Source organism: Acomys minous (assembly GCF_964271855.1).
Source record: "Acomys minous genome assembly, chromosome: 7".
NCBI lineage: Eukaryota > Metazoa > Chordata > Mammalia > Rodentia > Muridae > Acomys > Acomys minous.
The window spans coordinates 6091404-6163300 of NC_140488.1; the positions used below are offsets into that span (position 1 = coordinate 6091404).

The following is a 71897-nucleotide window of genomic DNA, read 5'->3' on the forward strand; positions in this document are numbered from 1 at the left end:
CGATTATATACTGCCAATTTTCGAGAAGGTTCCATGTGGTGCAAAGAAGAGTGAATATTCCTTTGTGCTTCAGGGAAATGTTGTGTAGATAACCATTGGGTCCATTGGATTCATTCCATCTGTTGGTTTCATATTTTCTCTATTTTGTTTCTGCCTCACCGATCTGTCCATTGGTTAGAGTGGGGCACTGCATTCTCCCACAATTGAGGTGTCTGCACCGTTCAATGCTTTTAGGTTTAGTAGCAACTTTGTTCAGGTTTTGTTTTCTTTTTGTTTGTTTTTTTCATAAATGTGGGTGCTCTTGTATATTGTTCAAAGATGTTCTGAATTGGAATGTCCCCTTGGTAGTCTTTTCTTTTGGTGAGAATGGCATATTCTTCCCCATATCTTTTCATTAATTTTGGTTGAAATTCTATTGCTTCAAGTTGTACTACTCTATTAAAGAGCTGCCTCTGGAATTAAATTAGACACCCTGTCTCCCAACCCAAGCATGCTTGTTTTAAAATTTCCTCAAACATACCTGTCCTGGGTCAGGAGACCATCTGACACTAAAACAAAGAGAGAAAACAAATCTAAACAGCCCACAGAAAGACATTATGTAACTTCAGAGGACTAATATATAAGATGTAGTTTAGGATCTTAAAGAAAAAATGTTTAAAGATGTATTTATTATTTACACAGCATGTCCTCCTGCAGGCCAGAAGAGGGAACCAGATCTCATTGTGAACCACAGGGTTAGTTCCTGGAAATTGAACTCAGGGTCTCTGGGTTAGGATTTGTAGTCTTACTGAATATCGTTAAAAATCCCTAAAGGAAACTGAAACAACCTGATGTTACCATTTTCTGAGTTCCTGTAGATGTTGGGTTTTTATAGTTTTCTGTTTAATGCCATCTAGGATACGGATAACTATATTATTCTACAGTTGAATGGCTTATATGACAAATACTGAATAAGCTTTTCAGGGTATCTGCCTACATCTACAGACACACACCAACGGGTTAAAATGTAAAATAAAACCCTCAGTCTAAACTATCTTGTTTGGAAGGACCAAACAAACTCCCTTTGGAAAAAGAAACTCCATTTTGTGTTAAACCTAGCCAAGGGCTGAACCCAGATTACACACTAAGCACAAACTAGCCTAAACAGAAAAAATATTCCCTGGCCACACAATCAGCTCACCTTGGGAATGTCCAAATACACTCTCTGCTCCTCAAGCTGAGCAGCACGGGGTCTGGCACATAGCAACAATCAATTAGGAGAGGCCAGGACAAATTTCCTAATGCCCCCATGACTGCTTCAGCCAATCTTCTCTATAGGCCAACTTGCCCCTACACCTATTACCCAACCATGAAACTCTAAGTCTTGTAACTCTCTGCTTGCAGCTTTTCTGCCCAGATGTCATCCAATCATATACTGTAGAACCCATTTCTTTGTCTAAACCCTATAAAAAAAAAACCTTCTCAATTGAGAATCCAGGCCACTTCGCTGCACCTGCTGTGTCAGCGCATTAAAGGTGTGTCCTGGGTTCGACCCTGAAATATAAACACATTCTTGCCACTGCATTTGAACTCGGCTCTTGGGTAGTCTTTTCAGAAAGTCCCTCAAAATTTGGGCATAACATTGTTAATAACTCCAAATATGCCTACTTAAGATAACCAGAGCTGGACTCGGGAATACTAAATATTCCTTCCAAAAAGGAGATAGGTAAGACACTTGGCCCTTCCTGGGAATATCCAATTCAAATGCAGCCCACCGAGGAAAGCACTCACAGCCGGACCCACAAGAGTTGCTGCAGCACACAGAAACAGGCTCCCTCTTCTCCACTGCATTCAGTAGTTTTGCCAACACTTTATACTTCACCCAGCCCTCAACGTGTCCATCAACTGGCCAGACAGGAGGCAGACCTGTCACTGCTCAAAGCTCCTACCTCGGCTTGCAAGCTCTGCCCACTATGCCTATATCATAAGCCTCAACAGCACCTTAGCATCAAGCTCAACCTACCACTACTATGTAAATGTGCCCCACTCACAACACCTCCAGCACAAGCTACCCCAGCAGAGAAAGCTTCTGTCCAGGACCCCAGATACACATCTACAGCTCGTTAGGTCAGCACTCACAGCTTCTCCCTGTGAATGTACAATACTTCCCCCCACAGACATGGTCTCATCCCATGGGTCGTGAACCCCACACCAGCTATGTATGTTGTGGTTCCATTCCTAACAGTGGCAAAATTCCAGTTGTGAAATAGCAACGAAACACATGAGGGACTGCGTTAAAGAGTCCCAGCATTAGGAAGGTTGAAACCCACTACCCTTCCCTGACCTTTGCAACCACAGCCCCCACCCACTACTCTATCTCAGCAGGTCACAGTGCCCCACTGCTACAGGTGTTCTCTGCCAAATGAAGGTCAAGTGAGGATTCAGCCTTCTGACCCCTCCTCAGAAAGTGACCTCTTACATCATAGCCTTGGCCTGGTGCTCTGCATTCCCTGTTCACTTATCTCACCACTCACACAGCCCAGCCCATGTGAACTGCCACAGCAGAAGCAGCCCTGGGGCGCCTTCTCCTTCAGTGGTTCTGGGAACATTAAGTAGGGACCAAAAGTTACACTGACACAATCCAGCACTCAGAGAAAGGCCAGACCTCAATCAAGCCCTGCAACAGCAAGAGAGCTCAGCCCACCACTCTTCAGTCAGCTCTCATAACCCCACACTAGTATACACCTACACAGCCCCATCCTGCTCTTATGGTGACCCTGCCTCGTCTCAGGTCAACATCCAGAGCCCAGCCCAATTTTGTAAGTGATCACCTAGCCTCCCAGCCTGGCAGCCCCTTACCTCCATACTGCAGGATCCATAGCCACGCCCCCAGCACCTCAATACTTCTTGCTTCCCTAGTAATCAGGGGGGCCCCTCACATCCAGTTTGGCCCTTACACCCCTGCCTGGGTCTGTCTGCCTCTCTGCCTCAGCTCTAAGCACTCCCAAACACGGCCCTCCCACACCCTTGCCAGGACTTTTCCCAAGGGATTCCACAGTGCACAAAGTGTCTTTCTCCAGCTCTTACTAGGTCCAGATCCACCCACCCTTCCACTCTAGCATACAAGCCTTGCCCACCACTATTGACCTCAGCAGTCACAGTCCCACCCACAAGACCAGCACCAGTCCTCCTGCTGCAGGGCACTCTATCCTTACTTCCAAGTTTTCTCATAGACTCCTTCTCCATTCAGCCCTGGCCCATCCCCTAACATTCCTTTTTGACTTATTTCTGTGCCAGCTGTTATGGACACTTTCCCCGGCCCCCTGTAGAGGTCCTCAGGATGAGCCTGATCCAATGGTGTCCCTAATGGTTAGAGCAGCCTGCTGCACTGCTCTCACAGACTGTATGTCTGCAGAAGACCAAGCCTTTAATCCCACCACTTGGGAGGGAGAGGCAGGCTGAGAACTGTGAGTTCTAGGGCAGCCTGGTATACAAAGCAAGTCCAGGACAGCCAAGGCTATACAGAGAAACTCTGTCTCAGTAAAAATGGAAAGAAACAAAGAAAAGAAAGAAAGAAAAAAGAAAAAGAAAAGAAAGTATGTGTCAGGGGCTGGGCAAAGGCAGCTGAGTGGATACTTGTAAACTTCCCTCAACAGTTTCATGGGAGCAGCTGGCTCAGGCCTGACCAATAGTACTCTGTGGTGCTGTGCATACCCTCAGCTGGGGTGGGGGGTCTTTGGGCCTGAACCTGGATTCATAGCCAGGACACTGTGAGCTAGGGGCCTGTGCTGCCCGGTAAGCACAAGGCTGAGACCACCCAGGGACCCTAACACTGAAAGCCCTGGAATCCACTTGAAGAGAAGAAAGCAAGGAAACTCTGGATCAGAGTTTGTGCCCTTTGCCCTCCTGTGGCTGTGATCTCCCTCCTGGAGGGTCTCAAGCAGTGCTAGGCCAGCCCCACCTCCTGCCACCCACTCTTCCACCTTCCTCCTGAGTGTGGAGGCAGGCAGGTGGCAAGCTCTGTGCTGCTCCTCCTGGGCCCTCCCCTTCTTGCCATTAAGCTGTGAGCTCAGTGAGGAAGCCCAGGTCACATGCCCTGTGTGCCCTGAAACTCCACTGACATTGATGCTCCTCTGCTTCTCAACAACATGCCCGGCAGTGGGGTTTTGCTTAAGGACAGGCCATGCAAACCTGGGGTTTGGTGCTCTGGTGCCTGTCTGTGCAGTTTCAGAGTTTGGGGTTGGAGAGGGGAAGTGGCACTCACTGGATAGGATGGAGGCTTCTAGAGAAAGGCCCCACAAGGTCCTGCCAACAGAAGTGGCCATGCCTGAGGGAACACAGAGGAGGGAGTGTCCCCTTGCCCTATTCAGGTGTCACAACTGTGTGAGTTGACATCAGCATAGAGACAGTCAGTCCTCTGATTGTCCTGCCTGCTGACTCACTCTGAGGTCACTGCCTCCAGTACCAACCCTAACTTCAGCTGAGAAGCACTTACAGAAGAGACCATGCTGCCCCTTTTGGTCAACAAATTCTGGGCTGTCAGGTCCAAAGACATCTAGTTCCCCTTCACCAAAAGGAACCGCTTCCCTTCTGTCTGGCAAAATGGGCAGATAGCTGTGTCTGATGCCTATGAGCACAACAAACATCCTGCAGGCTTCCTGGCTACTTCAGTAGAACTAATGTCTGTTTAAAAGTGAGTTACAAAAAACACACAGGAAGGTTTGCTCAGCATGGTTTCTGGGATCTTATTGAACTACTTACTACTCTGTGATTATCAGATTTTATCTGGGTGAAGCAATCTTTATTTTCTTTTATAGATAGGGTTTCTTTCTTTCTTTCTTTCTTTTCTCCTCTCTTCTCTTCTCTTCTCTCTCTCTCTCTCTCTCTCTCTCTCTCTCTCTCTCTCTCTCTCTCTATCTCACATGCGCGCGAGCTTTTTCTCTTCCTTCATTTGTCCTGTGTGTAGACTTGTATGTCCTAGACTCATGTTTTAGTCCTGGCTGGCCTTGAACTCACCTAGATCTGTCTGCCTCTGTCTCCCTTAGTTCTGAGATCACAGGCTTGCACCATGACACCTGGCCCTAAAATCTCTTTTTATTGTTACACAAAAAAGGTGTCACTGCCTTTAATCCCAGCACTCACTCAGGGAATGCCAAAGCAGCTGGAAATTTGTGAGACCAAGACCTGCCTGATCTACAGAGTGAGTTCCAAGACAACCAGGCCAAAAACAGAAAAACTCTGTCTCGAAATAAGAAAAGGTATCTTTTGTGAGTCAATTTCCACATACCCAAAGTTCCTATTTGATCTACAGGCTATCTGGAAAGAGCCATCACCTCAGGCATATGAGACTTCCTGGGTTGCCAGACAGGTCAGAGCACTGGGTTTATGCAAAGGCTCTGAGAAACGTTCAAGACAATAACACAAAGACTCTGAGATAATGATCACTGACCAAAGGCAGCTTCACAGCTTAGCTGCTGTCACTCCAGATTCAGGCTAGATACAATGGGTCGGCTAAAATTCTGCTGTGCACTAGCCCTTTTGTTCTGATCCCAATTCCTAGAAGGTAGGTCCCCAGGAGCCCTGACTCAGAGACACATGGCCAGAAATGTATAGCCTCGCCCCATCTAATTGTTATGGTGTGACTAACTGCATTCTGGCTCCTCTTAGCTGTCCAGAAGAGCGAGGAGGGCAGGTCTCATGTGGAACAGAAATGAGTACCTCACGCTGGTCTGGCTTCGGGCTGCTAGCCAGGGCAAGGGGAGGTTTCTTCTCTCTGGGTCAAGGACCACAGGAAGCAGCATGCATCTAGGTAGATAATAAATTTACCCAGCTGTCCTCTCCTCTCTGGAAAACTCTGAAGTAGAATCCACAGGCTGATTTCCAGTGGGAAGGACAAGAGGGAAGGGAAGGGGCTTGTTCCTACAAGACACACAGTATATATTTATTCCAGTATCTTCATCCATGGTTGCAGTGGGGGTGCTAGTGTTATTATCTGAGGTGCCTGGAGCATGGACCATGCCTCCTTGTTAGGGCCAGTCTGGAGGCCCTCCCCCACCCTTCACAGCACACATTCTGGTTTTTGGGAAACTAAGCACCATTTTGTGATGTTCCTGGAAGGGACATGGGCTCCCCATGCTTACTGAGGGGAGGTGAGTACTTTAGGAGAGGTGGTCCCCTAATGAAGCAGCTGATACCCTTGGTCAGCCAAGAACCAAGTGGGGTCCACAATGATAAACAGGAACCACATGGACACACAGGCCCCATATGCTCCTTGACTAGGGCCATTGCAAAGGTGCCACATTGAGGCATTCCCCATGGGAAAGAGGAGTGCCTGAATGACAGGATAAAACTAGGTCCCAAGGGGGGGCTGTGGAAGTTTGGCTGTGTTTAGGGTGACTCCAGGAGTATAGTTCAGTGGCTGTGGTATGTGCTGCCCCAGAGCAGGTCTTCTTGTGGGAACGAGCCCCTTCCCCTCCCTCTAGTCCTTCCTGGTAGAAATCAGCCCATGGGGTCTACTTCAGAGTTTTCTAGAGAGGAGATGTCACATGACTTTCTTGGTCAATGTGCAAGTCAGGGCGACAGAGCCCAAGCACACAGGCCTAAAGGGTGAAGCAAGTGTGCATCTTGTGCTGGGTCCTAAAGCAAAGTTCACAGTGACTGTGGTCATAAACCCCCTCAAACCTCTGCATCCCCATCTACATCCATGGGGATATCTGAAACCATGACGTGGGGGGGCCAGGAGCCAATTTATGAGGTTCCTGAAGGGAAGGAGCCTTGAGGTTTATCCAGCATTCTGGGGACTTGGGGAAGGGCTCAGAGCCCTTTTGTGACACAAGTATTCCAGTATCCTGGGACTTGATTGGGATTCCATATTGTTCCATGGCCAACAGGGAGAGGGTGAGGGTGAGGGAAATAGGCAGGTGATATCTTTGATGTGTTCTTCGATTCGGTTTGCGAGTTTGTTTTCATCTATGTTGATAAGGGAAATTGGCCTGAAATTGTTTTTCTTCGATTGGTCTTTGTGTGTTTTAGGTAGCAGAATGACTGTGGCCCCATAGAGTGAGTTTGGCAATGTTCCTTCTGTTTCTATTTTGTGCAATAGTTTGAAGAGTATTGGTATTAGCTCTTCTTTGAAAGTCTGGTAGAATTCTCAGCTAAAATCTGGCCCGGAGGCTTTCCTGCCCTCCTCCCTGGTTCGGAGACATTCAATGACTGCTTCTTTTCCTTAGGGGTTTTGGAGATATTTAACTTGTTTTCGTCTTCTTGATTTAGATTTGGTAAATGTAAGCTACCAAGAAAATTGTCCATATTGTTTAGATTTTCCAATTCTGTAGATTATGGCGTTTTGAAGTAAGAATTGATATTTCTTTGGGTATTTTTCCCCAGTGTGTGTTGTTATGTTCTGTTTTTCCTTTCTGATTTTGTTGATTTGGATATTTTCTCTCTGCCTTTTAGGTAGTTTGGCTAAGTGTGTGTCTTTTGTCTATCTTGTTGTCTTTCTTAAAAGACTGCCCCTTGATTCTGTTCATTCTTACTCTTGTTCTCTGTTTCTAATTTGTTGACTTCAGCTTGAGTTTGATTATTTGGAGCCATCTACTCCTCTTGGGTGTGTTAGCCTCTTTTGTTGTGACAGTTTCCAGAGGAGCTGTTAAGTGGCTAGTATGGAATCTCCCCAATTTCTGTATGAAGGCGCTTAGTGCTACGAACTTTCCTCTTAGTACTGCTTTCATTGTGTCCCATAAGCTTGGGCTTATTATGCCTTTATTTCCATTGAATTTCAGACAGTCTTTAATTTCTTTTTCATTTCTTCCCTGTCCTAGTTGTCACTGAGTAGGGAGTTGCTCATTTTCCATGATTGTGTAGGGTTTTTCTTATTTCTGTTGTTGAGATCCATCTTAATCCATGGTGATTTGAGAAAGTACAATGGATAATTTCAATTTTTTGTATACGGTTTGCTTTGTGACCAACTATATACTGACCACTTTCGAGAAGGTTCCACGGGTGCTAAGAGAAAGACTATTCTTTTGTGCTTCGGTGAAAAGTTCTGTAGATAATCATTGGGTCCACTGGATTCATTCCATATGTTGATTTCATTATTTCTCTATTATGTTTCTGCCTCAGTGGTCTGTCCATTGCCTAGAGTAGGGCACTGAATTCTCCCACAATTGAGGTGTCTACATCATTGTATGATTTTACCTTTAATAAAAATTGTGTTCTGATTTTACTATTGCTTTTTGTTTCAGTTTTTAAAAAAATAAATCTGGGTGTCCTTGTATATTTGTCAAAGATGTTCTGAATTGGAATGCCCTCTTGGTAGGCTTTTCCTTTCATGAGAATGGCGTATTCTTCCCCATCTCTTTTCATTAATTTTGGTGGAAATTCTATTGCTTCATGCTGTAATACTCTATTAAAGAGCTGGCTCTGGAGTTGGATTAGACACTCTGTCTCCCAACCCAAGCACGCTTGTTTTAAAATGTCCTCCAATATACCTGGCCTGGTTCAGGAGACCATCTGACACTAGGACAAAGATAGAAAACATAGCTAAACAGCCCTAGAAAAAAAACTATGTGACTTCAAAGTGCTAAAATATAAGCTGTACCTTACGATCTTGAAGAAAAAATTTTTATTAATATGTATTTATTATTTAGACAGCATGTGTGCCTGCATGCCAGTAGAGGGCACAAGATCTCACTATATATGGTTGTGAACCACATATTTAGTAGCTGGAAATTGAACTCAGGGTCTCTGAGCCAGGACTTGTAGTCTTATTGAATATCATTCATAATCCCTAAAGGAAACTGAAACAACCTGATGTTAGCATTTTCTGAGTTCCTGTTGATGTTGGGTTTTTATAGTTTCCTGTTTAATGCCATCTAGGATACGGATAACTATATTATTCTACAACTGAATGGCTTATATGACAAATACGGAATAACCTTTTCAGGGTATCTGCCTGCATCTGCAGACACTCACAAACGGGTTAAAATGTGAAATAAAACCCTCAGTCTAAACTATCCTGTTTGGAAGGACCAAACAAACTCCCTTTGGAAAAAGAGACTCCATTTTGCAAAGGAAACTCCATTTTGTGTTCAACCTATCCGAAAGCTGAACCCAGATTCCAGACTAAGCACACACTAGCCTAAACAGAAAAAATATTCCCTGGCCACACAATCAGCTCACATTGGGAAAGTCCAAACACACTCTCTGCTCCTCAAGCTCAGCAGCTAGGGTCTGGCACATAGCAACAACCAATTAGGAGAGGCCAGCCCAAAGTTCCTAATGCCCCCATGACTGCTTCAGCCAATCTTTTCTATAAGCCAACTTGCCCCTACACCTATTACCCAACCGTGAAACTCTAAGTCTTGTAACTCTCTGCTTGCAGCTTTCCTGCCCAGATGTCATCCAATCATATACTGTAGAACCCATTTCTTTGTCTAAATCCTTTATTTAATAAGCCCTCTCAACTGAGACTCCAGGCTACTTCCCTGCACCTGCGGCATCAGCGCATTGGAGGTGTGTCGTGGGTTTGACCCTGCAATATAAAGAGATCCTTTCCACTGCATTTGGACTCGCCTCTTGGGTGGTTTGTTCAGAGAGTCTCTCAAAATTTGGGCATAACATTGTTAATAACTCCAAATATGCCTACTTGAGATAACCAGAGCTGGACTGGTGAACACTTAATATTCCTTCCAAAAAGGAGATAGGTAAGACGATTGGCCCTTCCTAGGAATATCCAGTCTAAATCCAGCCCACCTAGGAAAGCCCTCACAGCCCCACCCACAAGAGTTGCTGCAGCACACACAAACAGGCTCCCTCTTCTCCACTGCATTCAGTAGTTTTGTCAATACTTTAAACTTCACCCAGCCATCAATGTGTCCATCAACTGGCAAGACCAGAGGCAGACCTGTCACTGCTCAAAGCTCCTAGCTCTACCCAGTATGCCAACATCATCAACCTCAGCTGCACCTCAGCATCAAGCCCCGCCTTCCACTACTACCTAAGTCATCACAGCCCCACTCACAATACCTCCAGCACTAGCTACCCGAGGAGAGACAGCTTCTGTCCCGCCATACATACACACATCTACAGCTCCTTAGCTCAGCACTCACAGCTTCTCCTTGAAAATGTACAACAATTCACCACCCCTACAGACAGGGTTCTCCACCTATGGGTCACGACCCCCACACAAGCTATGTATGTTGTGGTTCCATTCCTAACAGTGGCAAAATTCAAGTTGTGAAATAGCAACGAAACGCATGTGGGACTGCGTTAAAGAATCCCAGCATTAGGAAGGTTGAAACCCACTGCCCTTCCCTGACCTTTGCAACCACAGCCCCCACCCACTACTCTATCTCAGCAGGTCACAGTGCCCCACTGCTACAGGTGTTCTCTGCCAAATGAAGTTCAAGGGAGGATTCAGCCTTCTGCCCCCTCCTCAAAAAGTGACCACTCACATCATAGCCTTGGCCTGGTCCTCAAAAGAGGAAAGGTGAGCTTTGAGGCCTCAAGAACACATGGACTTGGCAGGCATCATGGGATGCTCAAGGGCCCCTTGGTCGATAAACTCCTCCTCTTTTCACCTAATGAAACAGTTGCCTAGGGTAATAATCTTTGGAAGAGCAGATGTTCCTGTGTATAGCCCGAAGGAAGCCCTCAGTGGTATACATTTGTGACTCTCTGTGTTATAACCTCTTACGAAGCTGAGTGGAATGCTTCCATAGTGTGCCTGCTTATAAGTTGAGCACAGAATCCCCCAATGGAATAGCTGCTTTGGAGTTATCCACAGTCCTGTGGTGACCTCACTAATCTCCTTGGTTGGACAAGCCAAACTAAATGGAATTCTTCTTTGTTATGTGTCTTCTGTGTTTGGGGTGGACCATCCCTTCTGCCCAGCTCCTCGGTAACAGTCACCTGGCACAGGAGACCTAGAAGAAACTGACAGAGTAAAAGAGAGGGTTGCAGTGCAGTATCTGCCAGGGGAATCTAGGCACGAGCATCTTCCTCTGTGAGGCCTGCAATGGCACATCCCCTAGCTATGGTGATAGTTTTATGGCCACTGCTACAGCTAATAAAGCCTGCACGTTCGGCTCAGCAGTTGGCTCAGAGGAATCCTGCCTGACTATGGAAGAATTGCAATGGAAGTGGACATGAGGAAGGTGTCCACCTAAGACACAGCAGCAAAAGTGAGGACTCAGGAGCTCTGGGTTCCTAGAGCTTGAGACCATTTTGTGGAATTCTTTGACCTTTATATAAGGGACTCTACTTGCAGGGACTGAGGGCCAATGGGACCCTAGTGCTCGAGGCTATTTTGTGAAGAGTCTGTACCTTTATGTAAGGGTCTCTACTTCAAGTCCTTTTTTTATCTTCTGTCCTGCTCTGATCAATTTCTATCCAACTTCTAATTGGAAACACTCTTGTACGCCAGATGGTCTAATGAGCTCCCATCAATCCAAGCAGAGCACCTGTTGCTATCAAAATGACCTGTGGCATTTAAGCCAAAGGGCTGACTCTAGAATGTGGGATTTGACCCTCCCATTTCAGGTTCACAGGTGTTTTTTCTTTCTCCATACATCCTTTAACCCCCTCTCCTGGGTCAGTCAGTCAGAATAGCCTTCTGGCTCTGTGACAGGGACAAGGAGAACAGAGCAGCCTAAGAGATAAATACAAAAAAATAAAGGCTAAAAGTGAGCTGGTAACATGTCCTTGAAGAGAGTTACAATGTATCCTTCCTCTCTTCTCCACCTACCCTATCAACTACCTATGAGATCAATTTCCTGGACCCAAAGAGATGCTTATGTTATGATTTTGATGTTTTGATTAGTTTAATTTTGATACAGTTTTACAGGATACATAACAGCAGTGTAGTACTTCCAAAAACTAACAGTTTATGGCTGACAAATTTCAACAACAACAGCAAAGTTAAAGTTGCTAGGGATAAGGAGCTGCTAAAGGTAGGTAGCCTCTGTTGGGTCTCAATTTCCTAAGGAATAGTTAGTTGTTCCAAGCAGGCCTTCTCAGGAAATTTTATATAAAGTTTGGATGGGGCTTTCGCTATAGTACTATTAAATCTCATGGAGTAAATAAAAAAAATGTGATGCAGATAAACTAAAAATATTTTGATAAACAAGGGTTTGTATATTTAAAGATTGAGAGAGATATATATTTGAAAAAAACACCAAGAGGCCTTCTCATAACCTATAAAATCCCAATTAAGTTATTTAAAGTACAAAGAGGATGCATAAGCTATATAAGGCATATGAAGAACAAAAATTAAAGGCAATATTATGCTGTTAAAGTTCATAAGGTCCAAGTTAAGCAATTCAAAACAGGCTGTGAAGTATATCAAATAAAAGTTTTAAAATATCTGACTCTCATTACATAATAACTGAACGTATCAGACTGATGTAACTGATCTTCTGGGTGATATTTATGTGCTGCTTTTCACTGCTCTCTTGAAAGATTCTGGCATATCATCAACTATCCCTATTTGTTTGTCATTGGGAGGTCCCTAATGTGTCCCTTGCATCTTAATGACCTATAAGGCTTATGGATTTGGGGTCCATGGAGACTGCTATATAGTGTTTAAAAGACCACTTCATTCATCACTTGAATTTTCCAGAGTCTAACAACCCACAGGTTGCCTAAGCAGATAGATAGTCCCCAGGTTGCAATAAAGAGCCAATGCTCTGCTTACAAAGCACAATCCCCCTTTGGGTGCTATGTTCCATGGCTCTAACATGGTCTGTGGTTCTAAAGGACTCTGTGCCTCTGGATGGACAACAGGAGGGACTGGTTGAATTGTCCTGGGCGTGCCCACCTGGTCGGGGTTGATATCCTGAGATCCCCTCATTGAACCCCATCCTATTATAATGTCTAAAAAAAAGACTCAACTAGACCTTTGGCTGTTAGCCACAGCTCTGGACCTCTTGATCATCTATGGGACTTTTAGAGAGGAAAAACAACTGTAACGTGTTTGGAATCAGTGCTAATGTTAGCCCTCCACATATATTATTTATTCGGAAAGTCCCTCTGCTCCAAAACATAGGGAATGTTTCCAGATTATTTGTATCAGCTGTTTCTCTCTAATTATATAGATTTCCCATCCAAACTAGCCAAAGATACATTGTACTAGTTACAGGATTTAATCTGCTTTACAACCCTCCACCTCCATTCAATATTGTGATTATAATACGTGTATTGATAATTCTTTTCACAGTGCTGGAAGGTATTTGTTGGTTGGAGGACATAGAAGTCTCTTGAATATTCAGACACCAGTAAACTCATCTGGACTTTAAAAATAAATAATAATAATTAAAAAGGAGAGAACTTCTGAGGCCTGGCCTGATCAACCGAGGCTTTCCCTGAGACCCTGACCTATGGACAAGGCACTATATCCTTCTTCTCAAAATTAGGATCCTGTTTCTCGGAGCCAGTAATAGCCTGGGACCAGGCCTTGGGAGCTTTCCCCCCAGAAGCACTGATGTATGGGGAAGGAAGGAATGTAGCTCATTCTCTAAAACCAGAATTATGCATAGTAAAGCTGGTAATGGCGTGGAGCAGGGGCCTTGGAGGAGCTGTGGCTCCACATCCTGTGACCTCAAGTCTTCTGATCACAAGGGGCTGTGATTACCAGAACAAAGATCACTATGTGCTCAGTCTATAATGCTCTGGAGGTGCCCTGTGTTTCCCCTGTGATTCCCCTGTGTAACTTTGAACAGCTTCCTGCTGACTGTGTCCCACTGTATGATAACATCTGCTGACTTTGTCCCATCTCTCCACTGGAATTGGTGTATATGATGTAGTACTTCTTATAAACCTGCTTGGCCTAATTAGACAAAGATGTAGCGAGATTTTTGGTGTCTTAAAAAACCCAGTTATGGTATGTAAATATCTTTTGGTTTTAATCCCAGGCCTGGGCTATGTGGCTGCTTCAGATTGTCCACAGCAGCAGACTACTTGCCTCCTGTGTGGTTGGCAGGGCTGCATTTCTGCCAACTGGAGATAGTTTAATTCTGGGGACTCTAGAGAGGGGATAAAAGACCAGAGCCTTAAGAGAGCAGGCCTGGCTTTTTGTCTTGCTGCTGCTTTGTCACATGGTCATGAGAAAAGAGGTGATAAGTAGATTTTGGAAGCCAGGTGCTGTGGTGCAGGCCTGTAATCCCAGCACTTGTGGGGGGCAGAGACAAGCAGATCTCTGTGAATATGAGGGAGTCCAGGATAGCCAAGGCTATACAGAGAAATCCTGTCTTGAAAAACCAACCGATTAAAGAAAATAATATTAAGAAAAAGATAAAGGAGGATGAGGATGATGAGGAGGAGGAGGAGGAAGAGGAGGAGGAGGAGGAAGAAAAGAAGAAGAAGAAGAGGAGGAGGAGGAGGAAGAGGAAGAAGAGGAAGAAGAGAGGGATGAGCAAGGCTCAGGATCCAGGGCTCCTCAGGTCCTCAGGGTTGAGATATCCCTTTCTAGCAGCAGCAGCAGCTGGAGAAGGAGCCCCCAGAAGAGTTTTGAGAAGGAAAGCTGGAAGACCTTTCTTTGCCAGCTCTGCTCTGGAGAAGACTGGAAAATCATGGTAACTTACAAAGCTTTTCCTTGTTTCCCACTTTTTGTGAAGAGAACCTCTTCCTATCTACACACCCCATTAACAATGTGCTTCAAGCTCCTCATTCACAGACAGTGTTGTTTACTAAAGGGTAAAAGACTTTGACGATGCACTCCAGTTTGTCCCTTTAGATGTCTGAAGACAGGCAGTCAGGTAGGCAGAGCAGAAGCCAGTTTATGTCACATACATGTATTGTAAGGCCCCTCTCTCAGCCAGCCTGGGAACATGACCCAGGCAAGCTTGGGAAAATGACCCAAAAAGAATTGCAGGCCAGCTCAGCTTCAGGTTCTGAGATCAAGGTGGCCAACCAAGATAAACAATTTCAACTAAGGTAAACAATTACCATCTGGAAATTCTCTGAAATCTCCCCAAAACCCCTCTTTGCCAAGAACAGCCCCCGAGACCAACAACCCCTGCAGTAGCCAATAATAATTAGACAAGCACCCCTAGCGACCACCAGAGCCAATCCTAACATAGGGCATGCAGCCCCTCCTAACCTTTGCGGTTTTAGCCCTTAAAAAGTCTGTAACAGTGACTCGGGGTGTGCCTCCCCCCCTCCCGGGTGAGTGCTGAGTCCCCCTGATGCGCATCAGCAATAAACCTTGTGCTTTTGCATCAACACTGTGGTCCTCAAGTGGTCTCTCGTGACGACCCCCTACTACCCGAGTGGACTCTAGGGTCCAACAGTATCACCACCTTACACATGAGTCATTTCTCTTTACTGGGGTCCTGCCACAGCACAGCACACCTTTCACCAGCCACTTCTGTCATTCTCTGCATCACAAAAAAGATCAGTAGGATGTCATGTGGTCAGTACAGCTGTGTTTCAAATTGGCTAACCTAATCCATTTTGTTTTATATCTATGGCTACTTCAACTTCCAGGGGGACAAGCCAGAGCTCCTGGGGAATACTGTGGGGAGCAAATTGACTAATGTGGCTGTGGTGAGCGAGGCACAATCTCCATTGACAAGAGCAGGGCCACATCCACAAATGGATGAGGATTTTACCTCCCAGACATTCCCCTCTGAAACATAAGGCCAAGAAAGATGGCATGAAGTCCCAACAGGGGTTTCCCAACACACAGACACCTGCAGGCAACCTTTCCTCAGGGCCTTCTAGTACACTGAAAAAGAGCAACATCCCTGTAAGTGCCCCCTGGCAACTGCCCACCTCAGGAGACAAGTGGCCTGAGCAGAGATGGCACATCTGATCATGGGACGGTTCCTCCATCGGATACTGGTAAGATCGAAGGGGCAGTGCCTGCACCAAGTAGCTCCACAGCATACCTCTGGTACGTGATGTCCATACCTCTGGTAAGTGATGTCTATGTAGACTTGCCATTCTATCATGAAAGCTGACCTCTCAACCATATCCCTACGAGAGGCCACTGAGGAGGAAGAGGAGGAGTGAGAGGAAGTGGAGGAAGGGGAGGAAGAGGAGGAAGAGATGGACAAGGAAGAGCAATACACAGATAACACAAGTATAATCTGTGCACCATTCAAAAACGAAACAAGCTCATGAAATCCAAGTGCACTAAAGACTGGGAAAAAGTCATCATTTTTTGAAAATAGGCTAGTTTCAGTTCTTATTACATTGAAACAAATCTCGTGGTGCTGAATAAACATCTTAAAGTTGAGCCCAGAGTCTGCGTGCTATGCTAGCTAACCCTTGCCAGTGTTGCAGAGGCTAAAGCTTCCACACCCTTGGGTCAGCCTTGCCCTTCCATGGACAGCAGCCACAGTTTTGTGCCCTCTGCAAACTGGGTGCAGAAGGCTATAGCTACTGACCTGGTGATGTCTCCTCACACTAGTCAGTTATCTGGAAGCAGGAGATTCCATTCTCCTGGGTCCCTGCCCTCCGGAGATGTTGCCAAGAAGTTTCTGAGCAGCAGCCCAAGGTCACAGCCAAGCATCCCTTAGCCCAGTGTAAGCACACCTCAAACGATTGCCTGTCTGCTAAGAGATGGACACTACTGTACGCTGGGTTGCTAGAAGCAAGCCTTTCCTCACATTGCTTCGGGGTAGGAAATTGCCTGACACATGAGGAAGACAGACGCTAGAAACTTTGTAAAGGAACCTGCAAAGGCTTGCTACAAAATGTCCTCCACTTAAGATATTATTTTTTTTTTGGCTTATTGAGATAGGGTTTCTCTTGGTAGCCTTGGCTCTCCTGGACTCCCGTTGTAGACCAGATTGGCCTGGGACTCACAAAGCTCTGCCTGTCTTTGTCTCCAAGGTGCTGGGATTGCAGCTGTGTGCCATCTCACCTGGCCACCTAATACATGTTCGTCAACCTCAAGGAATCATTGCTATATTTACTATTTGTAAGATAAGAAATAGCTGGGTGAGAGCCAGCCTTCCTTGCTCGGGAAAACTCTCCACAGAGCTCTTGCACTGCAGAAGGATTGGGGGCTTTCCCTGTTCATCACACATTTGCCTGGGCATCAGTGTCGACTCAGTGCCTGGCCCTGGACTTGGCACCTGGTCTTCTGGATGCTGTTCATACACTACATGGGTGTGGGCTGAAATAACAACATGAGGAAGCACACATGATGTGGGGGACGGAACACAGACACTAACTGCTGTTTATCTGTGCAATCCACACTGCAGCAGGAGATCTTTAGTACTGAGGGTATTTTCTTGCAGTTCTCCATTTCCCTAAATACTGAGATACTTGGGGCCATGTCAACAATGTTGGGGGCACCACAGGAGGGAGAGCCTCTTTACCATCCCCATCATGAGGGCATGACAGTCTGGATGGGTCTGGGAATAGCACGGAGTGGGCCATGTTCTGCAAACCAATGGTGGCTCAATGTTGCCTTGCCTTTAGAGTCTGCACTGTGAGAGTGAGCTGACAGGGCCTTTACTTAGCTGCCTTCTCAGTACCATTTCACCCTGTCTCCTCTGAGCCCTCAGTGGACACACGGTCCTCCCCAAGTGAGGAGAAGTCCATTTTGGAATATATCCTGCTCCTCTCTCCTAGGTATGGGCTTCTAGTATGGGCTTTGGGGTCTGAAACTTGGTTCTGGTTCCTCAGCTGCAGCCTGGTGAGTACCGATTGAGCTTCCAGCTCCACACAACCTTGTAGGCTGCTGAGAGTTCTGAGCACAGCAAACACAGCCTGATGATGAGAAACTGCGGATCTAAGGACAGAGACCTGCCCTCCTCGCACTTCTGGAAAGCTAAGAGGAGGCAGAATGCAGTTGGTCACACCATAACAATTAGAAGCGGTGAAGCTGTACATTTCTGGCCATGTGTCTCTGAGTCAGGGCTCCTAGAGACCTACCTTCTAGGAATCGGGGTCAGAACAAAAGGGCTAGTGGGCAGCAGATTTTTAGCAGACCCATTGTATCTAGCCTGAATCCAGAGTGACAGCAGCTAAGCTGTGAAGCTGCCTTTGGTCAGTGATCATTATCTCAGAGTCTTTGTGTTATTGTCTTGAAAGTTTCTCAGAGCCTTTACAAAAACCCAGTGCTCTGACCTGTCTGGCAACCCAGGAAATCTCATATGTCTGAAGTGATGGTTCTTTCCTGGTAGCCCCTAGATCAGATAGGAACTTTGGCTATGTAGAAATTGACTTGCAAAAGATGCCTTTTCTTACTTCGAGACAGGGTTTCTCTGTTTTAGGCCTGGTTGTCCTGGAACTCACTCTGTAGACCAGGCAGGCATTGACCTCATAGAGTTCCACCTGCTTAGGTATCCCCCGAGTGAGTGCTGGTGTTAAGTGCAGTGGTACCTTTTTTATGTAACAATAAAAGGTGATTTTAGGGCCAGGTGTCATGGTGCAAGCCTGTGATCTCAGAACTAAGGGAGCCAAAGGCAGGCAGATCTAGGTGAGTTTGAGGCAAGCCAGGTCTAAAATGTGGATCTACGACAGACAAGGGTACACAGAGGAAGCTTATCTTCGGAAAAAAGAAAAAAAAGGAAGAAGGAGAGAGAGAGAGAGAGAGAGAGAGAGAGAGAGAGAGAGAGAGAGAGACAGAGACAGAGACAGAGACAGAGACAGAGACAGAGACAGAGACAGAGACAGAGAGAAGAGAAAGAAAGAAACCTTATCTATGAAGGAAAATAAAGATTGCTTTACTCAAGTAAAATCTGATAATCACAAAGTAAGTCATTCAATGAGATCTCAGCAACCATGCTTAGTAATCCTTCCTGTGTTTTTTTTTTTTTGTAACTCACTGACTTTTAAGCAGACATTTGTTATACTGAGGTAGCCAGGAAGCCAGCATGAGCTTTGTTGTGCTCATAGGCATCAGACACAGCTATCTGCCCATTTTGCCTGACAGAAGGGAAGTGGTTCCTTTCGGTGAAGGGGAACTAGATGTCTTTGGACCTAAGAGTCCAGAATTTGTTGAGCAAAAGGGGAAGCATGGAATCTTCTGCAAATGCTTCTCAGCTGAATTTAGGGTTGGTACTGGAGGCAGTGACCTCAGAGTGAGTCAGCAGGCAGGACAATCAGAGCACTGACTGTCTCTATGCTGATGTCAACTCACACAGTTGTGACACCTGAATAGAGCAAGGGGACACTCCCTCCTCTGTGTTCCCTCAGGCATGGCCACTTCTTTTGGCAGGACCTTGTGGGGCCTTTCTCTAGAAGCCTCCATCCTATCCAGTGAGTGCCTCTTCCCCTCCCCGACCCCAGACTCTCAAACTGCACAGACAGGCACAAGAGCACCAAACCCCAGGTTTGCATGTCCTGCCCTTAAGCAAAACAACTGCCGGGCATGTTGTTGAGAAGCAGCAGAGCATCAATGTCAGTACAGTTTCAGGGCACACAGGGCATGTGACCTGGGCCTCCTCACTGAGCTCACAGCCTAATGGCAAGAAGGGGAGGGCCCAGGAGGAGCAGCACAGAGCTTGCCACCTGCCTGCCTCCACACTCAGGAGGAAGGAGGAAGAGTGGGTGGCAGGAGGTAGGGCTGGCCTAGCACTGCTTGAGACCCTCCAGGAGGGAAATCACAGCCACAGGAGGGCAAAGGGCACAAACTCTGATTCAGAGATTCCTTGCTTTCTTCTCTTCAAGTGGATTCCAAGGCTTTCAGACTTAGGGTCCCATTCTGGGCTGTGCCTTGTGGTCACAAGGCAGCAAAGGCCTCCAGTTCACAGTGTCATGGCCATGCATTGAGGTTCAGGCCGAAAGACCCCCACACCAGGTGAGGGGATGCACAGCACCACAGAGTACCATTGGTCAGGTCTGAGCCAGCTGCTCCTGTAAAACTGTTGAGGGAAGTTTTCAACCATCCACTCAGGTGCCTTTGTCCAGCCCCTGACACATCTATTCTTTTCTTTTTCATTTTGCTTTCCAACGTTACTTTTTTCTTTTTCTTTTTTTTCCCCAGAGACAGGGTCTCTCTGTGTATCCTTGGCTATCCTGGACTCACTTTTTAGACCAGGCTGGTCTTGAACTCAGTTCTCAGTCTGTCTCTTCCTCCTGAGTACTGAGATTTGAGGTTCGATCTTCTGCAGACATACAGTCTGTGAGATCACTGGAGAAGGCTGCTCTAACCATTAGGGACACTATTGGATCAGGAACATCCTGAGGACCTGCTAAAGAGGACAGGGGCAAGGGTAAATAACAGCAGGCCCAGAAAGAAGTCAAAAAGGTGTGTCAGGGGATGGCCCAGGGCTGAATGGAGAAGGAGTCTGTGAGAAAACTTGGAAGTAAGGATAGGGTGCCCTGCAGAGAAAGGACTGGTGCTGCTCTTGTGGGTGGGGCTGTGACTGCTGATGTCATAGTGGTGAGCTGGGCTTCTATGCTAGGGTGGAAGGGTGGGTGGATCTGGACCTAGTAAGTGTTAGAGAAGGAAACTTTGTGCACTGTGGAATCCCTTGGGAACAGGTACTGGCAGGGGAGGGGAAGGGGCGGTGTTCAGGAGTGCTAACAGCTGAGGCAGGGAGGTAGACAGACTGAGGCAGAGGTGTGAGGGCCAACTTGGATGTGTTGGGCACACTAAATTACTAGGGAAGCAGGAAGTGGTGAGGTGTTGGGGGCATGGCTATGGATCCTGCTGTGTGGAGGTAAGGGGCAGCCAGGGTGGGAGGCTTGGTGATCTCTTACAAAATAGGGCTGGGCTCTGGATCTTGACCTGAGAGGGGGCAGGGTCACCCTAAAAGCAGGATGGGGCTGTGTAGGTGTACACTTAGTGTGGGGTTGTGAGAGCTGACTGAAGAGTGGTGGGCTGAGCTCTCTTGCTGATGCAGGGCTTGATTGAGGTAGTCTGGCCTTTAGCTCAGTGCTGGATTGTGTCAGTATAACTTTTGATACCTACTGAGTGTTGGTGGGACCCGCCGAAGGAGAAGAGTGTCCAAGGGCTGTTTCTGCTGTGGCAGTTGTTGTGGGCTGGCCTGTGTGAGTGGTGAGATAAGTGAGCAGGGAATGCAGAGCACCAGGCCAAGGCTATGATGTGAGTGGTCACTTTCTGAGGAGGGGGCAGAAGGCTGAATCCTCACTTGACCTTCATTTGGCAGAGAACACCTGTAGCAGTGGGGCACTGTGACCTGCTGAGATAGAGTAGTGGGTGGGGGCTGTGGTTGCAAAGGTCAGGGAAGGGCAGCGGGTTTCAACCTTCCTAATGCTGTGACTCTTTAACACAGCCCCTCATGTGTTTCGTTGCTATTTCACAACTGGAATTTTGCCACTGTTACAAATGGAACCTCAACATACATAGCTGGTGTGGGGGTCGCGACCCATGGGATGAGAACCCTGTCTGTACGGGCGGGGGGGTGAATCATTGTACATTCACAGGGAGAAGCTATGAGAGTCCTGAGTTAAAGAGTTATAGGTTCCGGTGGGGGGACAGACGCTGTCTCTGCTGCCTTTGCTTGTGCTGGAGGTGTTGTGAGTGGGGCTGTGATGACTTAGGTAGTAGTTGAAGGCGGGGCTTGATGCTTAGGTGCATCTGAGGCTGATGATGTAGGCATAGTGGGCAGAGCTTGCAAGCCAAGGTAGGAGACTTGAGCAGTAACAGGTCTGCCTCCTGTCTGGCCAGCTGATGGACAAGATGAGGGCTGGGTGAAGTGTAAAGTGTTGGCAAAACTACTGAATGCAGTGGAGAAGAGGGAGCCTGTTTGTGTGGGCTGCAGCAACTCTTGTGGGTGGGCTGTGAGTGCTTTCCTAGGTGGGCTAGATTTGGACTGTATATTCCCAGGAAGGGCCAATCGTCTTCCCTATCTCTTTTTTGGGAGGAATATTAAGTGTTTATGAGTCCAGCTCTGGTTATCTAAAGTAGGCATATTTGGAGTTAATAACAATGTTATGGGCAAATATTGAGAGACTCTCTGAACAGATCACCCAAGAGCCCAGTCCAAACGCAGTGACAAGGTTGTGTTTATATTGCAGGTTGGAACCCAGGACACACCTCTAAAGCGCTGATGCAGCAGGTGCAGGGATGTGGCCTGGAGTCTCAATGGAGAGGGGTTTGTTATAGGTTTTAGACAAAGAATTGGGTTCTACAGTCTATGATTGGATGACATCTGGGCAGAAAAGCTGCAAGCAGAGAGTTACAAGACTTAGAGTTTCATGGTTGGGTAATAGGTGTAGGGGCCAGTTGGCCTATAGAAAAGATTGCCCTAAGCAGTCATGGGGGCTTTAGGAACTTTGGCCTGGCCTCTCCTAATTGGTTGTTGCTATGCTCCAGACTCCCTGCAGACCAGCAGAGAGTATATTTGGAGTTTCCCAAGGTGAGTTGATTGTGCTGCCATGGGATATTTTTTGTGTTTAGGCTAGTTTGTGCTTGATCTGGAATCTGAGTTCAGCCCTAGGCTAGGATTAACACAAAATGGAGTTTCTTTTACCAAAGGCAGTTTGTTTGGTCCTTACAAATAAGATAGTTTAGACTGAGGGTTTTATTTTATATATTAACCCATTTGTGTGTGACTGCAGATGCAGAGAGATACCCTGAAGAGTGTATTCAGTATTTGTCATATAAGCCATTCAGTTGTAGAATAATATAGTTATCCGTATCCTAGATGGCATTAAACAGGAAACTATAAAAACCCAACATCAACAGGAACTCAGAAAATGCTAACATCAGGTTGTTTCAGTTTCCTTTATGGATTTTTAACGATATTCAATAAGACTATAAGTCCTGATTCAGAGACCCTGAGTTCAATTTCCAGCAACTAACCATGTGGTTCACAACCATCTATAGTGACATCTGGTGCCCTCTTCTGGCTTGTAGGCACATATGCGGTCTAAATAATAAATACATCTTTAAAAATTTTTTTTCTTTAAGATCCTAAGGTACAGCTTATGTTTTAGCCCTTTGAAGTCACATGGTATCTTTTCTTAGGCTGTTTAGCTTTGCTTTCTATCTTTGTCCTAGTGTCAGATGATCTCCTGACCCAGGATAGGTATGTTGGAGGAAATTTTAAAACAAGCTTGCTTGGGTTGGGAGACAGAGTGTCTAATCCAACTCCAGAGCCAGCTCTTTAATACAGTAGTACAGCATGAAGCAATAGAATTTCAACCTATAGTAGTGAAAAGAGATGGGGAAGAATATGCCATTCTCACCACAGGAAAAGCCTACAAAGAGGGCATCCCAATTCAGAACACCTTTGAACAATATACAAGAGCACCCAGATATATTTTTTTAAAAAATGAAAACCAAACCAGAACAAAGTTGCTACTAAAGCTAAAAGCATTGAACAGTGCAGACACCTCAATTGTGGGAGAATTCAGTGCCCCACTCTAACCAAAGGACAAATCACTGGGGCAGAAACAAAATAGAGAAAAAATGAAACCAACAGATGGAATGAATCCAAAGGACCCAATATTTATCTACAGAACTTTTCACCCAAGCACAAAGAAATATTCTCTCTTCTTTGGGCCACATGGAAACTTCTTGAAAATTGGCAGTATGTAATCAGTCACAAAGCAAACTGTAACGTATACAAAAAAATTGAAATTACCCATTGTGCTTTCTCAGATCACCATGGATTAAGATGGATCTCAACAACAGAAATAACAAAAACCCTACACGATCATGGAAAATGAGCAACTCCCTACTCAGTGACAACTGGGCCAAGGAAGAAATGAGAAAGAAATTAGAGACTGTCTAAAGTTCAATGAAAATGAAGGCACAACATACCCAAGCTTATGGGACACAATGAAAGCAGTACTAAGAAGAAAGTTCTTAGCACTGAGTGCCTTCATACAGAAATTGGGGAGATTCCATACTAGCCAATTAACAGCTCCTCTGGAAGCTTCCACAACAAAAGAGGCTGACACACCCAAGAGGAGTTGATGGCTGCAAATAATCAAACTCAAGCTGAAGTCAACAAACTAGAAACAGAGGACAATACCAAGAGTGAACAGAAGCAAGGGGCCGTTTGTTAAGAAAGTCAAGAAGATAGACAAAAGACACACACTTAGCCAAACTAACTAAAAGGCAGAGAGAAAATATCCAAGTCAACAAAATCAGAACGGAAAAACAGAACATAACAACACACACTGGGGATAAAAAACCAAAGAAACATTAGGTCTTAATTCAATAACCCATAGTCTACAAAATTGGAAAATCTAAATGAAATGGACAATTTTCTTGGTAGATTCCACTTACCAAATTTAAATCAAGATGAGGAAAACAAGTTAAATATCTCTATAACCCTTAAGGAAAAGAAGCAGTCATTTAATATCTCCCAACCAGGGGGGAATAAAAGCCACAGGGCCAGATGATTTTAGCTCAGAATTCTACCAGACTTTCAAAGAAGAGCTAATACCAATACTCTTCAAACTATTGCACAAAATAGAAACAGAAGGAACATTGCCAAACTCACTCTATGGGGTCAGAGTCAATCTGGTACCTAGAATACACAAAGACCCATCAACGAAAAAGAATTTCAGGGCAATTTTCCTTATGAACGCTGATGAAAAATATACTCACAAACGGAGCCCAAGAACACATCAAAGATATCGTTTGCCATGACCAAGTAGGCTCCATCCCCGGCATGCACAGGTGGTTCAACATATAAAAATCCATCAATGTAATCTGTCATATAAAAAATGAAAGGAAAAACAAAACATGATCATCTCATTAGATGCTAAAAATCATGTGACAAAATGCAACACCACTTCATGATAAAGGCCTTGGAGAGATCAGGGATAAAAGTTCTGATAAGATGGAGCACTGACTACTTACTAATCAGTCCCAAGCCCAAGATTTTAATTTCCCTTTGGTGATATTCTGAATATAGACTTGAGAGTGCCTCTCATCATGCTAAAAAACACCTCTGTCCAATCTGTATACCAAGTCTTCTGGACTGAGAAAAGAATGTCCATGCTTTTACTGGGTCTTAAAGGCATAAGCCTACCCCAGATGTCTTATAGACACAACTTTAACTTTTGTCCCTAGTCTGTATTTGTCTCAGCAGGTTTTTACCTGGCTAACAGACTCCATCCAGAGCTGCTGAGAGTAGGACCTGCTGGAAATTGCTGTAAACCAGTCTCGCAGATGTGACTACTCCTGTCTCTTCAGCTTGATTAGTTAAACAGACGCTTTTGGTAAGTGCCCCATTACCTAGCCTTGGACTACCTTTTCAGCCTTTCTAGGCCCCAATAATGTTACCAGGAAAAAAGTGACAGAAGAGAATGACTTTGCCCATTGTCCCACCTAATAGGCTGTTTGTGGTGTCCATGGAGACTGATATACAGTGTTTAAAAGACCACTTCATTCATCACTTGAATTTTCCGGTTTCTAACAGCCCACACGTTGCCGAAGCAGATAGATTATCCCCAGGTTGCAATAAAGAGCCAATGCTCTGCTTTCAAAGCACAATCCCCCTTTGGATGCTATGTTCCATGTCTCTAACATGGTCCGTGGTTCTAAAGGACTTTGTGCCTCTGGATGGACAACCTGAGGGGCCGGTTCAATTGTCCTGGGTGTGCCCACCTGGTCAGGGTTGATATCCTGAGATCCCCTCATTAAACCCCATCCTATTATAATGTCTACAAAAAAGAAAAAAAAAGACTCAACTAGACCTTTGGCTGTTAGCCACAGCTCTGGACCTCGTGATCATCTATGGGACTTTTAGAGAGGAAAAACAACTGAAACATGTTTGGAATCAGTGCTTATGTTAGCCCTCCACATATATTATTTACTTGGAAAGTCCCTCTGCTCCAAAAAGTAGGGAATGATTCCAGATTATTTGTATCACCTGTTTCTCTCTAATTTTACAGATTTCCCATCCAAACCAGCCACAGACGCATTGTACAAGTTACAGCATTTAATCTGCTTTACAACCCTCCACCTCCATTCAATATTATGATTACAGTGTGTGTACTGATAATTCTTTTCACAATGCTAGAAGGTATTTGTTGGTAGGAGGACATAAGAGTCTCTTGGATATTCAGACACCGGTAAACTTATCTGGAATTTAAAAATTAATAATAATTAAAAAGGAGAGAACTTCTGCGGCCTGGCCTGATCAACCAAGGCTTTCCCTGAGGCCCTGACCTATGGACAAGGAACTACTTCTTTCTCAAAATTAGCATCGTGTTTGGCATAGCCAGTAATAGCCTGGGACCAGGCCTTGGGAGCTTTCCACCCACAAGCACTGAAGTACGGGGAAGGAAGGAATGTAGCTCAGTCTCTAAAACCAGAATTATGCATAGTAGAGCTGGTAATGGACCGGGGATGCAGTCTTGGAGGAGCTATGGCTCCACATCCTGCAACCTCAAGTCTTCCATCACATGAAGCTGTGATTACCAGAACCAAGGCCACTATGTGCTCAGTCTATAATGCTCTCAAAGTTCCCTGTGTTTCCCCTGTGATTCCCCTGTGTAACTTTGAACAGCTTCCTGCTGACTGTGTCCCACTGTTTGATAACATCTGCTGACTTTGTCCCATCTCTCCACTGGAATTGGTGTATAAGATGTAGTACTTCTTATAAATCTGCTTGGCCTAAGACAAAGATGTAGCAAGATTTTTGGTGTCTTAAAAAACCCAGTTATGGTATGTGAACATCTTTTGGGTTTAATCCCAGGCTTGGGATGCGGCTGCTTCAGATTGTCCACAGCAGCAGACTATTTGCCTCCTGTGTGCTTGCAGGGCTGCAGCTGTTCCAGCTGAAGATAGTTTAATTCGGGGGACTCTAGAGAGGGGATAAAAAGACCAGAGCCCCAATAGAGCAGGCCTGGCTCTTAGGGTCCCTGGGTGGGCTCAGCCTTGTGGTCACCTGGCAGCACAGCCTCCAGCTCACAGTGTACTGACCACGCATCCAGGTTCAGGCCAAAAGATCCCCACCTCAGGTGAGGGGATGCTCAGCACCACAGAGTACCATTGGTCAGGCCTGCCTGAGCTGCTCCTGTAAAACTGTTGTGGGAAGTTTACAATCATCCACCAGGTGCCTTTGCCCAGCCCCTGACACATCTTTTCTTTTTCTTTTTCTCTTTTTTCTTTTCTTTTGTTTTTCTTTTTTTGTCCCCAGAGACAGGGTCCCTCTCTGTAGTCTTGGCTATCCTGGACTCACTTTGTAGACCTGGCTGGATTTGAACTCACAGTTCTCATCCTGCTGCTGCCTCCTGAGTGCTGGGATTAAAGGCTTGGTCTTCTGCAGACATTCAGTCTATGAGATCACTGCAACAGGGTGCTCTAAACATTAGGGACTCTATTGGATCAGGCTCATCCTGAGGACCTCTAAAGAGGGCCGGGGCAAGTGTCCATAACAGCTGGCCTAGAAAGTAGTCAAAAAGGAGTGTCAGGAGTTCGGCCAGGGCTGAATGGAGAATGAGTCTTTGAGAAAACTTGGAAGTAAAGATAGGGTGCCCTGCAGCAGGAGGACTGGTGCTGGTCTTGTGGGTGGGGCTGTGACTGCGGAGGTCAATAGTGGTGGGCGGGGCTTGTATGCTAGGGTGGAAGGCTGGGTGGATCTGGACCTTGTAAGAGCTAGAGAAGGAAACTTTGTGCACTGTGGAATCCCTTGGGAACAGATGCAGGCCAAGATGTGGGAGGGGCGGTGTTCAGGATTGCTTAGAGCTGAGGCAGGGAGGTAGACAGACTCAGGCAGGGTGTGAGAGCAGACCTGGGTGTGCAGGGCCGCCCTGATTACTAGGGAAGCAGGAAGTGGTGAGGTGTTGGGGGCGTGGCTATGGATCCTGCAGTGTGGAGTTAAGGAGCTGCCAGGCTGGGAGGCTAGGAGATCCCATATAAAATATAGCTGGGCTCTGGATGTTGACCTGAGAGGACACACAGTCACCCTTAGAGCAGGATGGGGCTGTGTAGGTGTATACTAGTGTGGAGTTGTGAGAGCTGACTGAAGAGTGGTGGGCTGAGCTCTCTTGCTAATGCAGGGCTTGATTGAGGCCTGGCCTTTCACTGATTGCTGGATTGTGTCAGTATTACTTTTGATCCCTACTTCATGTTGCCCAGAACCGCTGAAGGAGAAGGGGGCCCAGGTCTGTTTCTGCTGTGGCAGTTGTCGTGGGCTGGGCTGTGTGAGTGGTGAGATAAGTGAGCAGGGAATGCAGGGCACCAGGCCAAGGCTATGATGTGAGTGGTCACTTTCTGAGGAGGGGGCAGAAGGCTGAATCCTCACTTGACCTTCATTTGGCAGAGAACACCTGTAGCAGTGGGGCACTGTGACCTGCTGAGATAGAGTAGTGGGTGGGGGCTGTGGTTGCAAAGGTCAGGGAAGGGCAGTGGGTTTCAACCTTCCTAATGCTGTGACTCTTTAACACAGCCCCTCATGTGTTTCCTTGCTATTTCACAACTGGAATTTTGCCACTTTTAGGGATGGAACCAAATTACAATATAAATAGCTGGTGTGGGGGTCTCGACCCACGGGTGGAGAACCCTGTCTTTGGGGGGAAGTATTGCATATTCTCAGGGAGAAGCTGTGAGTGTTGAGCTAAGGAGCTGTAGATGTGTTTCTGGTGGGCCCTGACAGAAGCTGTCTCTGCTGGGGTAGCTTGTGCTGGAGGTGTTGTGAGTGGGGCTGTGATGACTTAGGTAGTAGTGGTAGGCAGGGCTTGATGCTAAGGTGCAGCTGAGGCTGATGATGTAATCATAGTGGGCAGAGCTTGCAAGCCAACGTAGGAGCTTTGAGCAGTGACAGGTATGCCTCCTGTCTTGCCAGTTGATGGACACATTGAGGACTGGGTGAAGTGTAAAGTACTGGCAAAACTACTGAATGCAGTGGAGAAGAGGGAGCCTGTTTGTGTGTGTTGCAGCAACTCTTGTTGGCGGGGCTGAGAGTGCTTTCCTAGGTAGGCTGGATTTGGACAGGATATTCCCAGGAAGGGCCTTACCTATCTCCTTTTTGGAAGGAATATTAAGTGTTCACAAGTCCAGCTCTGGTTATCTTAAGTAGGCATATTTCGAGTTATTAACAATGTTATGCCCAAATTTTGAGAGACTCTCTGAACAAACCACCAAAGAGCAGAGTCCAAATCAGTGGCAAGGATGTCTTTATATTGCAGGTTCTAACCCAGGACACACCTCCAATGCGTTGATGCAGCAGGTGCAGGGAAGTGGCCTGGAGTCTCAACTGAGAGGGTTTATTAAATATAGGTTTTAGACAAGGAAATGGGTTTTACAGTATATGATTGGATGACATCTGGGCAGAAAAGCTGCAAGCAGAGAGTTACTAGACTTAGAGTTTCATGGTTGGGTATTAGATGTAGCTCAAGTTGGCCTACAGAAAAGATTGGCTGAGGCAGTCATGGGGGCATAAGGAACTTGGGCCTGGCCTTTCCTAATTGGTTCTTGCTATGTGCCAGACCCCCTGCTACTCAGCTTCACCAGCAGAGAGTATATTTGGACTTTCCCAAGGTGAGCTGATTGTGTTGTCAGCAAATATTTTTTTTCTGTTTAGGCTAGTGTTTGCTTAGTCTGGAATCTGGGTTCAGCTTTCGGATAGGTTGAACACAAAATAGAGTTTCCTTTGCAAAATGGAGTCTCTTTTTCAAAAGGTAGTTTGTTTGGTCCTTACAAACAAGATAGTTTTGACTGAGGGTTTTATTTTATATTTTAACCCATTTGTGTGTGTCTACAGATGCAGGCAGATAGCCTAAAAAGCGTATTCAGTATTTGCCATATAAGCCATTCAGTTGTAGAATAATATAATTATTCCTTTCCTAGATGGCCTTAAACAGAAAAGTATAAAAACCCAACATCTGCAGGAACTCAGAAAATGCTAACATCAGGTTGTTTCAGTTTTCTTTAGGGATTTTAATGATATTCAATATGACTACAAACCATGGCTCAGAGACCCTGAGTTCAATTTCCAACAACTAACCATGTGCTTCAGAACCATCTATAGTGACATCTGCTGCTCTCTTCTGGCGTGCAGGCACACATGCTGTCTAAATAATAAATACATGACAAAGCAGGTAGCCTGAGCAATTCAACATCAAAGACTGCTTCAGCTACTATTTCCTCAAGAAATTGCATGCCTGTTGACTTTAAAAAGGGCTAGTCCCAAGGATCAGTCCAAAAAAGACTGGACAAAACAGATACCGCTAGCTTTTGCAGCGCTTGGCCAACATCTTATTTTTCTATGGTTACCCAAAAGATGTTTTCCCCCAAACAGCAAAAAGTAATTTTAAGAGAACAATGTCCCCATTCCCAATATGTGGGGTGGTGGTTTTTGGTGGGTTATCGATGTCCATTTTTGCCTAGGGGGGTTAGTTGTAAGTTAATAAAAGTTTCATTTAAGGATTTCTTCTATCATTCTTTCTCCCTTATTTTTCTATCTTATCTAACATTAGGGAATAAAGGGTGAAGAAGGGACAATATAAGGAAAGAATATAAGGTAGGGTATAGATTTATAGAATAAAAAGTAGATTATTGAATCTGCTGGCCTCAAATAATTTATATTGGTATTCAAATATTTCATATTGGTATTGAAGATTGACAGGAATTTAAGTTTTTTTCTTTTTCAACATTTGCTTTATGTATTGTATATGGTATGTTAATGGAAACTTAAATTGTATATTGTACACTGGTAGAAACTTAAGATCATTTTGTTTGACATTTATGTAATGTTTTATACATGTACAACTTATTTGAACAGGTGAAATACAACTGTTACAACTTGCTCAGTACGGTCAGAGATAGAAATTGTTAGTTGGTCACTTATAAATCTGACTAGATAATAAATTACTTAATTATAGAATAAGCTTTATTAAGTTTTTTGTATATGTTTCCAAAGGAATAGGTTGATGATGGATAGAATAGATAGATAGATGGTCTTCAAACACTTCAGAGATCCAAAGAAAATGGCATTTAATAATAAAGGGCTTTTATGACAGAGAGACACATCTGTTCCTGGCAGCACCTCGAGTCTAATCACGCAGCCATCAAGAAAAGATAGTGGCAGACAGCCACTGGTCTGAGGAACTTTGCTTATCTCTACAGCTGATGACAGAATGACCGTCGACTATGATCAAGCCTGAAACTGAGAAATTAGCTGCCCAGCTTTGCAGGGATTACGTGGGCCAATCCTCCAGGATTCCTGCTTCAGAGCAGTCTGTAAGATGCTTTGGACTGGCTAGCTGAAGGCTGGGATGCCCCAACAATGGAGAGGAACTTGTGACAGTACAGAAGCAGTCTTTAAGATGCTTTGGCCCAGCTGGCTGGCTGAAGGCTGGGATGGCCCAACAATGGAGAGGAACTTGTGACTGTCCAGACACTCAGCTCTCTGTCCTGTCAATACTTTTGGAAGTTGCTTGCCTGCACTTCCTTCATATTAGATAGTTTTTCCTTCTGGAATCTCTTATGGGGTTGAAGACTAGATAGTAACAGTAGTAATATAAGTTTAGTGTGAAAAATGTAGATATTAGGATAAGAATCAGTAGCATAGGATAGATAGTTGAATAATTTCTTAAAAATTTTAACTACAAACAAACTGACTGTTCCTTGTAAATGTGACTTACTGGATAATTCTTATTTTGTTGTATATAACTTATTTTATTTAATAGAAAGGGGAGATGAAGGAGAGATAAACATGTTTTTGTTTAGATCACAAGTTGAGGATGAGAAAAAGACTTGTGAGAGAGCAGATGATGTTTATCCCCTTAGAAGTCAAATCACCATGTGGGGGAGATTGGTTATTAACCAGCTGAAAAACACGCTTGAACAAATTCTGAGAAGAGGTATATATGTGAGCCCAAAACAAGAGGCGGATCCTTTGGAGACTTGGGGATAATTTTGGCTATTCATTACTGTGCCTCAAGGTGCTCCTGGAGAGAACTGCTGGAGGGAAGGCTTCGGGGCTCTGGGCTCCATTTGAGGCTATGGGTTCTGGTTGCTCCAGGTTCCTGCAGAAGAAATCCTGCTGATTATGCCAGGATAACCATTCCTCAGAACTGATATCTTTATGGTTTCATTATTGTATTTTTAAAACTCTTTTTCCTATTATTTAGGTTAGTTGGGTTATCAGTGAGGTACTCTTGGTCAATAAGTTCATAATAAAATCTATTTGCTAAGAAAATTGAGCCTACAGGGAAGAGTCAGGCAGATAACTTGGTGACTGAGAGAAGAACATACAGTGACTAGAGGAGGGAACCAAGGGAGAAGACCCAATTGGGCCAGGAAAATAGAAAAAAAGATGCAATCAATTAGGAGGGTCTGATCTCCCAGCATGCTCATCCTTTCACAGGATCAGTGCTTGCTCTGTGCCTTCAAAGGAGCATGGGGAAGGGGGGGTAGGGGAGGAGCTGAAGTTTGACTTAGAGATGACTTACATGTGTTTCTTCGCCTGTTCCTTGTTTTTAGGATCCTGGAGAGCTTCAGAGAACAGATGAAGTCCCTGCTGTCAATCAACTGTCTTAACCTTACCTTGTAAACCCAGGAGTCAACAAAGGGATTCATAGATGATCCAGGTAAAACGTCAAAGTATTGTCTTGATTCTCCACCCTAAATCCCAGATGGACATGGCTAGACACTGGTCATTGGCAGGTGACACATGTGGAATAAAAAATCAGCCCTAAACCAGAAAACCAAACCACTTTTCTCAAGGCATTTACTGTGCACAAGTACCCTCCTTACACTGGCTTGCCTAGCAGACGGCATACCCAATGCCTCAGGTTTAAATCATCCCATGATACCAGCCCTCTCCTAAAACCTAGAGGTTGTTTCCTTGCTGAAGTCCTACCCCACTCCCAGTCAGGTGAATTTCCAGCTCCTCTTCCACCTACCTTCCCCACAGGCTGGAACTTGGGTTACACAAACACTTGAATTCGCTATTCTAAATACTGCAATTTGCCTGTCCTGTCTGCTGACCTCGGCCTCTCTGTATTTGACATGGTTTGATTCTGTAGGGTTGTGGGTTTTGTTTCATCACCAAGGTGACTATGTGGTTAATTACCCTTTGACTTTTGGGGTCAAGGCCTCCATCTGGGCAGGAAACATCAGTGACTCCAGAAATTTCACCCATTCACCACCCCCATGTCTCTGCAGTGTCAGGACTTGTGTGTGCCATGGAGGAATGCCCAGAGGCTAACTGGAGCCACCAAGTTGTTGGTAGTGTATTGAGCAGTCTCATCCACCAAGTTTCATTAGCTCCCTGGTTTCATCAGACTGCAGCTAAGCCAAGGGCCAGATCTACTGGTAGAAGGGTCTCACTCCAAGGACTAAGCCTAAACCCATTTACTGGTTAAGGTTCATAAGCTTAGGATCAGTTTATACTTGAGGCAGAAAGACAGAGCAGAGGTGGAATGCTGTCTTGCCTGATCATCTTAGCTTCTGTGCAGGGCTACATGCCAGTCTTTATTTCCCACACGCTCATGTCTCAAGTAACTGATTTTCTTTGGGCAACATTTTCCTAGTGTTGACTAAGCACCAGGGTCACAAGCCTTGAATATTTGTGGAAAGCCAGTTGAGTTGTGCAAGGCCCTCACTTCTGGGAGTAGTAGGAACATCTAAGACCTGAGCCAACCTCTACCCATCATGGGAGCAGTTTAAAAGAGCACTGATGCACTTATGGCAGGTGCTGAACAAAGTCAAGAATGGTCTAGGAGAGCCAGGGGTTCTTCCCACTGGGGCACTTCCCACCTGGGGCTCTTCCCATCTGGGGCTCTTCCCACCTGGGGCTCTTCCCACCTGGGGCTCTTCCCATGTGGGGCTTTTCCCACCTGGGGCCCTTTCCTCATGGAGCCCCTTCCACTTGGGGCCCTTTCCATCTGGGGTTCTTCCCACCTGGGGCTCTTCCCACCTGGAGCCCTTTCCACCTGCATTGTGGGCAAAGATGCAGAGACAAAAGAGAACTTTGTGCTGCTCATGATATTGGCGATGCACGAGGGCAGAAAGTTGCAGAACCTTTGTATCATACCCAATGGTTCACCAAAGCTGAAGGCAGAGTGCATGCTGAGAGGAAAGAAACAACTACAGAGGGAAGGAAAAGATAGGACCAATAAGAAGGGACTGGGATTGCATTGCATAACAATAGATGATCATGCAGCAGAGCCTTGCTTACTGTTCCTGCTGAAAAGCCTAATCATTTAACATCCCCTGTGGCATAGTTAATGGAAACCTAGCTCTGAATCTGAGAGTTGATTTTTAATTTGGTGTTTGAGAATGAATAACATGTACTTTGATCAGTCTGTCCTTCTCCCTCTCCCCTAACTCCACACATTAGTTTTCCTACCACCACTCTCTGCCCACTGAATCTCTTCAGTGCAGCCAGTATGTGCACGGGTGTGGAGTCATTCACTGGGACACAGACAGCCCATGAGAGAGTCTATATTGCCAGAAAAACAACCCTCAATCTCCTTCTCCCAGCAGCCATTTGTTGTCACTGATGACCCGAGCTTGAGGTTAAAGTGTTGGGGCCACTCCATGGTGATGTGTAATTTGGGTGGCAAGAGTAGTCCTAGGTCAGTTAGTGCAAGGTGAGGCTTCTGGCCACACACATTAATCCTTCATCAGGCGAGCAGGCTCTTGCTTCAGTTAGTCAGAGAGCCTGAGGTGAGGGTTATCAGTGGGGTCTATCAGGCTGTCCTCTGACAGAGTTAGAATCCCAGCAGGAGCTGGGAGTGCAGCAGGGGCTCAGGAGCAAGGCTTCAGGTGGCTTGAGATCACAGTGGGTGGGACAGTTATTAACAGGAACATGTCTCCAGCCCAGTCAGGGTGAACAATACCCACAGGCTACAACATGTCAAGCCTACTTTCCCCTTCATTGTCCGCAAGATACACTTCAAAACATTGCTCAATACACAGCCCTGGCTATTGGCTGCTACTGTGGCATGAAAAGATGTGGAGGAAGGGTGTGGACTGAAGCTGATAGTCTTAATAATACTCTTCCTTTTTTATTATAAAATGCATTTGGGACTAAGAATCTTTATAAATATTGGATGCCACAGAAAACTCATGAATATGCAGCTGTAAATCTGTGTATATATAATATTCCATTATATATAAGCCAAGTCTTGTCCTTTCTATGTGGAAATGAGCAAGTGTAGAAGTTAAATTAAACCATGTCTGGAAGCTCTTGTGAATTTCATCATTTCCCCTGCGTGAGCCACACTAATATGTAACTCCTGAGCTCTCCCTAGAGGGTGAATTGAACTTGGCCTCATGTTGAAAAGATAAACAAGGTCAAACTGACTCTACCACCCCATGTCTCCTCACTGGGTTATAGTGAGGTGCTTTCAGCTTGGGGCCACTTTATTGACATTGTTGTTGGAGTGGAGAAACACAGGAGAGGGTACAGAGCCACCTACTTTGAATCTTAGAGCTAATGACTACTGTGATGAGGATGGAGAAGGCAGGCTAGGTCCTGGGGCTTCCTTTCCAGGCTCTTCAATCTAGAAGGTGTTGCAGCTGTTCTGTGGTGTTCGAGAGAAGGACCGAGCTCCTGGGTTGCAGCTGTTGACTCCTCTGCTCACAATCTCTGGAGAACTTCTCTGTGCCTCTACTTACCCTCAGCTGGTAGGAGTTGAGCATATGCAGGAGGGGCAACAACTAAAGCAGGAAACTCTGGTGAGTGTCAGCATTTGATGAACTACCTGACAAAGTGAGTGTAACTGTGCTCAGCCATTGCAGGGCTGCTCAAGGAGGTTATCTCCAAGAACAGCCACATTCTAAGCAGTGGGCAGAAGCAGTCATGCCCACAGGTGGCCTCAGGCCTCCTGGAATTCCCATGCCTTCCTAAGAAGCGCTCAATCTTACCGCTGTCCTCAGCAGTCCTGTGCTTTGTGAGGAAAGTGTTCTGCTCCCCAATGGCATATTCTTCAGCTGAAGAGCAGATTGCTAAAACAACTTTGCAAATGCAGAGCTTAGGCTGTGATTCTGAGAACTATGCATGCTGTCCAGCAAATTAGAGTGAACTCCAAAGTCACACTGGGACCAGGGTGCTTGAGTAGCTATCAAAAGCCCACATGCCACCACCATCCTTCTGTTGCCCTCAGGGCAATACCTCTTTAAGACCTCATCTCCAAATGGGGTGATTTCTGGTAGAGCTATCCATGCCCCTGACCCCCCCCCCACTCCTACCACTCTTAATATAGTGTGGAAATGTTCTTCTTGGTACATGACCAACAAGCAAAATCACCTTTGTGGCCACAATTCTGGGGAGATGATCCCTGAACTGTACTGGCCAGCCAATCTAGCCTGCTTGTGAGCTCCAGGTGCAGTGGTAGACACTGTCTTTAAAAGTAAGATGGGGATAACACACACACAAAGACAAATCAACCAACCAAAAAGGTTGCAGGTGCAAAAAGGGTGCCTATATTCATAGCCACAGAGAAGGGTTCCAGCCATTGGAGTCTGTAAGTGTAGAAAACAGGCCAATGTGCCAGGAACAGGTACTGCATGAAATGTTTCTCTCTAGAACATAGGCTCTTCATCAGCACATAAGTGTGGGTCTACCAAGTCAGAAATATTCCTAGGATTTCAAAGTCAGCCTCACAGACACAAGACTTGCAGTACAATATAGTGTTTATTAAGCAAAGACATACCCTTTTTTGAACAGATATTACTTCTCAAATTGGTTGTCTGGAATATAGGTTACAAAGTGGCATAGGACCACAGAAGACATATATGAATAAATCAAGATTAAGGCCCGAGATTTAAAAAAAAAAGGGCATGATGGAACAATATTTTTCTGCATTTCAAACCTCTGTGGCATTTCGTATTTTGGCAAAAACATTAGTACCCTAGAATTCTGCCCATTGAAGGCAGCTTGCCCCAGCAAAAGCACAGATGTATATACGTATACTTGAAAAAGTGTGGGGCAAGCAGATGGAAATGAATAGTAGTTATCACACACTAATCTGGATGTAATAGTTTGCTTTTGCAGCTTCCTTTCCATTAAACTCATTATGCTTAAGAAACAACTAAAAACTAAACTTATGAGTAAAGAAAATAACCCACCCATCCTCTCACATCAAGGGACTCTTGTATGTCCCTTTCCCATATAGACCATGGACTTAGGTCTTCTGCCTCATCTTCCCCTTAGGGGTGAGGATTGATGGTGTTCTCTTCAGTCAGAAAATATGCAGAATTATCTTGACCAGGCTGCCTGGTCTCTCTCAGGTAAGCAGAAGAGGCATGCTGCAAAGGAAAAAAAAGCAGGGAGAGTGGTAAACTGAAATATTCTGTGGTGATAGGAGTATTCCGTTATTTCAAGCCAGTGAGCCACTGACAAGTATCTTTGCATTATTGGTTTACAAGGTACTAGCAGAGGAGAGAGAGAGGCAGGGGGGGATGGAGAGAGAGAGAGAGAGAGAGAGAGAGAGAGAGAGAGAGAGAGAGAGAGAAACAGAGACAGAGACAGAGAGACAGAGACAGAGAGAGACAGAGACAGAGAGACAGAGGCAGAGACAGAGACAGAAAGACAGAGACAGAGACAGAGACAGAGACAGAGACAGAGACAGAGACAGAGACAGAGACAGAGACAGAGACAGAAAGAGAGCTTGGAAAGTTAGGATTCCTGTACTATTCTTCCTTCCAGATGCCCCTTGGCTTAATGGCCGTCCTGAGAACCCAAAACTTCCTTTTAGTCTGCAGCATATGTGTCTGGCCCTCCATTCCCCAGCTTTTGTGAAGTCAGACCTAGCCAAAGTCTCAACTTTAGCCTTGGATTGAAGTCATTTCCGCACTTACACAGTGGAAGTAAAGGTGTCAGCTCCCACCAGGAAGTGGAGGAGGACAAGCACAAAGGCAGTGTTACAGGTATCAGTTGTAGAACTCTTTTTTGACTCTATTTTGAAGTGATTCAGGACCAAGTAAGTGGAACCAAATGGGGTGAATGAGGAAAATAGATTCAGGAGGAGTTGGGTTTCAAGCAGACAGCTGAAGACCAGGACAGGAGTGAGCAGAAAGGAAAGAGCCCAGTCAGAGTCATATGTCCACAGGATGAAACACTTGCCCTTCCTACTCTAACTCTTTCCCAATGAGCTATCTGAAACCCGACGTTCACTGCCTGGACGATTAGATCAATTTGCTGTCAACTCTGATTCTTAGAGTTCCACTCAAGAACATCATTGTATTGGTAATGGGCACGAAAAGGGCTACCTTTTGGAGTCTACTTTGCTAGTGAGCCCGTCAGACCATTTGCCAATTTTAATCTCGGTATGAGATCATAGGGACCCAATTTCTGGTGACACTGATGGTTCATTTGGTCAAGGCATGTATATGAAAATGGTACACATTTAGCTATCTAGAATTTCTAAACATTTAAAATGAAAATACTTTTGATGTCTTGCTTCTTTGCCAGATTGAATGTTTCTGCTCCTTATAAGGCTAGCTGGGACTTTACATGAAGAGCTAAATCTGCTGGGTTATTTTTATCAGGACCAGTTTTATTCTGTAAGTGTAGCCCTTAAAGATGGTCCCCAAGGTCTGTCTGCCCTGTCTAACATAAGGCAACTCCATAGATAAATGCCAAGCACACTCACTCAGCAAAGGGAATTTTAAGGAACTTTTTCAACATGATGAGACCTATCCAAGGTAGGTTCTAGACTGTATTGCAGTATTGCAAAATGGATAATCTCAGTAAGGAATCTGGATTCAGTGTTGAGCTTGGCACTAAAGTGAGGTGTGGCTGGGGAAGACTGAAAGTCAGATTGTATTTAGGAATCATTTATGCAGCTCAGTCATACAAGGATCTTTGTAGCTGTTACTACTGCAATAAAACCCAATGGTTTTACTCAGCAGTGAGTTCTACCATCACATGTGTGACTTCCTTCACATTGATAATGCTTTCAACTCTGCATACCAAATAGAGAACATATTGCTGGGGCATTCTCCTTATGAAGAAGAGTCCCAGATCAAAAGAAAAAAGCTATAGGGCATTTCAACTCTATCATACAGATTCCCTCTTAGACTGTAGAGCCACAAGTTGAAATAAGTCACAAATGACTCTAAGTCTCACAGACAGGAATTTACACAAGGAAACTGAAAGTTCCATGCAAAACCTCTGAAAAAATGTCTGTAGTAAAATTATTCATAATTATCAAAAACTTGAAAGCAATCCAGATGTTCTTCTGCTGATGGAGGGATTAAAATTGGCAATATAGTCATAATGTGGAATAAATGAAAGTGATCCATTGTTTCCTGTGACATGAAATTTGCTAACTGTACATTTCTAAGAAAAGGAGACAGATGAAAATGTCCTCACATTGGTAATAAGAATGAAACCAATGTTGTTTTGATTATGTAATGTGTGACATTAAGGGCATCACAATGGAATGGATAGGTATTCTTTTTTGCTTTTGTCCATCTTCCCGTGTATTGCTCTTTCTATTCCAATTACTTTATTTTTGTGACAACTTCCATGAATCCCAGGATGGCCTTGAACTCATGGCATAGATAATGGCCATGAAGCCCTGACCCTTCTGCCTCTCCCTCCTGACTACTGCATTGAAAATTTTCTCTAAGTCCAAAATTAGTTCAAAATGAAAAACATTTACAAAATATAAGCATCAGGATCAGGCAGAGTGCCCCACCAGATACCTCCCAATTGCTCCACGCAGCTTCAGGATGCACACTTCACAACAATGCTATGGATACAAGCAAATTGCACTTCTTCAATCATTCAGTTAGTTTTATATATTCCATTTTAGTCCTTTTGGAAAATTCTAGTTCCCTGACAGTTTCAGTGCTCAGAGCTTTGACTAAACTTTTCTGCTATCAATCACTTCCAAATCACTTTTGCATCTTAATAGTATATTTGCAAATTTCTGGTTCCAAATGAAAAAATAAAATAAATATCAGTAAGCCATAGCAAGCACTCCAGATGCTGCTAAATTTCAATGTCTCTTGCTGGTTATCTGGCTTTGCTCCTCTGACTGGAAAGGCTAGCTGTGGGATCTTATAAGGATTGCTCCACAGCTGGTATAACAATAATGAACATAATTCCACAGAACAACCCTACAAGGTAACTTCAGATAAGTACGTTAAGTGCAATCACTCTTCATGTAAATGTTAGAAATGGTCACACACACACACACACACACACACACACACACACACACACATACACACACACACACACACACACACACACACACCTACCTTTGTGCTGTTTTCAAAGAACTATTTGGAAAGGAGATCTGAAACTTACAGAAATAATGGAAGTGGTGCTACTAAAACTATTTGACAATTAAACCTACATTTGAAACTGAGGAGAAAAGAAAGATGAACCATAATAAGTGAAAATGTCACAATATAGCTTATCTGCAATGAGATCCATGTCTCAAGTGTTGCAGGTTTTATACAATGGTATAATTAGGACTTTGTTATAGAAACACATAAAAAAAGCAGCAGTATTTTGGAGGGATTAACCACCTTCACTGCTACTTCCATTACATTGTCCTGGCAACACACATGCCTATAATTCTGTCATCTCTGCACTCAGGAGTGGAGCTAAAGGGCCCGCTCTGACTTCTAGGACAGGGTGAACAATACATAAAAAATTTGCGGCAAAACATCAACAAAACTAACAACAAAAACATGTTGTTACACTAAGACACTGCAAGGACATAAACAATAAAGTGTTATTTATTCAAAGACAGATCTATCACAATGTTTGCAGTATTAAAATCAAAAGCAAGTGAATAATACAAATTCAACAGAAAAAAGGAGAGTCTGCACATTTCTAACTGGGGTTTCTAAAATGTGTAAGATCAGTGATTGCTTGAATCTATGAGAAGATATTTACTTATATTTCTCTGAATCATCATCTCAAAGATTTACAGAAAATGAGCAAAATTGGACATGACACCTGTGATTTCACAGTGTTATAAACAGAACACTATTTTAAACCTCCTAACAACCTTGAAGGTCATCTGATTTATTTCATCCACTTCCAAGTAGCTCATTGTACCTACTCGATATCAGGGGTGTAAAACCCGTGGAAGAAAGGCTTGTCCTCGTACCTGTGCACTTCCTTGTAGTTGCACTTATGTTTCTGCTTGTGCTCAACCGAGCTGATTTCCTGGTCTGAATTGTTCCAAGTGGCCTTTGCCGAGTGGCTGGTCGAATATCTACAATCTCAACCTGAGATTCCAAAAGAAGAGAATACATTTGACTAGTGGGATAGAATAAGACACAAATAATAGGAAACACAGGCAGAACCCAAACACTTTAAACATAATAACATACTTCAAGCAATTGAGAAGCCAACACTGTGTGTGTGTGTGTGTGTGTGTGTGTGTGTGTGTGTTTGCAACAGACATGAAGTACATAACAACATTAGAGGGATAAAGTTTCATAGTTCTACACAACGGTGGTCAGTGTACATACTTCTGAGTCTGAATTAGGATGTTCCATATTCGCAGCTTCAGCCTGGCAAATTCTTTGCAATTCATTCTTCTGGCGTCGTTTTTCAAGCCTCAATAAAGCCATAAAGAAAGAATTATCAAAATGTGTATTGTGTACTGGCCAGGAAACTTGCTCTTTGTTGGATAGCTTTCATTGCACTAGACAGGGTTATATAAGCTGATGGAGGGAGAAAAAAAGTCAGTGACAGTTTTGCCAGCTGTGAACACTGTCATCAACAATAATGACTGGCATGGCACAATATGCCCACGTTTACAACAGTTGCATCAATGCTACGTGGCAACCGAGCAATTTCTGAATGGATTGATGGCCATACCACGGGAGGAAACATATGTCTGGTATTATAAATCTGATCAAGAACACAATGCTGGGGAGTTCACCAGCCCCAAGAGTGAATCTACTTGCCATTACCTTGCTAAATGGGCATAGCATCAATGTGCTCTCTAAATTAATGTCTTTATGCAATTCGTCTTTATGCCCATGGATTAGTGCAGTTCTCAGATCTCATCAGAGAAGTTCATTTACGCAGTATTCAGTGGTTAAAATTGAAACTCACAACTAGTCAAGCTATAGAGAATTAAGTGTTATTGGCATGTTTAGATATACATGGTACATCTGTAAGAGCCCCTTCCACACAAGGCTTAGGGAGTATTGCAGAAGGTAGGGCAGGAAGGCTGTAGGAATCAGAGATCAGGGAGATAACAGTGTCATGTGGACCATGACGGGAACACTGCACTCAGGAGCTCATAATAGTGGCGTGGCCACATGAGACCCACAGAAGCCCTACCTCCTGTAATACTGCTCCAAAGAGTGTTTGTTCTAATTGACCTCTTTAGAACAATATAGAAATATGATCCAATGAGAAGCCACTGTTAGAACCCAATCTCTGCTCTGAACACAGTAAAGACATTCATAAATAGAAAGAACTCTAGCTCAAGGACGGGAACTAGCCACTCAGATGTTTGTTTTGATAAATCTCTGGGTATTGTGTTTATTTCATACTCCATTAATTTTCCATTTTTAATATATTATATCTATTTTTCTCTTTATGGATTAAGCTTAACATCCAAATGGTATAACGAGAACACTTTTTTTACACAATGAGAAAGACCAAGGACAACCTATTTTAAGTAAAGCAAATGGTTTCAGAAGGCCTACTCAGGTTACATATGCTCATGGTAAGGTTTTGTCAACTAGTTCATATTTTATTTGCTTTCTCAGTGTCTCTACTTGTAAAGACAGAGTTGACAGAGGATAACTGTGAACTATTGATTATCCTTACTCCATATCTCAAATGCTATCACGTGTGCTTTCAATACTCCTGTTTTTAAAAATGTGTATTTCTTTATTCAGTGTGTGTATGTGTGTGTGTGTGTTCATGTATGTCACTTGTGTGGAGGACAAAGGAAAACATTCAGGAATCAATCCTCTCTTTCTACTACGTGGGTTCTAAGAGTTAGGCTCACAATCTCAGATGTACTGTGTATATTTTTTTCTTGTTCCATTATTGGACCAATCTAGAAAATAATGCAACAGACACCAGTTACATAGTTCCTCACATACATGAAAATACACAGATTTGGAAACCAGCAAATTGGTCATCTTAGATTCATTTGAAATCCTTAGTTGATCATGTTTTGTATGCAATTTCTTTAGTAAAAAAATGTGTTTCAGCTCTGCGTTACTTACAGCCATGATACCTCTTACCTGGGGCACTTCACAGGAATGTCATCATCCGAGTCAATAACTATAACATTGGATTGAATTTCAGTGGGGTGTTCCTGCAGAAAGATTAGCATATCCATTTCTGTTGTTGCCATCATCATGTTGGCATCTTTGAGAGTCAAACCCACAGTCAAGCCCCAGCCTAATTTCCACTCAAATGTATCTGCATACTAAAATATGCTTGACATATATAGCATCCATTACATATTCTAGTTACAACTGATCCACAGGTCAGTGTGAGGAAGATACCAGGTTTATAGGTATAAAAACAAAGTATACACAAAATGATTTATCCCAAGCCTAGTAGATCCAGAAGAGGAATTTCATTTTCACTCAAGTTCACCGCTCACGATTTTATGCCATCATACTGTAAAGACTGTAAAGACTCTTCTGACTGCTGTCCTTCTGTTCTCATCTTTTATAAAATACCCACCAGTATAGGAACAGTGTCCTAGAGGCCTAGAGAGAAAAACTGGAGTAAATCACAAGTAGACGTCCTGGTGCCTTGATGAAGGCTAGCGGAATATGGATCGGCCAAGTAAGATTCATTTTCTCTTTCTCAGAAGAGGAAGCAGATCTTGGGACTGAGTCCTTACATCTTTGAAGTCTACATTCTCATGGCAGATGACGAACAACTTCCTTCAGTTTTCGCTTCTATACAACGTTCATTACTGTTTTCAATATGGAGAGGCGGTTTATTCTAAAACTGAATGTGGGAGTGATGGATCTGCTACACCACCACAAGAGGATCATGTACCACAGGCCAGAGGTCTTCATCTAGGCTGCTAACACTGCCCTGTCCATGGTGTTCTACTTATGCCCCCATTGGTGCCAAATCCTTGAGATTCCATCCACTGTAATCACTGTAATCAGTCCAGATTCCTGCCATTCACCTCCTAAACAAATATACAATTGCTCTTTCCTCACTGAATACTGAGTCTTTCTGCACTGATGTCCAGCTGCTGAAAGCAAAAATGATGTGCCCTTCAAAGTGAGGGAGACATAAAACATACTCACTGATTCGTGTGGCTTACGAAGGATGGAAATGGTTCCCACGAGATAGTACTGTTGCTCCCCTAACAGCCTTGGAGCTGATGACCGAATGTTTCTGCTGTTAGGAACATATTTCTTCCAAACCATAAATGACTCTAAAGATGACACAATGTCAATTAATTTAAAAAGTATACTGGATAAATAAGGTGGCAGCTAAATAATACATCACAATGCTGTTTGCCACCCCAATGGCATTTTTCAAGATTTTGAGCCATGGTATTTTTCTTGTCTTCTTTCATTGACAGCCAAGCTCTGCAGATTCCCCAGATGGTCATCACCAAAATATGAAAACCAAATGTAAACTTGTGCTGAGGTCAGTCGTTTGCTGTTGCTCAATTGATTGTTGTGGAAGTCTCTAAAAAAACTGTGTGTTTGTTTGTGTCTGTGTGTGTGTGTGTGTATGTGTGTGTGTGTGTGTGCATGCATTTTTTCCATATGTTTTAAAGATATTTCACCTTTAATTCCTAAGAAACATGAAAAATATTTTAATTAGCATTTGGTTACCTGAAGCACAAACTATACCTCACCTCTGATTGTCTTGTATATTTTATGGCTCTGAAGCAATTAACTTTTTATATGTCAATTTCTCTGCTTGCACATCCTTAAACCTTAAAAATTAAACATCAGGCCCCATAGCATACATGCCATAAATGTGGAAATAGCATAGATTTGTCTAGTGAAAATGTTAGAGAGATGACTTCTTTCCCCAGGTTAGTGTGCAGAACTTTAGTGTTTATATTTTATATATTGGTCCTTGAGAGGATGCTAGAATTCTAGACCCCCAACCCAACCAGTAATTCAATCTGTGGTATGATTTACAAGCTACACAATCCATTTGTAACTTTAGGTGTTCATAGAGTTGCCTTTAAGCTTGGCAGTGCATTAACCTTTTCTTTTTTTATTAAGTTTTAAAAATATTTTGTTTTCTAAGGTGAGACAGCCATCATTTACCAATGTCATCTACCATATTTCTATATGGGACCACTTTATAAAAGTCACTACTATTTTTTTAATGCCTAATAGGCATAGCCATAAATTGTGAGTCTATTGATGTTAGATGTTTTGTAAAGGCCAATAACACAAGAACATGTATGCTAGCAATCAGGGAATACATCACACCTGATCATCATGTATATATCATGGGATGGATTGCTTACCATCATAATAATTCTGCAGGTACAAGATGAATTTCACATAGGCATACATTTTGTTTTTTTCATATTTGCCTCTCTCAGCATCTCTTTGCTGGGCATTCTGATACGCATTTCCTTTTCTTACCCAACAGCAAAATTCAACAAGACTTCCAACTAAGGAGAGCAAGAGGCAAAGTTATGTAGTCTGCGGGATTATTTCACACAATGAAAGTCTTCCTTAGTTAAAAGAACATTTTAAAGAACACAACTTTCTTCCCATGAACACTGATACTCACTGAGCTATCATTGTTGTATCTGTAGACTAGTATACTGGTATTTATATAGCACTACTAAAATCAGAGAATTACTTCTGTAATTACGGCTTAGGATAAAGAACAAGACAGAGTGGAGGATGATTATTCCATAAAATAATTTTCTTGATTCTTTGATAATTTCATATACGCATGTGATATATTTTGGTCAAGTTTATGTCCCATGCCTCCCAAACTCTCCCAGATCCAGTTTCACATCTACTCATAACCCTTTGGGGGACAAATGACCTTTCCACGGAGTCACTTAAGACCATTGAAAAACACAGATATTTACACTAGGATTCACAGCAGTAGAAAAATTAGTTATGAAGTACTGGTGAAAATAACGTTATGGTCAGAGGTCAGCACTGCATGAGGAACTGTATTAAAGGGTCACAGCATTAGGAAAATTTAGAACCACTGGGACAGAGCATGCTCAGCCAGCCAGGGACCACGTCATTGAAGAAAACCCACTCACCTTCCCCCAGTATCCACGAAATGTCACTAGCTCCTTGGCTGAGAGTCAGGGCCCATGAACTACTACTCCCTATTCCTCCAGAGGAGATAGTTTTTTAATGTAAGAAATGTTGTGAATGAAATTATAGGCTATAAACTTAAATGAATATATGATCATCAGCTATATTACCTGATTTTTTTGACAAAAATTGCTAAGGGGTAAGAGAGAAAGAAATTATTCAACTGAGTGTTACTGGTCACTCAAAAATCCAAAATTAAATTGAAACAAAACAAAGCCATGTATACATACCTGCATTTGCCAAAGGAAGATGGAGAATGATCTTCTGAGATATTTCATCCTTTTGTTCATCAAGAATAATATCTAATAAAGTCTTTCCCACAATATCTTCCTGGAGAGAGTGAGAGAGAACAGCCTTTGCTTCCTATACTAATACTATTAGTCTGCCCTGTGAACCTAGCTCTGCCCTTGCCCACCTATAGGTATAGGTAGGTGCTGAGCTTCAACCCAATTGCATTGCCCTCCAGTAACTGCTCCATGCTACAGCCCATTCTGGCCATGGTTTTCCTGTGTATTATCTACCTCAAACAGTTGAAGCCTTTCTTATCCATCTCGGAGACCACCAACGCTGTAACCACCACCATGTACTGTTTCCAGAATTTGTTTTTATTGACTTGACATGAAAACCAGTGGAGAAGATGATGAAATATGGGCATAGTTAGATACCAATGGGTTATATGAGGCTAAAAGTAAATCACCCATAAACAGGAAACCATAATGACCCGCTTCTCCAGAATCTGGAAGAACTTACTGGACGGTGGCCAAGAAGAGGTAACACATTCTGTGATATAAAAACGACTTTTCCATCTATGTTCATGATAGTTGAAATGTTTTCCAATGGCTAATAAAGACATAATAATAATATAATTCAATAGTGGAACAATAATAAAATGATAGCTTTATTTCTAAGTGCATAAATAATTATAATAGAACACTGAAAATGTTTTCCATTTCTTACATATCGTTAAGGTAGGACCATACCTAATTAAATTCTTCCTCCTACACAACAGAATCTACTTAACCTTAGGCATGAGATACTTATCAAATGATGTGTCACTTAAACAAATGTCAGTGTGCACCCAATTAACACTAAACATGGGAATTTTTAGACATGAAAAGTGCACTTAACATACGAACATAGATAACATGGGTTTTTTGAAGTTTGATGTGATCTGAGAAGTGAAATGTAAGCAAAAGGTCTCCAAAGAAAATTATCATAGAAATATCAATTTGGGGGCTGAGGCTATAGCTCAGTGGTAGGACATTTCCCTAGTGTTTGTGAGGACCTGGGTTCCATCTTTAGCATAAAAGGAAAAGAAGACATCAACTTATAAGTTAAAATACATGGTAAAACACAGCCAGAGAGTTTTGTATGTGTTTATGTTGGTAGAGTACTTACCAGGTGCAAAAGGACCTGGTTTATAATCCCAGTAACAGAAAAAAACAAATAAACAATGACAACAACAACAAAACAACCACCCAAATCAACAACTACAACAACAACAACAACAACAACAACAACAACAAAACTAAAGTAAGCCTAAAGCCAGGACCTGATAGGACTCTGACTGCAAGTTTTAGGAAGATTTTCAGGGAATGTCACTGAAAGGTTAAAATGAAGAAACTATATGACCAGTCCTCAACATATTAGAGGATACCATAGACGCTAATGGTTCTTCTTCTAGATATACATGAGGAAAAAAGCAGCGCCTCAAAGAACTGTGTTTGTCCACATTCTTGGCAGCATTATTCACAATAGCAAAAAGGTGGAGGCAATCTACTATGGTTTGGATATGGCCAGTCCTGCAAGCACTCATGCCTTGAAAGCTTGGCCCCCATTGCACACTGTGAGAGGTGGTAGGGTCTGTAAGAGGAGAAGCAGAGTGCTAGGTCACTAGGGATACTGCTTACCACTCTTTGGCTTTCTGTCTTACAGTATGGTTGTTCTCTCACTTGCTACCTCCACTGTAAATCCAGCTCCACCATGAAGCCATCTCACAAGCGATACAACCAAGCGGCCATCCACGACGGACGCAGAATTTTGAACTTGCACTAAATAAACCTCATTTCTTAGAAGGCAGCTACGCTCACCACTATACCACCAATGCCACATCAAGCTTTTTGTCTTTATAGAGTAACCAAACTTAGCAGTTTTATTTACCGCAGAGAAAGCTTAACATATACTCCAAGCAACTGACAGATAAAAGGCTATGAAAAATGTAGCATAACAAGTAGGTAAATCTTATTTAGCCTTTACAGGGAATTCTGCCACCAAATATTTTAGTGAGTGAAATAAGCCATTCCAGAAAAGAAGCATGTTTCATTTTATGACATCTGTAAAATAATTAAATTGTAAGGAGAAAGAAAGAAGTGAAAAGCAAACCATAAAAATAATAAAAACTTTTAAAAAGAAAATGAAAATCAGCTCTTTGAAAAGAGAAATCCTGGTGATAAGCCCCTGATAAAGTGAATTGCATAATGAAAACCACAATCTTCAAAAAACAAGTTTATTTTATGTGTATGAGTGGGTTTTTTTCCCTGCATACATGTCTGTCCAACCCTCTGGGACTGGAGTTACAGAGAATTGTGAGCTGTTGCATGAGTGCTGGGAATTAAACTCAGATCCTCTGCAAGAGCATCAGTGCTCCTTTTTGGGGGGGGGGGGAGACAGGGTCTCTTCATGTAGCCTTGGCTGTCCTGGACTCACTTTGTAGACCATGCCGGCCTCGAACTCACAGTGATCCATCTGCCTCTGCTTCCCTAGTGCTGGGTTTAAAGGCGTGTGCCACCACGCCCAGCTAGCAGCCAGTGCTCTTAACTGATGATCAACAATTTTAAGAACAAAAGGTAGACATCATTACAGAACCTTCAGCCATAATAAATATGACTCGAGAACGTTATCATCAATTTTATGCCAGGAAAATTGAAATTGATTGGATAAATAAGTTCTTAGGAAGTAGTTTACCAAAGATAACTCATGAAAGTAGAAAATTTGGATCATACCTTGATCACTATAGGATGGAACCATTACTTTCACATATCCACTTATTACCTGCTGTGGTTTCAAACTGGTTTGAGTGTATCCTCACCCAAAGGGTCACACACATGGAGATATTTGTAGCACAGAAATAGCAACTGACCAGCTCCTGGATTCATTATGTGTTAATCCAAAAGATTATGCTGCTTTTATTGCTGTCAGTGTATTGACACTGCTAGGTAAGTGCTGCGACTGAGCTATAACCCCAGCCTCAGTTGAAATTAAAAACAAAAGACGAAAGAAAAAAACTCCACCTTCTTTTCATGGCTCAAAATAATAGCCCAAGCTACACCTTGTTCCAGAGGCCTTAATTTTTTAAACATTTTTTCTGCTTAAAGACAGCTGTGCTCATACTTACAGAATGTTTGTGGCACGAAAAGCTTCTCTAAGAAAAGGTTTTCCAGGGAAGTTACTCACACATGACAGAAGCTAAAAGGTGGCAGAGGAGGCATTTCCCCCTGCACTTGTGCCGATAAACATCCCTGTGGTTTATAGTCACCTTCTATAGTAGTTCAAATATGCATTAGGTTTTATACAACTTATTGAAAGACTTCAAATGATAATTTTGAGGCCTCTACACAACACAAATTTCATTATATGATACTTACCAGTCCTTTTTTTTTTATAATGAACTGCATAAAAGGAAGAAAGAAGTCCATACGTGGCTTAGGTTTTTATTTAAGAATGTGCACTGTTGTAATACTTGTTGTATTATTGAAGGCCTTTAGTCTTCCAGCTATGCTTTGAGATGTGCTGTAGTGCATCTTGTATTATACACAATCTACACATAGAGTACGCAACAAAAGCACCCTTACCATAACCGCCGTCTGATGGTACTCTTTATGGGTAGTGAAGACAGGAGCTTCATTTTTTTTCAAAATTGGCCCTTACGTCTGACATTCCTTCTCAAAAAAGAAATGCGAGATGTTATATTAAGATAATGAGCAGTTGATATTAGAGTTCTCAAAGTTACGAATTAGAAAAAAAGTATTAGTTTTTGAATGGAGGTGGGATTTGTGTATACCATAGCTTATAGTGGAAGTCAGAAGAGAACTTTGGGAAGTTAGTTCTCTACTTTCACTTTTATGTGGGTTCTGAGGAGTGAACTGAGGTCATCAGGCTTACATGGCATGTGCATTTAACCACTGAGCTACCTTACCAAGGCAAAGTTATAATTAGTATCATAGAGAAGACTTAATCTGTGGAATACAATTCGGATTAAAAATGATGGCATTGAAAATTCACCCAACAACGTGCAATTTTCCATTTGGTTCTGTGAAAACTCAGGATCCACAATATGCCAGACAAGGTTAACAACTCTGCATGGATCCATACCACCAGTCCCTAACTAAAAGCTGGAATTCTACTCTTCATTTCTGGACAAAGGCCTTACACTGGGGGGATCTTCAGGCCATTCCCAGGTCTGCTCAGTGAACACCACACCTCATCTTGTCCTCTGTTCCCCTTCACAGCCATACCACCTCTCCTCCTTGACCTGAGTCAGTAAAGACATCAGTAACACAGCCTCCCACCTCAATGTTTTATGTCAATAAGAATTAGCTCCTCTACTCACAAGAGAAAGAAATAGTCGGGGTGTACAACGTTTGTGCTGGGGGATTCTGACTCTAGGTCAAGAGTCTCACAGCATGCCCTCAGAGTGCACTCAAGTGCCTTCACTAACGAGGCAATGAGAATAGGGTGTGTAGCATTGGTGCCGTAGGATGAAGAGTGTAGCAGCTATGGCCTGGCTGATGATGACTGAAGAAGAAATGCAATGTGATGGAGTGGACACAGGGCCTAGAAAATATTTTAGGATGTTTAGCCACAAAGAAGGCATAGAAATAGGGAAAGCCATAGAGGAATAATGTAGTCAAGAAAATAGTTGCTTCAGTGTATTCCATGAGATTGTTAACTGTGGTATAAATAGTATTGCTCAAGAAGAGGACAGACATTTTATAAGCACCAAGTTAGACAACTAAGCTTACATAAGGTATATACTTAACTACATAACTTTAGACTAGACTAAAAACTTATATAACTGAAATGTGAAATTATGAAATCCACAGTTTACAGTTGGTGAGTTCCCCATCCCTATATCAATGATTGGTACAAGATTAGACAAAAAAATAACTCAGTATTTTGCCATTACAACGGAGCTCCGAGTCAACCTTACCTTATCACCCACTTGAAGTAAAGTGGTCTTATGTCTACTGTATCCAGGCAACTCTAGAATGCACACTGATTAGGAGATTGGCTGAGAACATAAAAGCCACTGACTATGATTGGTCCTAAGAGGCAGGGCTGTGATTGGTCAAAACACAAGTTTAAGTGACTGTGGTTACTGTTAAGAGCAAGGCTGTGATTGGCCTAAAACACAAACTTCAATGACTATGATTTGTTCTCAGAGTCAGTGTTGTCATTTGTTCAAACATAATCCTTAATGAATGTGATTGGTGGTTAGTGGTGAGGCTGTGATAGGTCTAAAATGTAAGCCCCAATGACAGTGGCTGGTTCTACAAGGCATAGCAGTTGGGCTCAATGAGTCTATAGGGAGACATTCAGCAGTTGCTGCTTTCCTGATTTGATCTTTTAAACATATGTCTCTATATGTAATATTTTGATTACTTTTATTTTATTAAATGTTTCCCCTGAATGTATGTATACCATGTGTATGTCTGACACCTATAGAGATCAGAAGAATGTATTATCTCATTGAACTTGAGTTACAAATAGTTGTAAGCCACTATAATGGGTACTGCGAACCAAACTCAGGTCCTGTGCTGGGGCAAAAAATGTTCACAACCACAGAACCATTTCTCTCTCCTCCTCGAGTTATATTCTGTTGCCTCTCTGCATAGTACCACACAGAAAAGACCACTGTCCCGGGACACCAGAAAAGGTCCATAGAGCAGACAAGTCTTTAGGCTAGAAATGTTCCCAGTCTTTGGCTAAGAGCTCTAAAGCTAGCTTGTATTACTGGCTAAGAAATGCCCCCAATTCTTATGCCTATGCAATATCTATAACACTAGCTGCTGCCAAAGGATGAGACAATTCAATATCTGAGCCTGCCTTGGATTACAAGTCTAACTACAAAGCAGGAGTGGACATTCTCTACTTCCTAGGATCAGACAATAACTGGAAGGCTCAGTAGGCAAAGAGTCTCAATACCAGAGGCCTGCACAAGAGCTGCCATACTGTAGGGTGTCACCTCCTGTTGCTCAGATTACTCTGGACATTTTTCATTTTGGTTTTATTTGCTTTAACATGGGAAACAGTGTAACCTAGCTGCCCCCTCAACTCACTTTAGGTCCTTAAACTACTGATCCTCCTGCCTCCAGTCCACAAGGACTAGGATTAGATACCTCTGCCACCATGTAAGATTCTTCATGGCTTAGATGGAACACACATCATCCATATCACCATCCCAGTATTTTGTGATAAATTTGTGAAGTATTTTCCCCATTAATCTAGCTGTGGAAAATAAAAAGCCCCAAATCCTGCACAGTAATTTATGAGTAAGAATAAAATACAGAATGGGCCTTTACTTACTGGATATCAAGAATTATTATAAAGCTTCAGTACTCGAGATTGTTGACAACACTGAAGACATGTAAAATATAAGGAAACAAATGTGAAAGACACATAGCACCAATAAGATCCTTGCCAGGCCTTCCACCCGCTGCCACACTGACCTTTTTGTTCTCAGCATTATCTACAGGGCCTAGAGGCATGGGAGCTCTGTTTATGGCAAAGGAGGGGAAGGACAAGTGGAACCTCAAGAACAAGGCCTTGCTCCACCTCTTGGCAGGACCACATATTACTCTCTGATCTTCAGCAAGTGAATTGGCATCTCTGTGCCTCAGTTTGTTTATCTGCCAAATAGGAATGAGGCTAAAAGTACCTGCTTCAAAGAGTTGCTCAGAGAGTCAGTGAAGTGATCAGTTAAAGCTGGCCTGGTATTTACCAGTGAGCTTAAGACACAGTGAGTCTGACTTGCATTCTGTACATTGGGTGCCTCCTCTTTCTTGGAACTAGGGACCATGTATCTTTCGACATCACTGGAATCTGGCACCGGGGCTTGTGGGGTGCTACTGGAGAGGTCAAACTCTGGCATATCAGGATATCCAACTGAGTTCAGTCCATTACACTGGACTCCCTTTCTCAGTGGGGCTCTCCCTTCCCCTGATCTGAGACCTACAGATCCTCTCAGGAGTATCATGTAGCCCTCAGGGAGATTACAACCCCAACCGTTTCCTGGTAAGAAGCTGTTCAGCAAGCACCTCCAGCCTCTAGCAAATGACCTTTATTATTACCTGGAAGTTCTTCCTCCATCCGTAGGATAATTATGAACTGTGTTTTCCTTCTTGTGAAAGGACCGCATGCTACTGCATGTTAATGATATACTGTATCACTGCATGTAAATCAAGTGTCCTGGCACATAGTGTATCAGACACCCTCAAACCTCTCCCCACTGCCCAAGGTTTACAAATAAAAGTCAGCTGGCTGACTGACTGGCTGGCTGGCTGGCTCTCTTGTGCTCACACCATCCTTCTACCATGACCTTCTGAGACTCCATTTATTCTGGGGAAGAATCACTGTTGAATGCCTGGGGCTTGAGTGTTGATCAAGGCAGGCACAGTGATGGCAGAGCTGCTACATTGCTGATAGCTAGGTGCTGACAACTGCTGAAGCAACACCAGCCTGTGTCTCACCTGACCTGTCTGCCAGCCAGTTTCAAACATCTACCTGCTTCTTCTGCCATGCTTGGCACAGCAGCTAGACAAAGGGCTATAACATGTTTGGTATCATCATGGCCATGTAGAACTCCAAATTCTCCACTGCCTTCTGAAATCAGAGCTAAACTGTAACACTCCATGGAAAACGCAATTTCCTCCTCCCCTGGTAAGACCAGGAAAGTCACGTAGGACATGGGCCTCACCCTAAAGCACTTTAGCATGTCCTGAGAAAACCAGGACCTTTGACCTCAAGGTCCATTCCTTTTCATTCAGGAGCAAGAGGCATCTGGACAGAGCCATTGTCTTATCCACAACAGGTATTTGCTAAATCTTTTTAGATCAAAAGTTGGATCTGCTACCTCCCTCAGCAAACCTTGACCACCCTGTCCTCCCTTGTCCCTCAACTTCACCAGTCCTATCTCCTCCTCTTCCTGTTTTTTCTCTCCCTTATGCCTTCTTGCATTTCTGCCTATACCTATTTGCAGCCACATTAATTATTTTCCTGACATGCGTTCATCAAAATCGAACCTCTCTGTGAGTCTTCCTTTCCAAGCCTCACTTCACCTTCAAGTCCTGACCTTTACTCTACAAAAGACTCATGTTTTCTCTGCAAATTCTTCAACCTCTACACACTAGTCACTGGTTAGATTGTAGTCTCAGTTGTGCTCCTTCAGTCCTTTCCATGGTGGCCCTCACCTCACTGCTCCAGACTGTGACTGCATTTGGAGAAAAGGTCTTTAATGAGGGAACTGAGGTAGAATGTGTGGGCACTGGTGCAGTGTAACTGCGGTCCCTATTACAGGGGGCAGATAAGACACAGTCATATACAGAGTGTGATCCTGTGAGTGCACTCACTGTAGACCGCCATCTACAAGCCAGGGAGAAAGATCTCAAGAAAGAACCAACCCTGGCAACATCTGGACCTTCAACTTCCATCTTTAAAAACTGAAAAAGCAATATATTTTTCTGTTCAAATCACTGTACTTCAAGGCTTTCCTCTGATATCCCAAAGTCACATATCCTGTATTGTTCAGTGATGTCATATGTCAGGTACACTTCTAGGTCCTACAAATAGAGATGACAATGAGCCAAGCACGAGCCACTACCTCATGGACATTAGGCCAGCCTCTCTCCAGGAAGTCAAATATGCAGGAGAGTGAATGAAGACTGGCTCTATGGAGAAAAGTGGAGCAGAGTAAGGTAGCCATTGAGGGCTCTACTGAGAGGATGCGCTTTTTGCTGAAACCTGAAGGACATGAACTATCTTGTTTTGGATACACAGACATACAGAAGTAAGCACCACCAAAGCACAGCTTCCTCTAGTATGTTTTAAGGTAGGGGTGGGAATCATGCAAGGCCTCCCAGGCCATCACAGGAGACTTTGACCATCAGTTTAAATGGCATGGAAAGAAACTGAAGGCTATGAATCAGGGAGCACCATAATCTTTTCTATCTTCAAGTAACCCATCAGACTTATTTCCTAATGAAAATGAGATGTCACACGTAGAAGTTAGGACACTTTTGGGAGGCTGCTGGAACAATCCAGGAGAAGCGTGACCCTGACTTGTATCAAACAGAGGGAAGGAAATAAAATTCTAGATGGAGTTTGATGGAAGAAATGTGAATATTAGATGACAGCATGAAATTTAATGAATACTTACAAACTGGAGTCAAGGAGGGTGCTCAGAGTATTAGTCAAAGAAACATGAATGATGGAGGTGGTTTAACTGAGATGAAGAAGACAGGGTAGAGCTGGTTACATAGAAAGGTCTAGAGTCCTGAGTCAATATCAAGGCTGGAAATGGGAATGGGCAATTATCATTTAATTACTACTAAGCCACAGGACAGGCTCTTGGCAAGATTCTGTATGTGGTACAAGAGAAGCACCTTCAGAACTAGGCCCTGAACAATCCTACATTTTAAGGCAGAATAGAGGACAAGGAGGAAATGCAAAAGGTGAAAAAGGAGGATGGGCTGGCAAGAAGTGAAACCACCAGGCTATGGGGGAAACCAACAAATGGCAGCATGAAGAGTGGGGAAAGGGGGGGGGGCAACTGTAATCCCAATCCCTCCCTTGAGAGATTTATACAGGTGGTTGAGTTTAAGAATACCCTGGGCTTGGTAGGAGTGCCAACCCAGGCAGATATTCAGCAGGGATGAGTATAGTCTAGTGATATGAGGGGAGAAAACTTGCAGTAGTCTCCTGGGAGACAGAAGGGTGGATGCTCTCTGGAACTTTGGCGTGATTGCAGGGCTGCATCAAGAACCCATCTGAGGATTAATGGCCCTTACTTTAATAAGAGAGTATTTACTCAGGGTGTCTGTGTGGGTTTCTGCAGCCACATTCAATTGCACTGGTGCAGGCTCAGAGTTGTGGTGTTTCCAGATGAATATAAGTAAATGACACAGGACTGCCAAAAAAAAGTTTGTGGATTCAAGGAAAATATTCACACAACTAATTGTCGACTTCTGGCTGCACAAGGAAGGCTAGAAGGAAGGAAGGAGGGAAGGAAGGAAGGAGGGAAGGAAGGAAGGAAGAAAAGAAGGAAGGAAGAAAGAAAGGAAGGAAGGAAGGACCAAGCCATAATTTGGTAAGAGCCAGGATTTGGTGAACCAGACCCAGAATCTGTACCTGGCTGTTGGGGAGCTGAATGCAAAATAGGAAGAACAGAGAAGAAAGCAGCTGTGGTAGTGAGGAGAGAAGTATGCTGCCAAGTAGGACCACAAAGCATGTGTCAACACAAAATCACCAAGAATGTGTACATCCCATGCCTTGGATTCACTGCGAAGCTGAGAGATGCCACGCCCATGACTGTCCCCTTACCCCACAGCCTCACTGCTCCCTTAGGCTCCCTTGCCCTGTCCATCACCCCAACACTGAGCTCCTCCCTCAGCTGCACTTCTCATCCCTTCCTCACCCATGTCCTTGAGCCTTTTCTCCTTTTTAAAATAAATAAATAAATCGCAGCACTCCTGTACTCCACTTGATTTATAAGTTGAACTTTCTGAGAGGGGTGCCTACATAGAAGGGGTTAAAAGGTCCAGGTTGCTTAGCCCTCATTTGGTAACTAAAAATACCAAATACTACACAATCAAAAACCATTGGAAAACCAACACAGTTGAGTGAAAAAGTCCACCCTTGAAAACTTTGTTCCAGATACACAAGTCATTTCAGGCTATGTGATAAGGTTTATTTTAAACAAAATTGATTTGCATTTCTCTGATGACTAACAAGGCTGAGCATTTCTTTTAAGTGTTTCTCAGCCATTTGACATTCCTCTGTTGAGAATTCTCTGTTTAGTTCTGAACCTCATTTCTCAATTGGCTTATTTGGTTTGGTGGTGTTTAATTTCTTGAGTTCTTTATATATTTTGGATATTAGACCTTTGTCAGATGAAGGATTGGTGAAGATCTTTTCCCAGTTTGTAAGCTGTCGCTTTGTTCTACTGACAGTGTCTCCTTCCTTACAGAAGCTTCTCAGCCTCATGAGGTCCCATTTATTAATTGTTGACCTTAAGGCCTGGGCTGTTGGTGATCTGTTCAGGAAGTTGTCTCCTGTAGCTAGTCCCATGAAAGACTTTACTTACCAGGAAAGTGGGTCAGAGGGGAGGACATCCTATAGGGACTTTAGGTGAGAGAAGCATGGGAGAAAGGGGAAATAGAAGGATCCAGAGGGTCCTAGAAACCTACAAGAAGAACATTATGACAGGTGGATCTGGATCCTGGGGTCCTGTTCAAACTATAGCACCAGCCAAGGACAAAACATGCAGTAAACTTCCAACCCTACCCAGACCTAGCCAATGGACAGGACATTCTCCACTGTTGAGTGGAGAGGGAGGTCTGACTTTCAAACAAACTCTGGTGCCCCATTTTTGACCACATCCCCTGCATGGGGAGGCCTGGTGGCACTCAGAGGAAGGATAGAGGCTACCAAGAAGAGACTTGATACCCTATGAGCATATACAGGGGGAGGAGGTCCCCCTCAGTCACAGATATAGGGGAGGGGAGTAGGGGGGAAGCAGGAGGGAGGGAGGAATGGGAGGATACAAGAGATGGGCTACCAATTTAGATGTAATACGAATAAAGTAATAAAATATTTTAAAAAATAAAAATAAACAAAATTGAGTCTATGTTTGGACTACAGTCTCATTCCTATGACATTTGATTATATACATGTATATTCCAAACACCAAAATCTGTATCTCTTCTTGCCTCAGGCATATGAAAGAAAGTAGACTGTTTGGCACTCTCCACTGCTTCTGGGATCCACTGGGGACATTGAGTGTTAGGCCCCAAGAGTAAGGGGAGAAAAGTGTATTTGGACACAGGGAAGGTTCTTCGCTGTTGCTAAGATCCACGTGGCTCCTTCTGCAAACGTCACAGCTACTGGATAGAAGCTCAAGACAGGGTACCGAACTGGATGTCTTTGGAGTAAAATATGTATTAGAAGAGTTAGTAACACTCTGGAGAGACAGCAAGGATGAGGGTGCTCAAGCCCCTCTGTGGATTTGGAGTCCCTTTTTATACATTTTATACATTTCAGAGGAAGGGAAGCAGCCCCATGCCGGGCAACTTATGAGCAGTCCATGCTACACACTATGATCAGGCTGTCTGTAATTCCTAGGTGGCAGGGATGAATGTGTGACCTTTAGGGTGTTGGGGAAAGGGGAGGAGAGAACCATTTAGTTAATGTGTTTCCATCATACCTGTGTTTGCAACACTAACTACTGATAGCTTGGAGTGTGCTGATCTTGGGCCTGTATGGAAAGTCAACTATCATGGCAGCTTTAAAAAAAATAAAGTATCACTTCAGAAAGATCTTTGAAGGAGAGTCTTGCATTAAAAGATCCATGATGGGTAGAGTCCTCATCCCCAGTGAGTGATCTCGCAGCTCTTCTGTCGCTGGTCCATACCTGCCACACCAGAGCGTGATGGTGTGTATGGATCAGAAGGACTTCTACGTGGGCGATGAGGCCCAGAGCAAGAGAGGCATCCTGACCCTGAACCCCACTGAACACGACATCGTCACCAACCGGGACAATATGGAGAAAATCTGGCACCACACCTTCTATAACAAGCTGTGTGAGGCCCCCGATGAGCACCCTATGCTACATTCCGAGGCCCCCCTGAACCCCAAGGCTAACCGTGAAAAGATGACTGAGATCATGTTTGAGACCTTTAACACCCCAGCCATGTACGCAGCCATCCAGGCTGTGCTGTCCCTGTATGCATCTGGTCGTACCACTGGCATTGTAATGGACTCTGGAGACGGGGTCCCCCACACTGTGCCCATCTATGAGGGCCACAGTCTTCCTCATGCCATCCTGCATCTGGACCTGACTGGCCGGGACCTGACCTCGTGAAGATCCTGACCAAGTGTGGCTACAGCTTCACAAGGAGAGCTGAAAGGGAAATCGTGCATGACATCAAAGAGAAGCTGTGGTATGTTCCCCTGGACTTCTAACAAGAGATGGCCACTGCTGCATCCTCTTCCTCCCTGGAGAAGAGCTATGAGCTTCCTGATGGCCAGGTCATCACAACTGGCAAGGAGCAGTTCCGCTGCCCTGAGGCTCTTCTCCAGCCTTCCTTTCTGAGTATGGAATCCTGTGGTATCCATGAAACTACATCCAATTCCATCATGAAGTGTGACCTTGATATCTGCGAAGACCTCTGTGCCAACACAGTGCTGTCGGGTGGCACCACCATGTACCCAAGCATTGCTGACCAGATGCAGAAGGAGATCACTGCTCTGGCTCTTCGCACCATGAAGATCAAGGTCATTGCTCCTCATGAGCACAAGTACTCAGTATGGATCGGTGGCTCCATCTTAGCCTCACTGTCCACCTTCCAGCAGATGTGGATCAGCAAGCAGGAGGTCAATGAGTCCAGGTCCTCCATCGTCCACCACAAATGCTTATAGATGGACTGTTACTAAGCTGCGTTTTAACACCCATTCTTTTGACAAAACCTAACGTGCCCAGGGAGGAAAAAACAAAAAACCATGAGACAACATTGGAATGGCTTTATTTGTTTTTGTTTTATTTTTAATTTTTTCTAAAGTTTTTTTGTTTGTTTTGGCACTATTGACTCAGGATTTAAAAACTGGAATGGTGAAGGCAACAGCAGTCTGTTGGAGCAAGCATCCCCCAAAGTTCTACAATGTGGCTGAGGACCTTGATTGTACATTTTTTGTTTTGTTTTTTGTTTCGTTTTAGTCATTCCAAGTATCCATGGGATATGGCTACAGGAAGTCCCTCATTCTCCCAAAAGCTACCTTTAGTCCCTAGAGGAGGATGGCCAAGTCCACTCCCTGAGTTCACACTGGCGAGGTGACAGCATTGCTTCTGTATAAATTATGTACTGCAAAAATTTTTTTAAACCTTCTGCCTTAATGGTACTTTACATTTGTTTTTTAATTTTTGAATGGTCAGTCAGCCATCCGTGCTCCCCATTTGTTTTTTGGTCCCCTCAACTTGATGTATGAAGGCTTTGGTCTCCCTGGGGGTGGGCTGAGGTGTTGAGGTAGCCAGGCCTTGCCTGTACACTGACTTGAGACAATTTAATAAAAGTGCACACCTTACCAAAAAAAAAAAAAGATCCATGAGGAACGTGGGAGGCCCACAGTTCTTGACCATTCATTCTATACGAGGAGAAACACTGCTGCTTCAGACTAAATAGGGCACAGAGATTATTATATGAAAAAAGGCTGTCTGAGCACCAAACACCCACATGCAGAAGGCATCCAAAGGCTGATGAAATAATATCCTGGAACTATGCAGTGCCTTATATGGGTGACAGAAGGGTGACTAGGGTGGGAGTGTGGACCCTGAGTGCGTAGCTGCTGCTGGTCAACAGAAAGGGTGAAGCCACCAGCCTCGTTCTTTCTAGGTCTTGAAAACTAACAGGATTTGGTTTCCTTGCATTTAAAATTTGTTTGCAAAAATGGTGGCTTGATTTCATTGTACTCTCCCTTTGTGAATAGGAGTGCATATCACCAGTATTCCAGATCATCATCAAAGTTTGGGAGCCACTGAAAGTCTCTTGACGTTCAGAGCTGTGCTAGCTAGAAAGGCATCGTACCCTAAAAGGGACTATACCCAGAACCGAACCCACACTTAATTTATTTTTAAAAATATATTTTATTAATTTTTTCATATTACATCTCAATGGTTATCCCATCCCTTGTATCCTCCCATTCCTCCCTCCCTTCCATTTTTCCCTTACTCCCCTCCCCTATGACTGTGAATGAGGGGGACTTCCTCCCCCTGTATATGCTCACAGGGTATCAAGTCTCTTCTTGGTAGCCTGCTATCCTTCCTCTGAGTGCCACCAGGCCTCCCTATCCAGGGGATGTGGTCAAATATGGGGCACTAGAGTTCGTGTGAAAGTCAGACCCCACTCTCCAGTCAACTGTGAAGAATGTCCTGTCCATTGATTGATCTGGGTAGGGGTTCCAAGTTTACTGCACGTATTGTCCTTGGCTGGTGCCATAGTTTGAGCAGGACTCTTGGGCCCAGATTCACTTATCATAATCAATTAATTTTCTTGTAGGTTTCTAGGACCCTTTGGATCCTTCTATTTCCACATTCTCCCATGCTTCTCTCACCTAGGGACACAACAGGATGTCCTCCCCTCTGTCCCACTTTCCTGGTAAGTGAAGACTTTCATGGGACATGCCCCATGACTCTTTCTGCTTCTGGGTTAACTCACTCATTATGATCATTTCTAGTTCCATCCATTTGTCCACAAATTTCTGCAATTCCTTGTTTTTAATAGCTGAGTTTAAATGATGAAATTTGAGATTTTGGAACTGATAAATTTCAGATAATAGTGATTCTTTTTAGATGCTGCTATAATAAATGGATGAAATATTTGGGAGCTATAGATGGGATGAACACAATTGTACATGAGAGAAACCTATAAGGACATGCTATAGATAGCCCAGTTACAGTCTCTCCAGAGTATCCACCTTCTTGTCTCCATATCCAATGAATATGTTACAAGTCCAGTGAAAAAATAAAGCTGCAAATGTTATTACATGCAATGATTATCAAATCATAAAATATGGACATGAGACGCTCTCTGGGTTGGTCCACTATGGTCCTTAGCATACTGCAAAGGAAAAGGATGACAAAAAGAGAAATGAGCCAGAAAAATGTCATGTGAGAGGGCTGTACCTCCCGTTGCTAGATCTGAACATGGTGGAAGGATCAAGGAGATCACAAACCAAGGCATGCAGAAGGTTTCAAAAGCAAAGGTTGGAATGGACAACCACCTTGCTGACACCATGGTTACATCCCAAAGAGACCTATGTTGGGTACCTACTATGCAGAATTGCAATATAATTAACTTGTGCTGTTTCAAGGCACTAGGTTTATGGTTAGTTGTTACAGCAGGAATACAGAAATACACATGAGAATAGAAACATTCTACTAGCGATTCTAAGCAATGCTTTATTCTTTTTCTTAATTGATTTTTTTTTTACCTTACATCCAGATCGCAGCCCCCTCCCTCCTCTCCTCTAGGTCCCGCTCTCCTACCCTCTTCTGCCTTTACTGCTGCCCTTTTCCTCACCCACTTCCTACCAATCCACCATGGCACATCAAGTTGCTTCAGGACGAAGCACATCCCCTTCCACTGAGGCCAGCTAGTGGAAAGTGATCCACAAGCAGGCAACAAAGTCCGTGTCAGGGACAGCCCCTGCTCTGCATTCAAGGGGACGCACATGAAGACCAAGCTGCCCATCAGCTACATATGAGTCAAGAGCCTAGGTCCAGCCCATGCATGCTCTTCGGTTGGTGATTCAGTCTCTGTAAGCCCCCATGGGCCTAGGTTAGTTGACACTCTTGGTCTTCCTACAAATTTCTTGTCTCCTCTAGGTCCGGCTATCCATCCCTCCACTCTTCCACAGACTTTCTGAGCTCCACCTAATGTATGCCTGTGGGTTTCAATATCTGTTTCCATCCGCTGCTAGGTGGAGTTTCTCAGAGGACAGTTATGCTAGGCTCCTGTCTGCAAGCATAGCAGAGAATCATACATGGTGTCAGAGGCTGCTTCTCTCCCAGGGGTGGATTTCACATTGGACCAGTCATTGGTTGGACATTCCCTCAATCTCTGCTCCATTTTTATTCCTGCACATCTTGTAGGCACAATAAATTTTGGGTCAAACGTTTTCTGGATTGGTTGGTGTCCCCTTCCCTCCACCGGAAGCCCTGACTGGCTAGGAGGTGGCCTCTTCAGTCTCGATGTCCCCTGATGCCAGGAGTCTCAGCTAGAGTCACCCTCATATACCCCCAGGAGCCTACCCTGTCGTGACTCTTCAGCTCGTCTCAGAGATGGCCTCTGCCCACAGTTTCTTTTCTCTCTGAAAGCCCTCTGTCCTCCTGGCCCTGCTCTCCCCACATCTGATTCCTGCCCTAGCTTCCCTCAGCACCCTCTCTTTTATCCTGTACCCTCTCTTCAACCACTTCTGCTCTCCATTCTACTTCCTCTTCTGAATGAGATTCAAGCATCCTCCTTTGGGCCCTCTTTCTAATTTAGCATCTTTGGGTCTGTAGATTGTAGTATGTTTATCCTTTACTATATGGCTAATATCCACTTATAAGTGAGTACATACCATGTGTGTCTTTCTGAGTCTGGGTTGCCTCACGCAGGATGATCTTTTCTAGTTCCATCCATCTGACAATTTCATAATAACCTTGTTTTTAGTTGCCTAGTAATATCGCACTGTGTAAATAAACCACAATTTCTTTATCCATTCTTCAGTTGAGGGACATCAAGAATGTGTCCAGATTCTGGCTATTATGAGTAAAACTGCTATGAACACAGTTGAGCAAATGTCGTTGTGTATGGTGGAATATGTTTTGGGTATATGCGCAGGAGTGGTAAAGCTGGGTCTTGAGGTAGAGATATTTCCAATTTTCTGTGAAAATGCCATATTGATTTGCAAAGTGGTTGTACAAATTTGCGTTCCCACCAGAAATAGAGGAGTGTTCCCCTTTCTCCACATCCTCACCAGCATGTTATACATTCTGGTAGGTGTAAGATGAAATCTCAGAGTCATTTTGATTTGGGTTTCTTTGATAACTAAGGACATTGAGTACTTCTCTAGGTGTTTCTTGGACATTCGCTATACCTTTGTTGAGAATTCTGTTTTGCTCTATACCCCATTTTTAAAATTGTGGTGTGTGTTTTGTTGGTTTTTAATTTCTTAAGTTCTTTATATATTTTGAATATTAGCCCCTTGCTGCATGTAGGATTGGCAAAGATCTTTTCCCAGTCTATAGGCTGCCAGTTTGTTCTGTTGACAGTGCCCTATGCATTACAGGAGCTTTTCAATTTCACAAGGTCCCCTTTATTAATTGTTGATCTTAGAGCCTGAGCTGTTGGTGTTCTGTTCAGGAAGTTGTCTCCTGTGCCAATTAGCTCAAGGCTGTTCCTCACTTTCTCTTCTAATATATTTCGTGTTTCTGGTGTTATGTTGAGTTCTTTGATCCACTTTGACGTGAGTTTTGTGTAGAGCGATAAATGTGGCTCTATTTGCATTTTTCTATATACAATCATCCAGTTAGACCAGCATCATTTGTCGAAGATGCTCTCTTTTTTCCATTGTATGGCCTTGGCTTTTTTGTCAAAATCAAATGCCCATAGATGTGTGGGTTTACTTCTGGGTCTTTGATTTGATTCCATGGATCAACCAGTCTGTTTCTATGCCAGTATCATGCTGTTTTTATTACTGTTGCTCTATTGTACAGCTTGAGATCAGGCATGGAGATACCACCAGAAGTTCTTTTATTGTATAGGATTGTTTTAGCTATTCTGAGCTTTTTGTTTATCCAGTTGAAGTTGAGAATTGTACTTTCATGGTCTGTAAAGAATTGTTGGTAGTTTTATGGGAATTGAAAATAGACCTCTTGAAACTGAAAAGCTTCTGTAAGGCAAAGGACACTGTTAATAGAACAAAACAGCCGTCCAAAGATTTGGAAAAGATCTTCAAGAATCCTACATCAGATAAAGGGCTAATATCCAAACTATAGAACTAACTCAAGAAATTAAACATCAACAAAATAACCCAATTTTTAAAATGGGGTGCTGCTTAAGCAGGGAATTCTCAACAGAGATCTCAAGTAGCCTAGAAACACTTTTTAAAATGTTCAACATCCTTAGTCATCAGGGATATACAAATCAAAACGACTCTGAGAGTCTGTCTTACATTAGTCAGAATGGCTAAGAAAAAAGAACTCAAGTAAAAGTAAGCTACCTGATATTCAACTCCCTCAGAGACTTGAGAAGAAATAAACTTGATTATCTGAATGTGCCAGGAGTGCAGGTTAGTAACTCTCCAAATGAAAATATATCAGAGACAGTTTTCTACCTGACTAGTCTCCCAAAACTCTCTATAACATTGAGAATCTTCTTCGGCCTTCTGGCCCAATATCTCTGACAGAAACTTAGTTTTACAATGAAGCTTAGTTGTTTAGGGGTTAAGATGTATTCAGGTCTAGATAGGTGTTCTAAGTTGATAATGACAGTATGTGATGGAGACCGATTTACATTCAGAAATGTAGATGCACCAAGATAGGAAAGATGTCTTCTTCAAGGCTGTCAAATACAAATAGCTAAAACACTAAGAATGTAACATTTATATAATTCCTGATTATGTCATGGTTCTTCTTGCTATAGATAATCTATTGTGTATGTGTGTGTGTATATATATATTAAAATAATTTTTTTAAGATCCTAACGTATGGCTTATATTTTAGCCCTTTGAGGTCACATAGTGTCTTTTCTTGGGAAGTTTAACTTTGCTTTCTATCTTTGTCTTAGTGTCAGATGGTCTCCTGACCCAGGACAGGTACGTAGGAGGAAAATTTAAAACAAGCATGCTTGGGTTGGGAGACAGGGTGTCTAATCCAACTCCAGAGCCAGCTCTTTAATAGAGTAGTACAGCATGAAGCAATAGAATTTCCACCAAAATTAATGAAAAGAGATGGGGAAGAATATGCCATTCTCACCAAAGGAAAAGCCTACCAACAGGGCATTCCAATTCAGAACATCTTTGACCAATATCCAAGGGCAACAAGAATTATTTTAAAAAATATTTAAAAAATCCAAAACAAACGTGTTATTAAAGGTAAAAGCACAGAACGATGCAGATACCTCAATTGTGGGAGAATTCAGTGCCCCATTCTATCCAACGGACAGATCACTGAGGCAGAAACATAATAGAGAAACAATGAATCCAATGGATCCAATGGTTATCTACAGAATTTTTCACCCAACACAAAAGAGTACTCTCTCTTCTTTGTGCCGCATGGAACCTTCTCGAAAATTGGCAGTATATAGTCGCACACAAAGCAAACCGTATACAAAAATTGAAATTACTCATTCTGCTTTCCCACATCACCATGGATTAGGATGGATCTGAACAACAGAAATAACAAAAACCCTACACAATCATGGAAAATGAGCAACTCCCTACTCAGTGACAACTGGGCCAGGGAAGAAATTTAAAAAAAAATTAAAGACTGTCTAAAATTCAATGAAAATGAAGGCGCAACATACCCTAGCTTATGGGACACAATGAAAGCAGTACTAAGAGGAAAGTTCATAGTACTAAGCGCCTTCATACAGAAATTGGGGACATTCCATACTAGTCAATTAACAGCTTCTCTGGAAGCTTCCACAACAAAAGAGGCTGACACACCCAAGAGGAATAGATGGCTGCAAATAATCAAACTCAAGCTGAAGTCAACAAACTAGAAACAGAGAACAAGACTAAGAGTGAACAGAAGCAAGAAGCAGTTCTTTAAGAGGAAGTATGAAGGGAATCAAGGGGCAGTCCTTTCAGAAAGTCAACAAGATAGACAAAAGACACACACTTAGCCAAACTAACTAAAAGGCAGAGAGAAAATATCTAAATCAACAAAATCAGAAAGGAAAAACAAAACAGAACAACATCTCCATAACCCCTAAGGAAAAGAAGCAGTCATTGTATGTCTCCCAACAAGGGGGGGGGGGGAAGCCTCAGGGCCAGATAATTTTAGCTCAGAATTCTACCAGACTTTCAAAGAAGAGCTAATACCAATACCCTTCAAAATATTGCACAAAATAGAAACAGAAGGAACATTGCCAAACTCACTCTATGGGGCCACAGTCATTCTGTTACCTAAAACAGACAAAGACCCATCAAAGAAAAAAAATTCAGGCCAATTTCCCTTATGAACACTGATGAAAAAAATACTCACAAACTGAATCCAAGGACTCATCAAAGATATCACTGGCCACGACCAAGTAGGCTCCATCCCAGGAATACAGAAGTGGTTCAACATATAAAAGCCCATCAACGTAATCTGTCATATAAACCATGGAAGGAAAAATGAAACATGATCACCTCATTAGATGCTAAAAATCATGTGGCAAAATTCAACACCACTTCATGATAAAGGCCTTGGAGAGATCAGGGATAAAAGTTCTGATAAGATGGAACACTGACTACTTACTAATTACTCCCAAGCACAAGATTTTAATTTCCCTTTGGTGGTATACTGAATATAGACCTGAGGGTGCCTCTCATCATGCTAGAAACAAGTCTGCCCAATCTGTATACCAATTCTTCTGAGTGAGAAAAGAATGTCCACGCTTTTACTGGGTCTCAAAGGCATAAGCCTACCCCAGATGTCTTATAGACACAACTTTAACTTTTGTCCCTAGTCTGTATGTGCCTCAACAAGTTTTTACCTGGCTAACAGACTCCATCCAGAGCTGCTGAGAGCTGGACCTACGGGAAGTTGATATAAACCAATCTCAAAGATGGGACTACTCTCTGTCTCTTCAGCTGGATCAGCTAAACAGATGCTTTTGGTAAGTACCCCATTACCTAGCCTTTGACTACCTTTTCAGCCTTTCTAGGCCCCAATAACAGCGCCCCTAATATTACTAGGGAAAAAAAGTGACAGAAGAGAATGACATTGCCCATTGTCCCACTTTATAGGCTGAAATGCTGAGTCAAGGCCAACTCTCTGGCAGGAGGGACAAATGGCCACAAGGAAAAAAGCTCTTAGTTCTGTTTAAACCAGTCATCCTTGCCACTGCATTTGGACTCGGCTCTTGGGTGGTCTGGTCAGAGAGTCTCTCAAAATTTGGGTAGAGCATTCATTGTTAATAACTCCAAATATGCCTACTTAAGATAACCAGAGCTGAACACTTAATATTCCTTCCAAAAAGGAAATAGGAAAGAGGATTGGCCCTTCCTGGGAATATCCAGTCCAAATCCAGCCCACCTAGGAAAGCACTCACAGCCCCACCCACAAGAGTTGCTTCAGCCCACACAAACAGGTTCCCTCTTCTCCACTGCATTCAGTAGTTTTGCCAACACTTTACACTTCACTCAGCCCTCATCTTGTCCATCAACTGGCCAGACAGGAGGCAGACCTGTCACTGCTCAAGTCTCCTACCTTGGCTTGCAAGCTCTGCCCACTATGCCTACATCATCAGCCTCAGCTGCACCTAAGCATCAAGCCCCGCCTTCCACTACTACCTAAGTCATCACAGCCCCATTAAAAACAACTCCAGCAAAAGCTAAGGCAGCAGAGACAGCTTCTGTTCTCCCACCTGCACCTACAGCTCTTTAACTCAGCACTCACAGCTTCTCCCTGTGAATGTACAATGCTTCACTGCCCCCTACAGACAGGGTTCTCATCCCATGGGGCTCAACCCCCACAACAGCTATGTATGTTGAGGTTCCATTTGTAACAGTGTCAAAATTCCAGTAATGAAATAGCAACAAAACACATGAGGGGCTGTGTTAGAGTCACAGCATTAGGAAGGTTGAAACCCGCTGCCCTTCCTTGACCTTTGCAACCACAGCCCCCACCCACTACTCTATCTCAGCAGGTCACAGTGCCCCACTGCTACAGGTATTCTCTACCAAATGAAGGTCAAGTGAGGATTCAGCCTTCTGCCCCCTCCTCAGAAAGTGACCACTCACATCATAACCTTGGCCTGGTCCTCTGCATTCCCTGCTCACTTATCTCACCACTCACAAAGCCCAGCCCACAACAACTGCCACAGCAGAAACAGCCCTTGGACACTCTTCTCCTTCGGCAGGTCCAGACAACACTCAGTAGGTATCAAAAGTTATACTGACACAATCCAGCACTGAGCTAAAGGCCAGAGGACCTCAATCAAGCCCTGCATCAGCAAGAGAGCTCAGTCCACCACTCTTCAGTCAGCTCTCACAACCCCACACTAGTGTACACCTACACAGCCCCATCCTGCTCTTAGGGTGACCCTGCCCCCTCTCAGGTCAAGATCCAGAGCCCAGCCCAATTTTGTAAGAGATCACCTAGCCTCCCACCCTGGCTGCCCCTTACCTCCACACAGCAGGATCCATAGCCACGCCCCCAACACCTCACCACTTCCTGCTTCCCTAGTAATTTACTGGGCCCAACACACCCAGGTTGGCCCTAACACCTCTGCCTCAGTATGTCTACCTTTCTGGCTCAGGTCTATGCACTCCAGAACACCGCCCATCCCCCTCCCCTGCCAGTACCTGTTCCCAAGGGATTCTACAGTGCACAAAGTTTCCTTCTCTAACACTTACTAGGTCCAGATCCACCCACCCTTCCACCCTAGCATACAAGCCCCGCCCACCACTATGACAGTCACAGCCCCACCCACAAGAGCAGCACCAGTGCTCCTGCTGCAGGGCACCCTATCCTTACTTCCATGTTTTCTCAAGAATCCTTCTCCATTCAGCCCTGGCCCATCCCCTGACACTCCTTTTTGACTTCTTTCTGGGCCTGCTGTTATGGACACTTGCCCCTGCCCTCTTTAGAGGTCCTCAGGATGTGCCTGATCCAATAGTGTCCCTAATGGTTAGAGCAGCCTGCTCCAGTGATCTCACAGTGGTCTGCAGAAGACCAAACCTCAAATTTCAACACTCAGGAAGCAGAGGGAGGCTGAGAACTGAGTTCAAGGCCAGCCTGGTCTACAAAGTGAGTTCAGGATAGCCAAGGATACACAGAGAGACCCTGTCTCTGGGGGAAAAAAAGAAAAAGAAAAGAAAGAAGAAAGAAAAAAAAAGAATAGATGTGTCAGGGGCTGGACAAAGGCACCTGAGTGGATATCTGTAAACTTCCCTCAACAGTTTTACAGGAGCAGCTTGGGCAGGTCTAACCAATGGTATTCTGTGGTGCTGTGCATCCCCTCACCTGGGGTGGGGATCTTTCGACTTGAACCTGGATTCATGGCCAGGACACTGTGAGCTGGAGGCCTGTGCTACCTGGTGACCACAAGGCTGAGCCCAGAATGGGTCCTTAAGACTGAAAGCCTAGGAAACCCCTCGAAGGGAAGGAAACTCTGGAGCAGAGTTTGTGCCCTTTGCCCTCCTGTGGCTGTGATCTCCCTCCTGGAGGGTCTCAAGCATTCTCTGTGTACTTTAAACAACTTACTTGAGATTTTATAGGTTATGAGAAAGCTTCTTGCGTTTTTGTTTTTGTTTTTTGTTTTTTGTTTTTTTTGCAAATACCTATCCATCTCAATCTTTATATACAAACCCTTATATATCAAAATATGTTTATTTTAGCTGCATCACATTTCTATCTATTAATACCATGAGATTGAATTGTACTATAGAGAAAGCCGATCCCACTTTAATATAAAATTTCCTGAGAAGGCCTGCTTGGAACAACTAACTACTCTTTTTTCTTTTCTTTTCTTTTTTTTAAAAGATTTATTAAGTACACAATGTTCTGCCTGCATGTAAGCCATCAGGCCAGAAGAGGGCACCAGATCTTGTTATAGATGGTTGTGAGCCACCATGTGGTTACTGGGAATGGAAGTCAGGACCTTTGGAAGAACAGCCAGTGCTCTTAACCTCTGAGCCATCTCTCCAACCCAACTAACTACTCTTTAGGGAATTGAGACACAACCGAGGCTACCTTCCTTTAGCAGCTCGTTACCCCTTACAACTTTAAGTATTTTGTTGTTGTTGTTGATGAAATTTGTCAGTGGCAAACTGTTAGTTTTTGGAAGTACTACGTTACTGTTATGTATTGTGTAAAACTATAAAAAGTAAACTAAACATAACATCAAAGTCACAACATAAAGTTCATGTGTCCATGAAGTTGACCTCATAGGTAGTTGATAGGGTGGGTGGAGAAGAGAGGAAGGATGGATACATTGTAACTCTCCCACAGACAGGGTTCTCAACCCATGGGTTGCACCCCTCAAACCAGCTATGTATGTTGTGGTTCCATTTGTAACAGTGGCAAAATTCCAGTTGTGAAATAGCAACGAAACACATGAGGGTCTGTGTTAAAGAGTCACAGCATTCGGAAGATTGAAACCCACTGCCCTTCCCTGACCTTTGCAAGCACAGCCCCCACCCACTACTCTATCTCAGCAGGTCACAGTGCCCCACTGCTACAGGTGTTCTCTGCCAAATAAAGGTCAAGTGAGGATTCAGACTTCTGCCCCCTCCTCAGAAAGTGACCACTCACATCATAGCCTTGGCCTGGTGCTCTGCATTCCCTGTTCACTTATCTCACCACTCACACAGCCCAACCCACAACAACTGCCACAGCAGAAACAGCCCTGGGCCCCCTTCTCCTTCAGCAGTTCTGGGCAACATTAAGTAGGGACCAAAAGTTACACTGACACAATCCAGCAATCAGTGAAAGGCCAGACTATCTCAATCAAGTCCTGCATCAGCAAGAGAGCTCAGCGAACCACTCTTCAGTCAGCTCTCACAACCCCACACTAGTATACACCTACACAGCCCTGTCATCCTCTTAGGGTGACCCTGCCTCCTCTCAGGTCAACATCCAGAGCCCAGCCTAATTTTGTAACTGATCACCTAGCCTCCCAGACAGGCAGCCCCTTACCTCCACACTGCAGGATCCATAGCCACGCCCCCAACACCTCAACACTTCCTACTTCCCTAATAATCAGGTGGGCCCCTCACACCATGGTTGGCCCTCACACCCCTGCCTGAGTCTGTCTACCTCCCTGCCTCAGCTCTAAGCACTCCTGAACACCGCCCCTCCCCCACCTCTGCCCTC

At 43.8% G+C, this 71897-nt stretch overlaps 1 protein-coding gene, 1 long non-coding RNA gene and 1 pseudogene across 9 annotated transcripts; 2 read left to right on the plus strand and 1 right to left on the minus strand.

Moving 5' to 3' along the window:
• Positions 1-31770: 31770 nt before the first annotated feature.
• On the plus strand, positions 31771-48480 carry LOC311601327. 5 transcript variants are annotated; one of them, XR_014780505.1, is made up of 6 exons: positions 31771-31944; positions 32297-32403; positions 33349-33505; positions 35316-35500; positions 43591-44393; positions 47996-48480. It is a non-coding gene; the product is annotated as an uncharacterized lncRNA (long non-coding RNA). The 5 variants fall into 5 exon arrangements; XR_014780506.1 differs by lacking the exon at positions 33349-33505 and adding an exon at positions 46768-46830; XR_014780507.1 differs by lacking the exon at positions 33349-33505.
• On the minus strand, positions 36923-46650 carry LOC311601310 (uncharacterized protein). 3 transcript variants are annotated; one of them, XM_084788707.1, is made up of 6 exons: positions 45238-45371; positions 44045-44175; positions 43010-43083; positions 41267-41354; positions 40900-41020; positions 36923-37072 (listed from the first exon to the last, which is right to left on the minus strand). In XM_084788707.1, the coding sequence occupies exons 1-6, from the start codon at positions 45284-45286 to the stop codon at positions 37023-37025; spliced, it is 513 nt and encodes a 170-aa protein (XP_084644833.1). In that variant the 5' UTR covers positions 45287-45371; the 3' UTR covers positions 36923-37022. The 3 variants fall into 3 exon arrangements, with proteins under 3 accessions (XP_084644833.1, XP_084644832.1, XP_084644834.1); XM_084788706.1 differs by lacking the exon at positions 36923-37072 and adding an exon at positions 46291-46650 and having other exon boundaries at positions 40505-41020; positions 45238-45387; XM_084788708.1 differs by lacking the exons at positions 36923-37072; positions 40900-41020; positions 41267-41354 and adding an exon at positions 41402-41461.
• Positions 48481-58311: 9831 nt separating the features above from the next.
• LOC311601838 (actin, cytoplasmic 2-like) lies at positions 58312-59796 on the plus strand (annotated as a pseudogene). Its single transcript has one exon. The product of its transcript is annotated as an actin, cytoplasmic 2-like (transcript).
• The last annotated feature ends 12101 nt before the right edge of the window (positions 59797-71897 follow it).

Excerpts from the sequence above, each read along its gene's own strand:
- LOC311601310 (XM_084788706.1), bottom strand. The coding sequence starts at position 45,286 with ATGTATGCCTATGTGAAATTCATCTTGTACCTGCAGAATTATTATGAT. Across the intron at positions 44,176-45,237 it reads CCTGCAGAATTATTATGATG|AGTCATTTATGGTTTGGAAG; the intron begins GTAAGCAATCCA and ends TGTCATCTTTAG. Across the intron at positions 43,084-44,044 it reads TTCGTAAGCCACACGAATCA|GAACACCCCACTGAAATTCA; the intron begins GTGAGTATGTTT and ends ATCTTTCTGCAG.